The 71,190-nt window shown below is 40.5% G+C and overlaps 6 protein-coding genes across 8 annotated transcripts; 3 read left to right on the top strand and 3 right to left on the bottom strand.

Annotated features, from left to right (window-relative positions):
• Nucleotides 1–3,796: 3,796 nt before the first annotated feature.
• On the top strand, nucleotides 3,797–18,507 carry LOC308149069 (uncharacterized protein). 2 transcript variants are annotated; one of them, XM_080520713.1, is made up of 16 exons: nucleotides 3,797–4,011; nucleotides 10,024–10,132; nucleotides 10,214–10,329; nucleotides 10,679–11,023; nucleotides 11,104–11,175; nucleotides 11,338–11,412; nucleotides 12,245–12,405; nucleotides 12,683–12,733; nucleotides 12,982–13,020; nucleotides 13,468–13,662; nucleotides 13,746–13,886; nucleotides 14,006–14,102; nucleotides 14,624–14,739; nucleotides 14,944–15,117; nucleotides 16,215–16,304; nucleotides 16,409–18,507. In XM_080520713.1, the coding sequence occupies exons 2-16, from the start codon at nucleotides 10,026–10,028 to the stop codon at nucleotides 16,526–16,528; spliced, it is 1,899 nt and encodes a 632-aa protein (XP_080376839.1). In that variant the 5' UTR covers nucleotides 3,797–4,011; nucleotides 10,024–10,025; the 3' UTR covers nucleotides 16,529–18,507. The 2 variants fall into 2 exon arrangements, with proteins under 2 accessions (XP_080376839.1, XP_080376840.1); XM_080520714.1 differs by lacking the exon at nucleotides 3,797–4,011 and adding an exon at nucleotides 7,772–7,855.
• A 4,111-nt stretch (nucleotides 18,508–22,618) lies between these two features.
• LOC308144613 (lysophosphatidic acid receptor 4) lies at nucleotides 22,619–24,663 on the top strand (the record flags this gene model as incomplete). Its single annotated transcript, XM_080515776.1, has 2 exons — nucleotides 22,619–22,969; nucleotides 24,112–24,663. The coding sequence occupies 2 exons, from the start codon at nucleotides 22,619–22,621 to the stop codon at nucleotides 24,661–24,663; spliced, it is 903 nt and encodes a 300-aa protein (XP_080371902.1).
• Nucleotides 24,664–25,457: 794 nt separating this feature from the next.
• On the bottom strand, nucleotides 25,458–28,375 carry LOC308128580 (uncharacterized protein). Its single transcript, XM_080494190.1, has 3 exons — nucleotides 28,360–28,375; nucleotides 27,717–27,981; nucleotides 25,458–27,178 (listed from the first exon to the last, which is right to left on the bottom strand). Exons 2-3 carry the CDS (start codon nucleotides 27,978–27,980, stop codon nucleotides 26,504–26,506), a joined length of 939 nt encoding a protein of 312 aa, XP_080350316.1. The 5' UTR covers nucleotide 27,981; nucleotides 28,360–28,375; the 3' UTR covers nucleotides 25,458–26,503.
• Nucleotides 28,376–37,388: 9,013 nt separating this feature from the next.
• Nucleotides 37,389–41,810, bottom strand: atf4a (activating transcription factor 4a). Of its 2 annotated transcripts, none has more exons than XM_080494349.1 (4): nucleotides 41,619–41,810; nucleotides 39,832–40,011; nucleotides 39,448–39,744; nucleotides 37,389–38,900 (listed from the first exon to the last, which is right to left on the bottom strand). In XM_080494349.1, the coding sequence occupies exons 2-4, from the start codon at nucleotides 39,878–39,880 to the stop codon at nucleotides 37,984–37,986; spliced, it is 1,263 nt and encodes a 420-aa protein (XP_080350475.1). In that variant the 5' UTR covers nucleotides 39,881–40,011; nucleotides 41,619–41,810; the 3' UTR covers nucleotides 37,389–37,983. The 2 variants fall into 2 exon arrangements, with proteins under 2 accessions (XP_080350475.1, XP_080350476.1); XM_080494350.1 differs by having other exon boundaries at nucleotides 37,389–38,897; nucleotides 41,619–41,809.
• A 1,710-nt stretch (nucleotides 41,811–43,520) lies between these two features.
• Nucleotides 43,521–47,975, bottom strand: rps19bp1 (ribosomal protein S19 binding protein 1). The gene is made up of 4 exons (XM_080517358.1): nucleotides 47,833–47,975; nucleotides 46,814–46,981; nucleotides 46,433–46,530; nucleotides 43,521–44,495 (listed from the first exon to the last, which is right to left on the bottom strand). The coding sequence occupies exons 1-4, from the start codon at nucleotides 47,885–47,887 to the stop codon at nucleotides 44,346–44,348; spliced, it is 471 nt and encodes a 156-aa protein (XP_080373484.1). The 5' UTR covers nucleotides 47,888–47,975; the 3' UTR covers nucleotides 43,521–44,345.
• A 663-nt stretch (nucleotides 47,976–48,638) lies between these two features.
• On the top strand, nucleotides 48,639–52,528 carry LOC308128630 (3-mercaptopyruvate sulfurtransferase-like; the record flags this gene model as incomplete). Its single annotated transcript, XM_080494259.1, has 2 exons — nucleotides 48,639–49,218; nucleotides 52,230–52,528. The coding sequence occupies 2 exons, from the start codon at nucleotides 48,639–48,641 to the stop codon at nucleotides 52,526–52,528; spliced, it is 879 nt and encodes a 292-aa protein (XP_080350385.1).
• Nucleotides 52,529–71,190: the final 18,662 nt, after the last annotated feature.

The following is a 71,190-nucleotide window of genomic DNA, read 5'->3' on the forward strand; positions in this document are numbered from 1 at the left end:
AAACTATACTGCATTATCAGCTTTAGTGATAAAGAAATTCTTTCTCTTTTAGCTCACAAACACAGTGGCGTTGTCAGTATATGGGACTATGAAGAGGCTGCGCCAAAAACAGCAACTGTTCAAAACAATATAGGCACCGGTTTTCATTTTTGCCAAAATTATATGAATAGTCGACCATCATATAAAAATTCCAAAAGTGTTACTCTTTGTTTTCAAGTTTTCTTTGTTTTCTAAAAATCCTTTATACATTGCCTATGGTTCAATGGTAGAAGTCTCGCCTGTCACTCGAGTTTAATTTCTGACTTTTCAAATTATGTTTAGTTCATTTTAAAGTTTTGTTTATTCTTTTTTCCACGGATCCGTCTCACTCGGTATTCGAGCACCAGAGCTGCACCCAGATCAGTGCCTATCACAAACAGAATGTCGGAAAGGTAAGTCAAGACGCCTTCATTTACAGATGCTTTACAGCCAGAGAGTACATATGTGTCTTCAGAAGCCAGTTGAAGGTGTCAAGAGCGCGAGCGGCTCTAATTTGAACAGATAAGCCATTCCACAGACGGGGTGCAGTCACAAAAAAAGCTCGGCCACCTCTATTTCTGAGTCTGGATGTGGGAACTTTACAGACCATCTGATTAGCCGACCTCAGCGATTATAACTGGAGTATGAACATGTGAAAGCACAAAAAATAAGAAGATGCCACAGCCAACCCAGCTAACACCTTACAAACAAGCAACACAATCAAGCCACACGAGCTTGGAAGAGGTGTATGTAGTGTTAGAGATGGACCAAAGGAGACGTTTCCTCTCTACACTCAAGTTTGTATTTCGACTTTTTTTCTCAAATTGCATGATTAAAAAAAAAAATCTAACTCCTGTCGTTTTTATTTTCATGACGAGCCCGAATACTCCTCTGCACATCCAGACTGATGTTAAGCGAGCAAACAACGTTTCATATAGCACTTTAAAGATACAGATAATACACATACATAAAATGGTTCAAAGAAAGGAAAAGATGTGGGTAGTATAAAAGACATTCAAAAATGAGTAACACTGTGCAGAGTAAAAAAAGAGTCCACAGGTCATATGGTGTTAAAAGTCAAAGAGAAAAGGTGGGTTTTAAGAAGCGTTTTACAAACTGTTGCCGGTCTGACGGACAGAGGCAAGTCATGAAGTGAAAAGTTGAAATTTGTTTGGATCTAATTGAGCTAATTGAAGATCCTAATTTGATTACATTCCCCATTCACTCATGCACATAAAACATGGGTGATAATAATCTGGAGTACACGATGTGAAGTTCACGTACACAGCAGTAAAGGTATTACTTCATGGCTCCTGTTAGACCTTAATAAGGGATTGCTGGTGATGACTCACGGGCTTTACGGTGTTTTTGTCTGTGAGAGTGGGCCAGCGTGTGTCATGTCTACAGGGCGTGGGCCAACTCTCCCTCAAAGACCACTTTCTCCTCATCTCTGCCTCCTGTTCCTTCCCGCCTTGCCTCATTTTTCTCACCCTCCCCTCTGTCACTGTGTCAGGCCTTCCAGAAAAAAAAAAACAACATACAGTACGTCGATTTGGCTCGCTCTATTTTTGACGGCATTCCAACCGCGTGACTTCAGACTGGAGTGAGCGTGCATTTGTACCCGTGACGTCAGCTGTTTGTTTGTGGTTGTGTCTGGGGCAGCGGCTTGGTAGATAAGGCCGGGTGGGAGTCGTCTGTGTGGTTGTGTGTCGTGGGTGTTTGTTTGGGGAAATGCCAGACATGAAAGAGTGCATGAGACATGTTTGATAGTCGTAGGAACGGGCCTAGGGAGTGATGAGTTTGTCAACTTTATAGACTCCTCATTGTTGGGCGACTGATGATTGAGTGCCGTTCTATTTCTCTGTCTCTCCCGCTCTCTCACCCCCAGCCAGAGGAAACTGCTGCATAATGATAACAGACTCTGAGACAATGGGTTCAACAGGCGTAAATACATAAGCGTGCACGCGGGCGCACGCACGCACACACACACACACACACACACACACACACACACACACACACACACACACACACACACACACACACACACTGGTGAGGGTCAGGGGTCCTGCATGAGCTGCTGATAGTCTGCAGACTTTCTGAAATTATTTATCAAACATGGAACAATCCAGACATACCAGCAGCATTTCTTCTCTCTCTTTCTCTCTCTCTCTTTTCCCTTTTCCCTTTTTTGACCAGTTGGAATAAAGAATGATCCCTCTCTCACCTTACCCTCCCCTGCCTGGACCTCGTCTGCCCAGTGATAAGGTCACATCGGGTTTATTTTGGGCTGCTTGCGGAGCTGCAAAGACTACCAAACCCTCAGGGTTTCCCTTAAAAGCATTTGTGGCATTTTGGGATGTTTGGTCCCTCAAGATTGGTAAACATTTACTGTAAAAGAAAAAAAAAAAAAACTGCCCTCTTTCTGAGAGGTTTCACCTTCACTGGTTAAAGTACCAAGAGGTTTTTGTGTGATAGATAGATAGATAGACAGATAGATAGATAGATAGATAGATAGATAGATAGATAGATAGATAGATAGATAGATAGATAGATAGATAGATAGATAGATAGATAGATAGATAGATAGATAGATAGATAGATAGATAGATAGATAGATAGATGTTCTTGTTTGTTTGTATGTTTATAAAAATTCCATAAATAAACTATTATGGTCTTCTGTTTCACCTGTTTCTATATTTTAAAAAGGGTTAAATTAAAGCAGAACAAAAGAAATTGACGTTTGTGTGTGTGTGTGTGTGTGTGTGTGTGTGTGTGTGTGTGTGTGTGTGTGTGTGTGTGTGTGTGTGTGTGTGTGTGTGTGTGTGTGTGTGTGTGTGTGTGTGTGTGTGTGTGTGTGTGTGTGTGTGTGTGTGTGTGTTCATGTCGTCCTCAGCGTTGCCTCAGAGGCTGCTGGTTAACAGATCTTCCCAGTCATCCACGGCCTGATGGCTCCACTGTGTGTCAGCAGGCCTGAACAGCAGCCAGTGGGTGAAAAGCTTCATGCACTGTGCATGTCTGACCATCAGGGGGCGCATTTGTTATAGTCTCTGCCAGAGGGATACCGGAAACAGTTTCAAAGGGGACAACATCACACTCAGGACGTGTACAAAGTAAAATAAATGTATAGTCGCATGAAGCAGATGCATTTCCGGTCATTTACTACTATTTTTAAGGTATATTCTATTTCAATTTCAGCAAAGAAATAAAAACATATGAAAATAAGAATATAAAAGAATAGTCATTCTAATGAATATGTAGAGAAAGAAATTGGGGTAATAATAAGAAGGGAAAAACAGATCTCAGCATTTCTAACAATAATAAATAAGTAAATACATACATACATACATACATACATACATAATCCACCAAACTTAACAAATGAGGTGGATTTTTTGGTATTTCATAATAGAAATATCCAATTTAGTTCATTTTCACTGTTACCTTTTATATACCATTACAATCAAAAACATAATCCAAGTTTATTGTTTGTAAGAATAAGAATAAGTATAAGAATAATTATATTGTGGATAACAACGAGAATTAATAGAACTATATAAAAAATAAAGAATAAGAATAAAAATTACAATGAACAATAACATGAGAATAAAAATAAGAATGAAACTTAAAATAGAAATGAAAACAATGAAAATAAAACCAAAAAGAATAAACGTGTCTTCCGGTGTGCAGCCGCGCCGTTGTCTGTCCGTCTCCACTTCCGGCAGCTTGACTCTCCTTCAGCCGTCAGTCGCAGTATCAGTCGGAGCGTCTGTTGCGGAGTCATACCTCCGAGCTGTCAGTGTGTTCCTCCGCTCCGTCCTATCCACATCCTCCCTTTGCAACTCCATTTCTTTCTCAGTTTTTAACTTGAAACCAGGGGGGTTGTTGAGTGACAATGGAGTCGTGGCTTCGTAGCTGAACGGAGGATTATCGTTTGTCGCACGCGACTTTGTTGACATATCATCCGCCGCTGACTTCAACTGAATTGACGGGGTAAGTTCGGGACACTCTCAATTATAGCTACCAAACTTCTGCTTTACGTGTTGCTGGTAAACGGGTGCCTGTCAGTGTCCCCCCTTCTCCCCCAGCGGTGTCCCTCTGTCTCCCGGGGTCTGCCCCTCCTCTCCCCCGGTGTGTGCGCTCGGTTCCAGGATGCCCGTTGTTGACACTGCAGTTAACGCGTCTCCAGTTCGTGGTTCTGTAATAAAACTGACGCTACTCGGAACACGCAGTGTTGTTTTGCTGCTACAAATAAACCCGGTGTGTCTCGCAGGCGTTCAGTTTGGTCTGTGGGCGGAACCGGGACGATTTGGTAAAACATAAAAACAACAGTTACAAAATAACGGAAAGTTTTGGCTAAACATGTAAACAACACTTTGCAGACTCACCTTTTATATTATACTAAACATGTGTTTTTCCACAATTCATATTCAGTTATATTAAACCCAGTTAGTATAATATTACATATATGTGCATATATATGTAATTTTACTAACATTTTAACTGCAACTTAATTTTGTATATCGAATTTCATATATTATGTCACATTTGAAGTATTATTTGCTGTTACTTTATTTATTTACTTACTTATTTACTTACTTCTTTTTACTTTTACCTGTAATTCAGTACAGTTCAGGCATTGAATTAGGAGTTTCCAGTACCCTGGGTTTAGATGTAAGATATTAGCCTCATATTTTAGTGTGTTCTTTTTTAATGTAGTTAATTAAACCATATTTTTCTGTGGTACAACATTTAATCTTCCATTACAGATTAAGATTCTGGGCTATGCATCATGTTTTAAATGTGTACGTAGGTATAATATTATGTTGTTGTTGTATTAGGTAAGAAATCACTAAAGCAAGTCATATATTCCATTTTTTGACATCACTGTATTTAAGTAGTATCCACAAATACTTGTACTTTTGTTCAACTGTGCACTTTTGCTCATACAGAAGCTAATTTTAACACCTGTTAAGTAGTAATCTGATTTACTAACTTTAAAATGCCTCCATAACAAATTGCCATCATGCCATTTTGGGCGAATTGAATAGAATTGTACTGAGTATTTCTTGAGAAAAGTATCTGTACTTGTAATCAAATACCATTCAGGCACTATAAGAGTAGTAGTTGTACTTGAGTAGAAATGTTCAGTACTCTCCACAGAACTACAGTCTATAAACATAATCTGGCTTTGGTTGCAAGCTGGCAATTTAATTCTCTCATTTATTTATACAGATGTAATTACCATTCTTAAACTAGTGTCTGCAGGTCTGAACTCGAGTCTCTCAGCAGTTCTTTGTTTAAATGTGGTAGCATTGTGTATTGTTTTTGTATCCACATGCTTACACCATGACACCAGTCCATTGTAAATGCATATTAATATAATACAGCTATTATGTCCGGTCTTCAAGAGAGATCTGAACCAAATTATAGGCCATTTAAGTTATTTGAGCAGATTTACAATCTGGCTTTGTCCATAGATGAAGTTTGAAACTTAAGTCGAGGCGGAATCCAACATAACAACACAACAAAGCCTCCTCCTTCTCCTCCCCTGTAAACTCGCCTCCAGCAAACTGTTGAAAATCCAGAGCGGCCAAACAAGCATGTGGTTCCCATCTCTATAAACAGACCTTATTAGGGAGCTGCTCAGATAAATAACTGTTCCTTCTGTACCGAGAGTTTGAGGTGATTTGTCTGAAGCCGGAGCGTGCGAGTGACTCACCCGTTCTGTATGTCTGAGTCATATTTCACTGGCCCTGTCCTGACGTTAGCCACAGCTCCTGAACCCGTTGCCAGCCACGGTTTGGTTTATGTGGAGTAATTTTCTGCATTCTTTACCCACTGCTTTCCACTCGCACAGTCACACTTACCCCCCCCCCCCCCCTTCTCATTTCTGGGCCCCGATTCTCTCCCGTTTGCACTCACGTTTCTCTTTCTTTTCCCTTTTTTGACATTGTATCCCTTTGTCCCCTTTGCTTGCTTGTCTGTTTCATCCTTTTTTGTGCTGCCGGCTACCATTCTCTACCTCTGCCCCTATCTGATCTCGCTTTCACACGCGACCTCCCGACTGTCTCGCATGCCTTTCCCCTCTTTTGTCCGAGCTCTGCCAGCCTCAGTGGTTGGGATAGTGGAAAAGTAACCGTGCTCCACCCAGCCCGGCGCAGCCCTCATCAAATACTACTCCTCTAGTTTAAAAAGGATTTCAACCTACTACAGAATCCTCTCCAGTATGTTTATCTTCCATGTTGTACATTTGTAGACAGTTGCTGAATCATGAATATAGATTTGCATCAATTTTTTTTCTGCTCACTGTTTTGAACTTGCATTGCTGCTTGGACATGTTTACTGTTGCCATGATGACTACATACCACGTGACCACAGTGGATGTTGCAACGTGCACTAACGTGCCATCATATCCAGGCTCTTATGCCAGTAAATTTGACTAAAACACAGAGTTTGCTTATCCCGTGTGAATGCACTGCAAGAAACACAGACGTGGAGGGGTAATTCACAATTAACCATTGGTCCCTTGGTAATACTAATTCCATGCAAATAGGGCATAAAATCACCCCTTTTCTGTAAAATCCAATTGTCGTGACATGTTTTATCCGGAAACACCTTGTATATTTGGGAGATTAGTTTACAGCCATGCTGCCTGTTGGTCAATCAGCTGCACTTCTCTACTGCTGCTCTTCATGGTGAATGCATGAAGAGCAGCCCTTCAGCAATGTCTCTCTGCAGTGATGTCCTCTGTCTGAGGAGGAGGAAGGGGGGGGGTCTCTCGATCAGAAGAGGAAAAGTGCTGAGCTCGGCTGCATGGAGATGCCATTTACAATAGAACGGAGGATTTGAGGGAATTAAAGTACAAACTGCTCCCTTCTCCGAGCTCTTAGCTAAAGCCTCTTGACATACCGGGAGGAAAAGAACAGGTGAACGTGTGACAGGGAGTCGTTAGTTTCCTTTACCGGATCTGCTGCCTCAGAGCATACAGGAAATATAAATGTACATCCTTCTTTGCAGTTTGGTCGCCATATGCAACAGTATTGGCAGCACTGGTTATCAAAGAGGAGTGTAGAAGGCTGCTGGAAAATGCGTGGGCTCTTCACAAGAAGAGAATAACTACAACAAAAACTTGTTGACTGCTAAAAAAGGAGGTAAACGTCACTGAGGCATCACTTCAGAGCAGCTTCAGCTATATTAGATGGTATGCTGTAGAAGTGAAGGTTTCTCAGTGTGTGTGTGCTCGCTCTCTCTGACTTCCTGCCAAGTTGGTACGAAAAGCCACAGCTTCCTTTTCTGTCATCTTCTGCCTCGTCTTTCAGCAGCAGCACAAGTAAGTAACGCTGGGCTCTTGTCACGTCCCTAGCTAAGAATATCAGGATTTGCCTGTAAGATAAGAAGACTCTTCACATGAGGGAGGTTTAAATACGGGACCACAGAGAGGTGGCTGGATTTTTCTGACTGGAGGAGGCAAAGTCAGAGTCAAGTGTCTGACACAAAGCTGAAGTGGACGAGGTTGAAAGCCATTTCTAACTCTTAGGTTACTGTATGTTACATGGAGCTTGAATTGCCAGACTGTCTACTCTAGGTATGCAGAGGTGAGTCAGAAATGCGTGTGCGTGTGCGTGTTCACTGATGCCACAGTGTAACACAGTGTAATGACATAGATATGTCAGGGTGCGGTGCAAAGAGAAGCCTTCAGGCTGTGTTCAAGCTTGGCCAGTTCAGTTTGAGTACAGTGTGACCACGGCCGCTCGGCTCCTGACAGGTGAGCTCTGAGGATTGTTATCTGAGCGGAGAAATGAAGTCCGAACGGATCCTACACTGGACGTGACGGGTACGGGAGTGTCGTTGCACTACTGGTGGCTCTGTTTTGACTGTGACTACATTTTCTGAGGTTCTTGTGAGTTCTGTCCGGTTGTGAAAGTGTGTGTCGTGTGAAGGAGTGTTCACTTGTCCAGGATGTGCTAGTCTACTCATTGTCAGCTCAGATGAGCTGGATAGAGCAAGTTGATGTGACTGATGGTAAAAGATCCGACATAAATCACCTATAATACAACCCGTTTGTTTTCTGTGCGAGAAAAGAAAATTCTCCTCAATGCACAATTCCTGAACATGTTTTCACCATCTATGTCTCCACCAAGCTTCTGATTAACAAAATCCGGTGGAAAATCTTTTTACCTGCTCAGATTAGGCCACAATCTGGACATTTTTCTCTAATACACTGGTAGCAAACTTAAAGCCTGTCCGCCAAGCCACCAGGCAACTTTCATAAGAGTAGTGGACACAACACAACACTGAAACTCTGAAAATATAAAAATGGCTTCATGTTCTGATTGTAGCTCTCTAATACAAAACTATCAACGTTTTCGTCACATATCCTCTTCATACGTGACTTTCAAGTTTACATTTAAAGTTTATTGTTCTGCTATTTAACCGGTCGAGCCCACTCAAGATGAAATTGGGCTTAATGTGGCCCCTGATCTCATCCTTCTCCTTTTTCAAGTGCAGCAAAGTGAAAAAGAGAAGCATGAATTGTGTGCAAATGAGTCTGAGTTTAGACTTTGAACTTGTAGTGGAGCTTCTGAGCCAGGGTTTATGCTAACCAAGTGTACTGAGAGAACACATCGACTCGGCTTTAGATTCCTTGTTACCGGTACATAATCTTTGTGATGGTGCCGGAAAGCTCACCTTGTGAATAGTTTGAAAGACTTTTGTTTTCAATATTTCAACATTGTTTCATACTGTGTACTCCAAGTGTCAGTGCATTGTAGCATTCCTGTCAGCGTGTTTGGATGCTGTGTTTTGTTTTGTTTTTTTCATGTATGCTTGTTAATCTCAGCGAGCATTTTGAGTTTGCAAGACAGATTAGCTGGATTACTGGCCACCACGATTAACTCTTAACAGCAGCTGTCAGGCTCTTATTCGTTAGTGCTGCTCCTGCATCAAGTGTAACAGGCTCAGTGACACTGCTGCTCTGTATTTCACTGTACTGGTAAGCCTTTCTAGTTATTACTATCATGCACTGCACATTACTGCTTTGTTTACAGCTGATCTGCTAATGTTGAAGCTATTACACGGCAGCTAGTGCTTGTTACCGTTGTAAATGTTTGTTGTAGCTTGTTGTGTTGTTTTTGTAACAATCCTACCAGTGCAAACATTTGCGGTGGTTTGTGAATGTATTGAATTTACTTTTGGTGAAAATGAGAAATGTTGACAAAATGAACGCATACTTTAAAACGGAATTTATTGGAAGTGTGATGGAGTTATGTTGAAAATCCCCCCCCCCCCCCCCCCAAAAAAAGAAAAACAGTTGCATAACATTTAAACTCTGTTTGCATGACGTTATTTGAAAACAGAAAACGTTTGTTGTGTTTTGGATGTCCATTTAATCAGCGTTACTCAGAGCCACTGAAAAATTTACTTTTGGAAAACACTCCCATGTGGACCTTTTCAAAAACTCTTACTCGTATGCGTACCACAACCGTAGTAAATAGCAGCTGGACAACAACAATGGCGGCTCCCACAGTGTTTTGACTCCCAGCCTATATTCTCCTGGGACTTGGAAGTTTTAGAGTTGAGAGTCACTCATCATGACGATCCAACTTCATCGTCTGTCCATATGAATGTCCTTGTACCCGTCATTGTCAATGTTTAAAGTGCGTGTGTGGTTTCATTATAAAAACAACAGCAACTGCTAGTGGTCCACCATGAAGACATGTCTTTTTAGCTTCTCTGCCATGGAAACGGACATTGTTTTCAAAGCGTTGACACAAAACCTTTCTAACACGAAAATGCAAAAAATATTAGTTTTCACAATTTTGAGAAAAAAATTTGAAAAAAAAAGCTGACAAAAAAGAAGTATGATGATCTGATAGCATTTTTTGTTGCATTCTCACCATGAAGAGAACAAAAGGGTGGAGAATTAGAGGGGAGAATACATATTATTGCCTTCTGCTCTTGGTTATCAGGTCTCAGTCTGTGTTTTTCTTCTCCTCCCCTCAGTCATGTCTCGGAGGAGCTCTCGCCTCGTGTCCGGTGGCTACTACAATTCAGATGAGGAGTCTGACTCCAGCACTGTGACAAACATTTCCTACCGTGAAATCCCGGTGAAGTAAGTCAACCAGCACTAATCTAAGGGATTGTGATTGCAATCCTGTATTATTAACAATCACTAATTCTTTTTTCTCTTCAGGGTTTTTAAAAAGAAGGCAGGGCCTCGCAAGGCCAGCTCCCGTACGTCCAGCAGAGCAAATAGCAACGCTAGTTCAGGCAGCCCAGAGTTGTCGGTCACCACGGACCAGTATGAAGGTAACAAACCATTGACTGCAGGACTTTGTAGTAGTGATGCACCGATGCCAAGTTTCCAAGGGATGAGTGCAAAGGATTAGCTACTTGCCTCATTTATACTCCGTACGCAAACGATACCCAAAGGCTATGCTTCACGGTAAACCACCTCCTCACTGATGATATCATGTAGTATTCGCTGGCAGTATCGGGGATCTTTTACGAGTACCAGTACACAGTAGTGCACCCGATACTGGTAACGATACTTGTACATCTCTGCACCCCGACTTAGTAAGAGTATAAAGACGCATGGCCACCTATTGTGAACATTGCTGAGAACCAACCTCATGCTCATCTCCTCTCTGCTGCTCAGCGTTGACTCCGTCCCCATCGAGCAGTCAGACGCAGGTCACAATGAGGACGGTGGCGTTCGCGGCCTCCACGCCCACCCCTCGGCCGGCCCTGACGCCCACCCGCTGCCCCTCCACCGCTCCAGAGAGGAGCTCCTACACCGGTCACTGCAGCTCCAGCAGGTCAGCGCTGCACTTCAGGCCGAACCACAAGGAGCTGGGTCAGAGCGGCGTGGACAGCTCGGGGTACTCCTCCTCCGAGGGAAGCCGGAAGCCGTCAGCCGCGACCGACAAGCTCAACTCCACCAGCGAGGGCGCCTGTGACGGATACAGGAGGAGAATCAGCAGTGCCTTAGACAGTTGGATTGGTGAGGAGGCGACTGGTGTTTGGGTGTTCAGTCGTGTATTTACACAACTCGATAAATCTGTTTTCCTGCGTTTTGTTCAGAGTCGGCCTCTTCGACGGCCTCATGGACAGCCGCTGCAGCACATTCAAAAATACTTCATCTGACAGCATTAGGTAATTCGTACATTTCAAACACTTCTCCCAAGCGATCGTCCAGCGTTTTATTCTTCAACATGTGCCTGTACATTATTTAAAGGTTTATGCTTTCACAATCGATAAACACTCGGTTCTGGTTGGTCCAAAATCTTAACAAGTCAACTTCTCTCTTCCTCCCAGCGGGAGCCCCTTCCTTCAGAAAGCACATGAAGACGGCTGGTGTCCTGGTTCTGCTCCTCCTCATCTCACTTCTATGTGAGTATGAACATTTAGCGACACTTTGCACATCCAGACTCCATGCCATGGTTCAACCTAATGGGTCTGAGTCACCTCGGTGTGTTTCCACTTGCTTTCTGAAAGCGTTAAGTAGACAGCTACTTTCCTGAAGACATCGCAGACTAAGGTACTCTGGGTTTCCCCCTCCAGGAAGTGAAGAGATGGTCGCGTGCCACAGATGGCGTTTGATTTGCAAAGCAGGCCGACCTCGGCTGTCTCTGCTTGTGTGGTTAGCTCGCACTGGCACGCATCTGCGTGTTACTGTTAATTACCGCCTGAATGCTCTCACCCCGTACTGCTTTAAGAGGAGTTTAAATGAAAAATAAAATGTAATTTAACTCTTGTGTTTCTTCAGTTAGGATGTCTAAGTGATGTGTATATCTATTAAGAAACTAGAGGGAGCGGCTGTGTTTTGTATTGAAGAACATAAAGAGGGTAAATGATTTTTCTTTTAGGGAAAAGTGCATTTTCTGGAGAGAATGCAATGAGAATTGAAATATAAACTTTTAGAGATGAACTGTAGTGTAAAAGCTGTGCGACAGAAGAAGAGGTTGAGAGTTCACGTCAAACTAAAAAGTCTCTGTCAAGCAAACATTACTCCTTGTGCAACTTCTGTAACTGTGACCATGATAGTAATGTCATCATAATAATCAGTGACTTCCTAATGTGGTGGCAGTGCAGCAGCACATTGCTTTATAGAGCATTATTCTCAACATCAGTCATTACAATTTGTACATGTCTTTGAGTCACGTAATCCACATTTGAGTGTATTTTGAAATGATCCCTGACCCCATGGGTTTGTTTCCATCAGGTGTGTGGTTGCTCCTTCCATTCTCCACCTCTGTCTTCTCCCGCTTGACTTCCACAAAGACTGTGTCACAGACAAAATCTCCGAGCCAGCCCGTCATCCCCGCCACTCCTCGCCTTCCTCCTCCTCCTCAACCCAACATCGTGTATTCCTCACCTGTGGTGGTACGGACACACGTCAGATCATCTGCATCTCACTGTTTGAATTGAGGTGGAGGCGATAGACTACGGCCTCTGGGTTTCACTGTGTTTGATTTTCACTTTATACTATTCAGTGATACGCAAATACTATTTTAACTCTTACTCCAGAGGGACATGATTCATTATGCATCAGATTGTTCTTTTTTTTTTTTTTTTTACTTTTTTTACAACAAATATCCCTTGAAAATGTGTTTTGTTCTTTTTGTTTTATTTGTCTTTTAATGTTATATTTTCAATCCAGGATCCAGCCATGGTATCTGCTGCCGTCGAAGCGAAGATGGAACGTCTGCTGGTAAGAACAAGTTTGTCAAGTAAAAATCTTTAAAAATACAAACTTTATGATCTACTGTGCATCCCGGAATAACAACAGGACCAATAATCATGAAAGCCTTCCTAAAACCGTCGAGCAACGCTAGTTTCCTCTAAGACAAGCTGGGAATATTCTGTACCATAACGTGTACCATTAAGACTGGGTTCAATGTTCTCGTGCGTGGACTAAAGATGACGAATGAGTGTGATGTAGATGTGCGTTTCTTTCAGGTGGAGCTGCAGCTGAAGCAGGAGCGTCTCCTCTCTCAGGTGAGAGGATCTCAGTGCACACTGTTTGTGCCTTTACCTCATAAAATACTCGGACCGTCAATTTTGATGGTAACCTTGAGATACAACTATGAAACCTCAACCACCAAAAATATATACAGCCCATTTTCACTTGCTGTAAATCAGGCGTTTCAAACATATATTGCATTCCCTCTGTGTCGCTCCTCAAGTGATCAAAAGTGTTGATGTGGTTTGGAAGGACAGGAACATTTGTAGTAAGAGTAGCTTGGTTTAAACTTGGCTCTGCTGTAGTGACATCTGGTGGTGATGATGAGTAACTGCAGAAATCTGCTCTTTATTTATGAACTTTGGTAAGACGATGTTTGTTTGTTTTTTAAGAAACACCTTTCACATAATGAAGCCTAAATGCTTTCCTGTACTTTCTCCTTCATTCGGCTCCTTAGCTCACGATATGCTTTTGTCTCCCAGATTAAAAAGACGCTGCAGCTGGACCTGCAGGACATGAAAGCCAAGCTGGATGCAGAAAATTCGGGCAGCTGGGTGCAGCTGGAGCAGGAGGTGGCAGTGCTGGGCCGGCAGATCGCAGGCTACCAGACAGACAGCCAATCGGCCGCTGCAAGCCTCAACCTCAGGATCCAGACGCTGGAGGTCCAGAACGCTCAGGTGACAGAGTTGATGGAGATTTACCGAGTGACACACTCAACATGTTGACTCACTTTTGATCCTCAACTTCCTTTCTGAATCAGCTTTCTCAGGACTTGTCGTCCATCCAGCTGATGCCCCCTCCCGCCCCCTGTCCTGAGCCCAGCGCTGCTGCCCCCGTCCTCGATCATCTCACCCCGGAGCTCCAGCAGGCCATGGAGAAGTGGTTCACTGACCGCGTCAAGGTAACCGCAGATATAACACATTCTAGCTGAACACGATCGTTCCTCATATCATGTCACATCCGCGTGTGAGTCTGTGTGGAATATTGACAGTTTGCTATATTTTTCTGAACGTGAATCAGGAGCAAGACGCCATCAGGATCGCTGACAAAGGAAGCTGCACAGACTGTGGGCGACCTATGGCTGACAAGATGCCAGATTTTGCTCTGGAGACTCAAGGTTGGTAATGTTGGCCAAAAACTGTTTTTTTTAAAGTCACGTTAATGAGAAACATTTGCATGTTAGATGTGCATTTGTCTTTCTACTATTTGTACATTACAGTGCATTTTAACACAGCTTTTTCTTACGGACCACGTTATCATCTCATCCATTTTGGTTTGACAGTAATCAAGTGATTCAAGGACTACACAGTAAATTTAGCAGCCAAAGGTCAAAGCCACTGAGAGCTCATGTTTCCTGTTGATCATGAGAATCCAGAGCCTCTTTTGGGGAATGACTGGATTCTGGCAGCCACAGCTCAAAGTGACACAGATGATTGGTGAAGGCGTGCAGTCACAGATGAGAATTGTAGTAATATAAACAGTTTCAGACTTTGCTTGTGTGTGTGTGTGTGTGCGTGTGTGTGTGTGTGTGTGTGTGTGTGTGTGTGTGTGTGTGTGTGTGTGTGTGTGTGTGTGTGTGTGTGTGTGTGTGTGTGTGTGTGTGTGTGTGTGTGTGTGTGTGTGTGTGTGTGTGTGCAGGTGCCAGTGTGGTCAGCACTCGGTGTTCGGAGACGTACCGGATCCGTTCAGCGTGTGTGACCCTGTTTGGCTTCCCTCTCTGGTATCCGTCTGAAAGCCCGCGGACTGTCATTCAGGTACGAACCTAACTATATTCTCTCTTTCTCTTTTTACGCTTTTCTTTCTCATTTTGTCCTTTCTGTGCTGTACTTATTGATTGGTGTTTCCTCACAGTATCTCTCTCTCTCTCTCTCTCTCTCTCTCTCTCTCTCTCTCTCTCTCTCTCTCTCTCTCTCTCTCTCTCTCTCTCTCTCTCTCTCTCTCTCTCTCTCTCTGTCCAGGGTTACCCGGTGCTGCTTCCTGGGAAGTGTTGGGCGTTCCACGGCGTGCAGGGCACCCTGGTCATCTCGCTGTCTCACCCCGTGATGATCACTCATGTGACGCTGGACCACCTGCCGCGCTACAACTCCCCCACGGGCCGTATCGACTCGGCACCCAAAGACTTTGAAGTCTACGTGAGTCCTGCTCGACACAGCGCCAGGACATTTATGAAAGAGCCATGAAATCATTCAAGGTTTTTATGCTTTGACCTGTGGTGTCATATAAATATAAATTTTTGGATCAAGTACATTTATAAAAATCCACGGCATTTCGGAAATTATGTAAAATAGTCGCCTCATATTAATTCATAATTTAAAAGCGAGCATCATTAATACGGATACACCACACACAGATATTTGTGGACGCAATTGAGCGAAAGTATCACGTTCTCGCAGTTGCTCTTGAATAAAGTCGACTCGGTTCACAAAACATAAGCACAGACGTGCCATCCCAAAAGCATTTATTTATCTCAAAAACTTTCTTTCATGGGGAATCAAACATATATATATTTTAAAATTCCAATGAATTACAATAGCGGCCCATTCAGACGTCATGGAAATGAGTTAAATCTTTTGGAAAAGATCTGCAAATTTACCAATACTATACATTACCATGCATTTAATAACCCAGCTGTGTTAAAGTGATTAAATACAAGCCTGAAGTTTATCCGAAGTTTGTTTCCTGACGTTGTTTTATAAAAGAATGTGAGGAGGCCCATGATAAGTCGGCTAAATCATCTTACCTGTTGTTAGTCAGGACCAGAAACTCCATCTCGCGAAACTAACTAACGAGCAGAGAGAATGTAGTTCATCAGTAATTTGACCTGTAAAATGAAAATGAAGGCAGCATGTTGGCTGTTTTGTAAAAGAAAACTGGCGCTCGATCACTTCGCTGAAGTAATGCAACGACGACGTTCGACGATGTGTTCCTCATTGTGAATGTTTATAACACTGAGGCCCAATTTACCCAACAACATTTTTTGTTAAGTGAAAACGGAAAACTTTCATTGTGTTTTGGATTTCTCCATTGACAGGACCACAGCACCAGCTCGTGGACCAAAATTAAAACTACGTCGTTTTCAGTGTATCTGCCGTTTTCGTGTAAACGGACATCCCTGTCAAATCTGCCATGCAAACATGGAATGTTTCTGAAATTTAAAAAAAACGATGCATTTTCTTTGGAAACGCTGTGTGAACGAGGCTTGACATGAGACGTTCTTGGTCATTTCCAGGGGATGAAAAATGACACGGAGGAGGGAACGCTGCTGGGGGGCTTCACTTATGATGAGTATGGGGAGTCGACGCAGACCTTTAAGCTGCCGGTGAGTTTAAACTGACTGACGGATCTCACACACACACACACACATACACACACACACACACACTGAATTTGACCGTGATCATGTTCTCTCCTATTTCCTAACAGGACCCGAGTGACGTCCTCTATCGGTTCGTGGAGCTGCGAGTCCTCACCAACTGGGGTCACGTGGAATACACGTGTCTCTACCGCTTCCGTGTCCACGGAAAGATGGCCGCCACATCATGAGGGCGGCACCGTGACTCCTTCCACATATCAGGATGGACATTAGCAAAGTTGTTCAGAAAGTCAACGACGACCTGATAAGTCTGCAGTGGGTTCAGGGCCAAACGCTACTGAAATGTGGACGCATGTCACTCCCGTGTTTGGGCGTGCGGGTTTTTTTTTTGCGACGCTTCATATTAAATTGACAAGCATTATAGAAGCTTTTTTTGTGCAGTGCACAAGCTTTGATTAATTGCAGTGAAAGATGTAAAGTATTGTTTTCTAAAAACCAAAAATTTACTTATTTGGGAGTGTAGAGTTCTGGAAACTTTATGCTTTTAATCATATTTTTGCATTGTTTTGTTGTTGTTTTTTTTAAATGCTTGTGCTACAATAACAAAGACACATTAAAGGAGCAAAGATAAAGGACTTTGTGGAAAGCTCTTGGATTCTTAGGTCATAAAAACTTAATGGCTTTCATTTTAAATGTAATACTTTTAATTCATTCTAATTCTAATTGCCAAAATGTCACCATGGAACCTCCAGGTTTGACACCAGTCGGGTGGATTTATCTCATTTCACAGTGATTTATGAACAGAACATTACGATCACTTCACATAAAGAATCTCCAACACTCTGTCCGGTTTTGGACACTCAATGAATTCTTATCACAAATCCTTTTTTGGATGCAGATTGAAGTCATCCTTAAAAGTGGAATATTAAATTCTTCTGTCACAGTGTCTCTTCCAGGGGTTATTTATTTATGTTGTATTGACGCGACATACCACCCTGTGAGCAGAAGGTACTATAAATGTTTTAATGCAGTATTGTTTTAAGATGCAGCTTTGTAACAATTATTCAGTTTCTTGCTGTAACAAGTCTGGATGCATCAAAGCAGGGGTGTCAAATGTACGGCCTGCGAGCCAGAACATGCCCGCCAGAGTGTCCAATCTGCCCTCACGATGAAATCTTCCATCTCCGAGAAATTCTAACATTGGCTGCCATATTTATTTGACCACCAGGAGCGCATTTTAGTCTGTATGTGGTGAATCAGTTCAGGTGATCAGGATCAGGTTTCCCTTCACAGATGAAGAAATGTGTTGGCATTAAAGATTATTTCTAGTTATTCTGGTGATAATATGAAGTAGCCAGCTCTATTTTAAAGTTCCAGCTACATGTGGCCAAATGCTTTATGCCTTTGAAAATGTAAATTTAATAATAATCCCCTGTGACCTGTAAATTGTAAAGCGCATCGTAAACTGAGGCAGAATATTGTTGAAATTCCAGTTCTTTATTTACATTTTCATGTGTTGTTAAAAGGACAGTTCGATAATTATGAACTTGGTAAATATATTAATACGATGCTGCATTAAAGCAAACACAGATTAAGAGTTCTTGTTATTTATTTATATATTATAATGATATCATTCACCAGTTTGGCAGACTACATGCACTGTATATGAAATTAAATGAGTTTGACACCCCTGCATTTAAGTTCATTATATTCCTGCTACTTGAATACTTGAAAATCGTGTTTCTCCAAGCTGTTAAAAAACAAACAGCATGACAAACCAATGATGTCTTTGTTTCTACTTCCTTGTATAGAACTCTTCAACCAGGAAAAATAATGTTGATATTTATTTTTAAACAGATGCCTTTTCAGACTTCATGTTGTGTTTTTCTCAAATGGGCTTGAAGGTGATTTCAATCATCACATGCTGCACAAGTGAAAAAACTTTGAAGATAATCATTTCCAAAATGGATTCTGTTCAATACAAGAACAAAACTGCTTCATTGTGTGAAGAGCAAAGATCAACAAGCAAATATTCAAAGTCCAAAAATAAATCTTCAATATTTTATTGTTTTTGAGGAGTTCAGATTTGATTACGACTCAGGATCAGGAAGTTTTCGTGTCAACATTTGTATTTCTTCTGTGAGCAGATCATTGCTGAAGTTTTTTTTTTTTTAAATGACTGATTCAATGAAATTCAAATAAACTGCTGAAAAAATAACTGACAAATGTTTATTTGATGGGACATGTCTATGAATGTGGAATGCACAATGTTAGTATATATGTTTTAGGCCTCTGCAATATAAAACTGCTTTATTTATTGCAGACATACTTTGAAAATATACACATTAATTGAGCAAAAACATTTTAACTCATCAACAAAATTGCAACTCTGCAGTCACCTAAACTACAAAGATTTTCCGGGTTTGTTGTTTTGTGGATGAGTTATATGGTCACCAACTACAAGGAACTGCTATAGTAACATTTGGGTGAATGGACAACTCGACAATGAACTGTGGATGTTATACAATGAAACATGAGACAAACTAAATTACTACAATTTAAACAAAGATAAATCACTTTGTAAAATGTATATTCCTTATGAGACCAACAATAATACCTTCACAAGTTATCTAAATTGATTATAACTCGCTGCAGCCCGAACTCTCGTAATAAATCGTATAAGAATCGCTCGAGTATATTATACAGTGTAACTGCAAAACAAAAGTTTTAAAACTCAACAAAATGCTTTGCAAGGGCTCTGTCCAGCACTGAGAGTTGCCCGGTCCAATATGGCGGAGGCATTGACGTTACGCGTCGCGAGTGCACGCGCAGAGTGGCTGCCTGTAAGACTGAACAACGTGTGCAGATCTTCAATCTGCACCTATCGGAGCTTCGGGCTCTGGCCGCAGGGAAGCTTCACGAAATGGGTAAAAAAAAACTTTTTGTAAGTTCATAGTTACTCAATGACCGTATTTTTCTGTCGACTGTTCAAAACTGTATGTCTAACTTTAAATTAACTAGTTATTTTTTACTGTTGACTATTCGTGAGAAGCCAAATCTCGCAGTATTTCATTTGTAATTAACGAGTTGACTCGTCGCTTAATGGTCGAACTTTGTTTTATTTCGCTTTAAACTTCATCTTTAGATAAAGGTTTTCGTACTTTCCCACTAAAAGGTGATATTGTTGTATTATTTGCGGTGAGCAGGTTGTACAACGTTAATTAGTGGCTTGTTAATTATGTTGTATGCTTTCGCTGTAGTGGCGCTCGACAAAATTAACCGTACTTCTTCTAATAATATGGATTCTGTTGCTGCTCTGTTAAAATATCTCCATGTTTCCACTCCTGGAGGTTTTCGAGGTGATATATTTGCAGTAGGAGACGTAAACTTTGCTCGGCAACATTACAAAGTGCAGTTCGAGTCTGATACCTGCAGTATCGCTCCTCCACACGAGAGGCAATGCAGGCGCGTCTTCATCTGTGCTCTTCCTGCCATGGCTTCCTGGACGTCATATCTTGAATCAAGTCTTTTTTCTTTCCTACATGTTTCTTCCAGGATGTGGGATCGAATCCAAACACTCTCCGAGCTCCTCTGCTGGACTTTAATCCACATTGTTCCGTGTTAGATGAAGATATACGCGTTTATTCGGCTGTGTGTTTCTATTGGTGCAGAACGGTCACGTGTTCACGGTGGCAGACTTTATTGTAAACATAAACCCTCGTTAAAGTCTTCAAACTCACCAGATCAACTGCAGCTCGGACTTTTTAGTTTGTTCTTTCTGTTTTCTTTGAATCCCTAAAGAATGGCGTGGCGTGTCGATGTTTGACCGGGACTCTTGTTGACGGTACGGGGGATCAGTCCCTCCGCTCGGACCCATTCTCGGTATCGCTTCTCGGCCTTTTGGCTAAGATCAAGTGTAGTATCTGTTCTTATCAGTTTAATATCTGATACGTCCCCTACCCGGGGACCATATATTAAATTGATTTTTGGAACAGGGAGATGGAATAGGGGCTTGCTCCGTCCACTCCACGCATCGACCTGGTATTGCAGTACCTCCAGGAATGGTGCACCCCCTCTGCTGTTAAAAGAAATGTAAGCACAACTATTATGAACGGAATGAGATATAACCGTTGGATCGTTATGTGCAATGACACTTCCTCTTATTTACAGGATAGTGCAAAATTGGCTGTATTATAAAGTAATTACTGCATCAGTCATAGTTATTGTGTAAGGAATGCAGTAGTCCCCTCTGTAGGTTAAGGAAATATGAAATATTGATCAGATTGTTGTAAGTAATCTTTAAAGTCTTCATACATGCATTAAAGTATATGTCTAGTTGATCACACGTAAATAAAGCACATTGTTTCCAACCATTAAAAAAGTATTCTGTGGCTTTTATTACTCAAGAAAGCAACTTCATCAAAGCCTGTATTTGTTTACGTTCACTTTATCCTGCAGTCATGTTTATATAGTGTGTTGCTTTGTGTGTCATATCAGATGTGATGGAAACTGAAGAGAAATATTAGACACAGAGTAAACAAACCGTCAATCTGTCATATTGTCCACCATTAAATTATTATCCAGATTGTTGCTGGTCAACTGTAACATCAATTAATTTAACTTAAACTAGTAGTCAGGTTTATATAATTATTCAGTGTTGTATCAGATCAAAAGGTTAAATGAAGGGAAGACAGTGATATACCTCATTTGACATTTTTAGGTTTTATGCTTCATATTAACAGGAATCCTTAGGAAATCTTAATTTAAAACGCATCTTGAAACGCGACACATTGTTTCTTTTTGAGTTTCCTCAATCGCAGCAGCTCAGCTCACACACTGAGGACTGACCAGAGAGAAACTCAAAGTGTCTCCGGCAATGAACCTCCAGGTAAATGTTTCACACGTTCACTCCACCGCCGCTCATATTCTAGGAATATTTCACGAATTCTAAACAATAAATTCACACTTTTATGCCAAATTTGAGACGTTTCACTGAGACAATGTCAGAAATGTTTCTAAGCAGAATATTAAACTCGGAAATCAAATGTGTCTGTTTAGGAATGTAAATGACAAAGCAACCCACTTAAACCACTGATAGTGACACATACATACCTTGTGTCTGGTGACATTTTATTGAAAATACCTATAAATATATCAAAAGGACATTAAGAAGAGTGCCTTTACATTTATCTTTTTTATTTTGATTGATCAATGCATTACAATCTTTTAATTATTGGGTCCATTTGCTTTTTTTAGGAGATATTATAAATTTGCATTACTCTGAACAAGATTCAATTTTTGTTAATCTGAATATCACACATTTTACATTATTGTGGTAACTATTCTTTACTCGCCTTTAATCACCTTCTGATTTGTAAAGAGGCAACATTACATGAGAAGTGGCCAACGGGCCATTATCTAGAGCTCCGTTGGCTAAGATAACGTATTTTCCAGTTACGTTTATAGGAGCGACCTTTTAACATGAAATCTGATGTGAATCTGCCGGCACTAAGATGTCAGGTAGAATAACAGAGGATGTCCATTGAAGCTTTATATTGCTGGCTGGTTTTCTTACTTACCATATGCGATTTAGTAACAACTTGCATTGGGTTTCTCATTGACCTTGCATCACCTGTTTTCACTGTAGCGTTGCATCAGTGAGAATAATACTGCAGTGCTACTGCTGGCTAAGTACCCGCAGGAATAAACCCTAATGACTCTTAAATGAGAAGAATGAAAATGCATCCTGGGTTCTGAACGCATGCTACATGTGAACTTTATTGAGTTGCAGTCGCGCCGTAAGAAGAAGATCATAAACTCAACAGCATTGTGTTGCACAGTTTGGAGGTTTATTGTGACAAATACCATGAAAGTCTATTTGTAGAAAGGTATAAAGAAGAGAAATGTCTCCTAGACTACTTGCACATGGGCACAAAGTATCCTCGATGTCATTCACCCCAAACACGCCGCTTCGTCCAATAGCTGAAGGTGTCCCAGCAGTTCTATTTTGCATCATTGACCAATTGGAGCCAGTATGAAGATACAAAAGAATAAATATATCCCCATTAGCCCAGCCTAAAGGTGACATCATTCCCCGTGGAGCTTGTTTTTAAGCCAATGGCTTCGATAACCTGCAAGTGGAAAATTCTGCATTGGACAGAAAGACTTCGACTGCAAGACACTGTGAAGTTGAGGTATGGTTGAAAACTGTGATGACTGTATAGTGTTCTGTTATTGTCATTTGGAGGTTTGAGTAATCACCACTAACCGTTCACTCTGTTCTCTTCCTTGAAGCGTCCCAACCTCTCTTTCGCCCCAAAATGTCCAACGCCACCCCTCCCCACGAGAACGCAACCGAACCCTCCATTCTTTGGTATCGGCATCCAGAGTGCGCAGTGGCTCCTTATGCCTATGTCTTCTATTACGGGGTCAAGGTGTTCAACCTGGCTCTGGGGACGCCGTGTAACCTCTTAGTCATGTCGCAGATCGCAACCACAAAAGGTGGCGCTTCCACGTCGGACGTTTTCATCTTGAGCCTGGCCGTGGTGGACGTCCTCTTCTGCCTAATGACACCCATAGACCTGCTCAACAACCTGCTGATCAATGACTATCGCATCTGGTACTACATGAAGTTTATGTATGGGGCCAAGGATCTAGCGCCGCTCTTTCTGGTGAGTGTTTATGATGGGGTTGTTCCTGCTGCCGCGTCGTGGCTAACATACCTTTCCTGACGCGTGATCTATATGGCTGTATATATTCTGTTTTTATAATCTAATTTCAGTATTTGGCTTAACAACACCCTCATAAGGGGGATTTTTCAAGCTATGTATGTTTTTTTGTTGTTTTTTTTTAAATATAATAGAGTAAAGAACATTTTTTTGGTTTATTTTAGGTCCAAATTATCTGTTCTGAGCATCCCATACATTTTAGTTAATTTTGGAACTTTATTTTTAAGGCAGAATCTGAAAACTAATTGGAATAATGAGCAATCTGTAGTTCTGGATAACCATTTCATGACACTACATGTTTGCAACACAGTCACTATAAGCCAGTTTATTATTACATTTACAATACATATGGAGACTTTATATTGAGCCTGATGTGTAAAAAAAACTAAAATAGAATGCGAGAAAAGGTGGGCCAAAAAACGTGGTTTAAATACAGGGTATAACTGCTGACATTCAAAAGGAAACCTAAGGTTGACAAACCAATTCTTTGATTTATCATCGAATACTACTCTCTTGTGCATAAACTGCAGGCGGTTAGCTCTGAACACAAGTCACAACTGCACAATGGTTTGAAAGCTGCACCACCTCCCAGGAGAATAATGTGTTTCAGATCCCTGAAGATATTTAAAGATCTCGTGCCTGGTTAATAGGAATTAAAGCCCAGTTGACTTAGAAGTTTTCAAATGAAAATGCAAAACTTCTGTTGTGCTTTGATTGTCCGTTTACATGGCAACTGTGGGAAGAGTCACTGAAAAAGCAACTCTTTCAAAATAACAATCCCAACTTCATCATCTGTCCATACGAATGTCTGTGTAACCGCCATTGTTAATGTTTATCGTGTCCTTGCACACGTGTGTTTTATGACACAAACAAACAAACAGCACACACAAGTAGCCCTTCAAGCTAACCCAATTCATCATTTTGGATATCCTTTTTAAAACATTGCCTTGTAAACTTTTCTGAAACGAAAAAAGTGATTGCATTTTCACGTAAAACAGGACAGAACACAGACGTACCCCATCGTTTTGTCTCCAGAGGCTCACTGAACCAAAGAATTCTGTCGCGTTTCGTTTTCTCTATTCCAGGTCTGTATCTCTTTGGACCGCTACATGGCTGTGGTCTACCCGGTGCTGTTCGCTGGCATCCGCGACAACAAGATCCGCTCATGCATTTGTCTGTTTGTCTGGAGTCTCGTCCTGGCTCACGGCATCGCGAAGAGCATCCTGGGAAGAATGGTCACCATGAGCATCTTCAGCGGAGTCATCCTCTTTGCGTTCGCCGTCATGGTGTTCTGCAACATCTCGGTCGTCTGGGTCCTCCGCCGCTCGGTGATGGGAAACGAGGAGATGCATCCAGTGAAGAAGAGGGCGTTCAAGATGGTGCTGATCAACCTGGCCATTATCGTGGTCAACTACCTGCCCCCCGTGGCGCTCATGCCGTTCGCACCGTACTACACGTTTGTGGAGTTCAACTGTCAGATCACTACCAGTGTGTACTCCATTATGGATCTGAGCTGCAGCATCGAGCCCCTCCTCCACGTCACAAAGATGGAGTGTATGGACAAGGGATGCTGTGGGATCTGTTGCTCCAAGAACCGTCCAGCTGATCCCAAGGAATCCTCCAATCAAAAATCATAAATCAACCACACCTTTAAAAAAAAATAAAAATGCTATAATTATTATTATAGATACTTTGATATCACTCTTTTAAGCTTTTTCCTACTGCATCATGGCCACTATACATACAGATTAGGTTAAAACCACTGATTCTTATTAGTAATGGTGTTTGTTAAACGTTTGCTGACATTAAATAGTAAGTCATTCCGTTCAGTTTGCATGTTCTCTCCGGAAGTATGATTTACTACGGCCGTGGTGAGCAGTAGCAGCATATCCACCGTTTCCGGAGCGTTTCCAGACAGTTGCAGTTTCGTCCTTTTACACAACGACGGCGTAAAAGCATTTTCAAAAAGTTACACCTTGGAAGCCGTTATCAAAAGTTTCAGTGACTCTGAGCACCACTGTCGTGTAAACGTACACAGAAAATGCAACAAAGGATTTTCGTTGACTTTTTCTCGACAAAACAGTGTCGAGTAAATGGACAGTTAATCCTGCAATGTGAGTTTGCACCACTAGGTGGTGTGTTTAGTTACTCAAAGAAGCAGCTGGAAGAATAATTGACTAAAGTTCTTGGATCCTACACAGTGGTGTAGTTTACGCGATAAGCAGGGAGCTACTGGACCAGATCAGGAACTGCAAACAAGAAGAGTGATCCGTGTGCCTCCTTTATAATGCAACCTTTAAAATGAACTCCTTCAAGATCAAAATTAGGTTCCCGTTCATTTATATTTATTTGAAAATATGAGTGATGTTGTTTACCTTAAAAGCCCATCATTGCCCATTAAAATCCCTTCACGTTGTGCTCTAGCGTTTCAGCAGTAATCCATTAAAAGACAAAGCCCACATGGACTTATTAAGCACTTAGCAGCTAGTGAGCCTGTAATTAAATCAGCATGTTGCAGTGGGATCAATTAACTACAAAATAATGAGCGAGGACGTGCAATAGGCAAGGTAATTCAGTAGATGACTAACATTATGATTAATAAAGGAATTTAGGAGTGCAGTTATGACATGGTCAGTGACCGTTCCACATTTCAGACTCAACATTTTCATTAAATATTTCATCTGTTGTCACTTTTTGTGTTCAATTTCTTGATGACAAACCAAAAATAAAGCTGCTCTTGTAAAAATTGTGAGTTTTTTTTTATATATTGGTCCAAATCAAAACTATTATTTTTTCACACCATTAAGTTTGTCAGCTTTAATTCCTAAAAGTGATAGATGTTAGCACTCTCTCCTCACAGCAAGAAGACCCTGGTCCAACTCCAGGTTCAGATCCTTTTTGTGTGGAGTTCGCATGTTGTGTGTTGAATGTGGATGTAGAAAGGTTTTGATTTGAGTATGCATGATGTCTGTACATGTGTAATTATACTCCTCCCTGTAACGATTTGTGTGTACACGGATCTGTTACTAAACTGCATGATTGTGTATTTTGGTTTGTGGATTTGTAAATGTAGATTTTTGCATGCCGAGAAGGACCTGTAACTGCCGAACCTCCATCTCACACTGACCTCTCGGTCTACTGAGCTTTTCCATGTGGATTTTTCACTTTTTGTCAGGCAAACATTTTTAAACAGGATCTTACCTAAGACTGAGGGACAAAAGAGAAAAACAAAGACATTTAGAAGCCCTTGCACAGACACACTAAACATATACCCACTGGTCAAATATTGATGTGAGCATACAAATATGGATACACACAAATAAATGTCAATCCAGATTCAGAATTTAAATTTCTAACTAAAAGAAGTCATCCTATCAATGTGACTAATCAACACTAACATGAAATCAAGACCTTAAACAATCAAATGCAGTGTTTTGAATAGATTGTAGAAATGGGAATGACAAAGTGAAGCAGGTTTCAGATATTTTTCTGTTCAGTGATTTTTGAATGCATCTCCTTCAGACTGTCCGATGTGGCGTCAGGGCCGTCGGCTGAGGTCACGTACCCGGGGTAAATGGGAAAGAGCTGGGGTGGTTCAGTGCTTGGACCTTTGACCTCTGGCGACGAAGGCAGGAACAGTGGTATCAACTTGGCGTGAGCGTAATCGATCTCAAACCCCTCAAATATGAGCCCCACCCCCGTGGCACCCAATGCCTCCTCGAGGAGCCGGGACACCTTCCGGGTGGCCAGTACCAGCTTCTCATAGTCTGTCTTCTCCAGTCTGAATATATCCGAGGTCAAAGGTCGACGAGGCACCAGCACGGTGAAACCGGGAGAGTTGGGGAAAGGGGTGAGAAAAGCCACATGGCCGTCGTCCTCCCACACCCGCCACTGCTGCTCCTCCCCACGAACGATGCGCGAGAACAAGCCTGGGTGAGCGGGGTCGTCCCCCAGGAAGCTCAGGTCAGGCGGCGCGTCGGGGGAGGGGAGCTTGGAGCGGATCCTGGTCTGGATTTCGGTCAGGCTGGAGTCGCTCCACCGCCGGGCGGTTTTAGATGTACAGTATCCCGGGTCCAGGGCGTTGTGCTCCTCTTCTCCAGCCAGGTGGGGGCGCCACTCTGCATCCAGGCCATGGAGAGGGAGGATTCGGATCTGTAGGGGAATACAGTGATTATAATAAAGCAGGGAAGTTTACAACGAGGTAATCAAACTGGGGCCAATGTTGATTTTAATTAATTTATCACATTTTAATTCTATATCTGATGAAGCCACAATTAAGCACGATCCCTCTAAACTCACTTTTTTACAGTATAATAAAAATAAATAAATAAATCCAGTTTTCATCTTGTTTACATGAGATACATTAATCAAATTGTTGAATAATTGCCCAAAACATTTGCATCATAGAATCCAAACTCTCGACATTCATGTATACAACAGTGTGTGATGACCCGAAAGAAAAGACTGGGAGGAAGCTGGAGTGCCTGGGATAAAGAGAAGGGTTTCTTTATTTAATTATTCAAGTGATTTAATTGTGGCTTTTGCTCTGACTTGTTTTAAACATTGTCAGTGATTATATAAGTTACTTTGCTTTGTAGTTTAAAGTTGTATAGTTTCATGCCATAATGTTTGTTTAGTCCATCTTCACCCATTGCTCTTTTATTTCAGCTCTAAGTTTCAGAGGACTGACCTGAGGGGGGGTTAGTGTGTGCGGTCTGCTGACCAGCGCACACCTCCGGACGCCCAGCCTGTCACACAGCCGCTCGGACACAGCTCGAGCACCCAGCAGCCACGACAGGTACTCGGGCTCCTCCAGGTGGAAGATGCTTCCTCCAGAGCTTCCAGGAGCGCTGCTCTCCAGGATGACGGAGCCCGGGGTCCAGGGCCGCGGGTGAAGGTGGGCCACCAGACCCTCCGACTCCCAGACCACATGACGGCGAAAAGATGAGGACATGCTGCGGCATGTGTTTGTAAAATACATACATACATACAAACATACATACATACAAAAAAACAATGAATAAATACATCCAAACAAAAACATAACTTTCTCAGCCCAACTTTCGTTGGCGATAGTAACTATTGTTCCATCACCTCAATACTACATGTGACTCTGGAGCACGTGGAAATGAGGCTATACTGTCACCATGGCAACCTCATCATTTCATTGTGACCCTGCTATGGTCAATTGCGTTATATTTGAGGGGGGGGTCACTTCAACGTATACTTATAATCAAAAGTATGTCATGAAATAGCTTCTTTGTAATGCGTTTGAAGCGGACCTACCTTCTAATAACGACCCTTGTAAACAACATAAAGGGGCTGACACAGACCTGCCCGTTCGGCTCCGCTCGGTTCTGTTCGGCTCTGCTCTGGTCGACTCCAAGTTAGAGTATAAAGTGTAATAAACACACACGGCGACAAAGGCGCAGACTATGGTTTCTCTAAACCACATTAACCATTCGCAATGTCAAGAAGAAAAAAAATCAACTTTTAACAGCAGTATGAAGGAACGACTTCCTCTTTTACTCGTTTCTTCACCCCACTGTTGTCAAGTTTCTTCTTCTGTTACTCTTTTCATGGCACATCTGGTTTCGAGCCAGACTAATGCGTCCCTACAGGACTGAGGTGGAACTGCATCCGCTGAATAGATAGATAGATAGATAGATAGATAGATAGATAGATAGATAGATAGATAGATAGATGGATAGATAGATAGACAGATAGATAGATAGATAGATAGATAGATAGATAGATAGATAGATAGATAGATAGATAGATAGATAGATAGATAGATGTGTGTAAATAGATGCGGGCACATGAGCAATAGAGATTGAGATTTACATTTTTTATATTTTACACAAGCTCCATGAAATAGAATAATTACAAAATGTGATTACTGGGTATTAGAGAAGAGATAGGATTAAATCTATTTTACTTCTTTTGTACCACTTTTCTTATATGTTGCATCAGACATGTACAGTATGTGCTTGTATATAAGAATGTATGTCTAGATAGGCATGTCTACATTGGGTATTGTGATTGTGTATATGTATATGAATGGAAAACTTTATTAATTTATTTGTTTGTATGACTTTCTTGACAAGCCGTTTAATATATATGTACTGTGTATACAGTTTGTAAGCATATACATGTAAATCTATATATCGATAACCTTTAATATATTCCAAAAGTATCGAGAGTAAAAAGTATTAACATTTCAGTGGCTATAAGTGGTGAAAGAAAGAAAAAGCTTGTGTGCAATTTTAAAATACGACAGCAGAAGGCGCCCTTTCATCACAAACGAGAGTTTTTCGTTTGTGACGAAAACACACAAACGATTAGGCAAATGCTATAAACGTTTTAATCCTAAAGTCTACAATCTTTCAAGGATCATTCCTGCACCACTTTCATGCATTGTTCTTGTCAACAAAGCCTTAAGATTTACTTTAAACTTTCCCCTGCTCTCAGTACTGAGCTCTCTTCCTATTTCAGTCACACCAACAGCTAAAAAAACAGAAAACCTGCAGAGCACGTCTGCACCAGTAACCCCTCCGCGCGCGCGCGGGCACGCCTCTTATCATCACAGCTACTTCCTCCACCCTAACCTAACCTACATCTACAGGCTCAAACATTAACGAAGTAATTTAGGGAAGTGAGGCCCAGAAATAAGTTTCCAGTTAAAAACCTCACCTTTTCTTCTGAGCACAACAGATAAGATCACATGGTCCTTCTTGTACTGAATGGTAAAAGCCTATTACCCTCATGAACTCAGACTTTTTTTTTTTTTATCTCTCCTTTTCTTAAATTCAAAGTTGTATTTGGCCATAAAGGTGAAAGGATGTAGAAGCGGATGTATTGTGTAAAGTTTATCTGTAGTGACTCATTTCTTGGTCTCACATGAACAATAATGAGGCAGAGCAGACGAGTGTGTCGTCGTACTTTGAGGGAGTAAATCTATCTTAATCTGAGTCCGTGACCTCGGTAATGAGCTCAGCTGCTCGGAGATCCTGCGGGATGGATGTCAGCTGAGAGATTCACTTCATTTAGAGATGGAAGATAGAAAGCGCGTGAACGGATGCAGATTTCAAGGTGTATAAACCGTTTCAGCTTTTACCTCTTTTTCATTCAAGTTACACGAAATGAGGCAAAAGTTGAGTTACATTAAGTGAGGTGGACTCTGAATGGACTGGGTGGTGTCTCTCTGTGTTTGCAGTCATATAAACTAGCCTTTGTTCCAGGATGTTTCTTATCTCCAGTCTAATATCAGTGTGTAGACATTGAGTCAATAGATAAGCATTATTAAGAGTTCTCAGTAAGCAAAGATGATTATAACTAAATCAGACATGGACTCTCATCAACATTCCTTGAGGCCAATGTAAATATACCAATATTCCTTTTATTGGGTTCATGGGATTTTGGAGTAGGAAACTCATGCAAACTACACACTGTCAATGGATTGCAATCTACACTGACTAAATTCAGCCATTTAATTATGTGCCTGGTCACAATATGACTTGAGGCTAGTCAGGCTTTGTAGCTTTCAGAATCATCAAAGATGTTGATTTCTGATCTAAGTGTAGGTACTATGAGAAATACTAACTGGAAGTTGCATCACTTAGCTTATAGCGCTTCATTTCGCACCCCACACAGTGCAGATGTTGAATGAAAAGCAATCCACTAACAAGGACGACACGTGTGCTCATGAGTTCAGGAAGTCCTGTAGAAGAAGGAAGTCCTCTGTGTGTCAGATCTTCATTCATGTGGCCGGAGCATTGTAGAGCTGAGCTGCTTCAGGGAATCGGGGAGGTGATCAAGGATCCAACCAGGTGGAAAATGAGGCAAAAATGGATGTTTTGGTTTCTAACCACAGATTTCTTCAGTCTGACCTCAAATGAATTGTAATAAAAACACTTGGTTAACATATTTCAACACATCTGCACAGGAGTGTCAAACAAGTGGAACTGTCTGAAAAGTATGTGAAATTGTAAAGCACCATCTATTACTCTACCGAACTTTCATTCACCACAGACAATGAACTCAGAGTTGAAAGATCATCCTTTGTTTTCATATCTTTTTTCAAGTTCTCCAATTCTGTTATTAAGCTCACGTGGACGTCATAATATTTCCTCGGAACTGCTTGTTTTGCTTGAGGACAATTCATTTTAAAATACTTTGCAGATGTTGTGTGAGAGAGAAAATTCTCTTAAACCATAGTTAATAAAATAAAGTATTTCAATTAACATAGAAAAGGTAACAGACATATAAGGCTTTAAGGATCCTTCTTTTTTTGCATTTGAATGTAAAATGTGTGAAAATGTTTCTATTTGTACTGATAAAAAGCTATAACTTATACTTATATTCAGTTATTATATTATATTTTCAAAGCATTTGAGCAATAGAGAAAACCTTTAACAAGTCACCCTGTCCTTCTATTTCCTCCCGGGTGGATCATCCACCACATGCAGGAGTTGGACTTGATATCTGCCAGGAATAGCCTCATGAATCGCCTGAGAGCAGAATATCAGAATGTGTCACATTTGCTGGCTATCACCGACTTACAGTAGAATAACTATGAATAGACCCGCAGCCTTACTCGGTTTCAGGCATCTGACCAGCAAAATGCCATGAAGTCCTCCAATGTGATGTGGAATACAGCTGAGGATTGTCGTTGCAGGGGGTGGGGGGGGGGGGGGGGGTTGTTGTTGTACGCTGCCAGTCGAGACAGGTTTTACTAGTTTGGCTCTGGGAGCAGATCTAGAAAGGAAGTAAAGGGAAGAGGAACATTTACCACACATCTCACTCCAAAATCCATCAGATGACAATCTGAGATACTGAGAAACAATTCCAGAGAAATAATAACCAGACATTGTTGATCTTGGTTTGTCATACAGTAGTTTGTATTCTGAGTCATGGGTACAGTTCAGGGTTCTAGTTTTGTGGTTTATGTCTCGTGCTTGTTTCATGTTATGGTTGGTTGAAATTCCCAGTAACCCACCAGGTGCTTGACAGGTGTTTCCTGCCACCTCATGACTCAAGAAGTATTTAAAAAGCCCGTGTGTTGAAGCGTGTCGTCCTCATTTTTTTCTCTTCTTCCCACTAAGTTGCATCTGACAGTCGGAAACGGTCTGAAAAAGTGTCTTAAAAGTCTCTAACTGTATGAAGATGGTCTCTTTCTCTAATTCTACATTTAATTATCTTGGTTTTGAGCTTTATTTATACCACCTGGCACAGAAATAAACATCAAAAGTTCGATTTCAGTGATTACAAATTGCATTCCTGAAGTTTGCCACGCAGCATTGTTTTCACTAAGTAAATTAAAAAACAGAAAAAAGATGAATTAGATGCAATGCTGCTCTGATGTCTGCTCCTTCTGGTTGTCAGTCACGAAGAAAGTAGCCAATGGAAGATTACACCACATGCAATAAATACTGCAGTCAGTCCATCCATTACACTATAATAATAGTAATGTATTGGTAGAATATGAATGTTGGTGGCTGTCGATGGAAATCTGTCATCACCTCATTTTAGGAAGCTAAAGTTGCTCCGAAGAAGCACTTCCGAGTTTGGTATGAAGTTGTATACATGCATTTTCTGTGTGAAACAAACTTTATCACCACAACAATGCTGCTTTCCTGCTGCTTGAGGGCTCTGAAATCCAAACAGTTTTTATGGTTACTGAACAGACGTATTTAAAGACCCTGTGGTATGACATGTCAGCAGAAATTGAGTTTTACTATTGTTTTTTACAGCCTGCAGACATTTTCCCATACTGGTACTTTCAGCTTACTGTGGAGTTACGTTGTGAATAAATGTGGCCTGATTGTTTGATTTATGCTAAAAATGAGAACAACTTTATGGACGTGTCCATGCTGGTGTCTGACTGAGGTTTATGGCCGTAAGAAGAGACGTCATTGCATCTGGAAAGCAGCGTCATGACATCGGCTGACGTCGCCTCCATCTTCAGGACAACGGAGAAAACTGCACCAGATGACAGTCCAACATTTTTGTCCATCCGTCAACATTAAGGGCACATGATCAGATAAACCAAACAGAAGTCACAGTGTCCTTTGTGCTAATTTAGTGACTACAAAGCAGACCTGTGTGAGAGTTATGTAAAACAAGGCTTGAGTGAAACCTCAGGCATGAAAACCTCCCGGGACGAGACACATGGCTGCACACAAGCGAGCTCACATCTCAGACCGTCTCCGTCTAATTGCACGAGGTTGAGCGCAGCCATTCGCCAAACAATCGAAGCCAGTGAAACTCCCATGAAAGTGACGCCGTGAGGCGCAGAGGAATGTGACCGGACAAGAGTGATTCATGATCTCTGCTCCACAACTGACCGCTCCCATCACCTGCTCACCAAACACAACGGCCAGCACTCGTTCAGAAGACATAAAAAGTAAAGTGGCTTGTGATGCTTTATGTAGTTATTCAGGGTGTTCAAGTTTCTCTTGTAGCGACTGGATCAAACACGAACAGCTCAGCTCGACTGGGAATCCTTAAGGTCACGTCTCATGTGCGGAGGAAACCACGTGTCCTCTCCTGGCTCCTGACGTGTACAAACAGCAGGATGAACACAGAGGCCCGAGCTCGGCTGTTTTTAGACAAGTACAGACAGACACTTTCAAATTTTACACACAAAAAGTGAAGCTGCCTCAAAGAAGAAAGGTTGAGTAGATTCTAGGGAACTGAAATGTGTTGCTGTATTGTTTGTCGTCTCATAACTTTTCAGTTAAGTTTCATGCCAATTACATCATAGCCATTATGGGACTTTTAGAGCGAAAAACCAACAAATCCCACATGAGGTAACCATGGACGACAGTGAAGAGGAAAAAAAACCAGAAAACGAACAAACTAAAGCGGGATTTACACGATAACGTTTCCAAGTGAAAACAGAAAAGTTTTGGTTCTCTGATTCCATGACAACAGTCCTCAATGTCACTGAAAGTGCAACTTTTTGTAAAAATGGCTCCCAAGGTGACACTTTTTTGAAAATAACCCGACACCACGTAAACAGGGTAAAAGGTAACTTTTCTGAAACGCTGCTAGTGCAACTACGCACCACGGCCACCATAAATAGTTCTGGAGATTTAGAATTTCAAAAGCCTTAGTGAGGCTTATTAACAAAATCTGACTCCAGCAATTGCAGATGTCTAATTGATTGTTTCTAGAAACAAACAGTGAGTAGATTGTGTCAGAACTGTTACAAAAATGGTTCTGAATAGTTAAAACACAGCGAGGGCTGAGTTTACCCATGGAGAGTGACATTTGTTTCTAAGTTCAAGGGCTATGAGATGACTCTTGTTGACTTCGCTGTGTCCGGTTGCCATGACGATGCTGTCACCAGCCTGATGGGTGTGTTGTGAAGCATGTCAAAATCTGCTGCGTTACACACTCACGCTCACCACTTACAATGTCATCTTACCATGTCAGCTGTAGCATGGAAGCGGCACGTTTTCCTCAATGAAATATATTTTACTTGAACAAACTTGATTAAAAAAAAAAAGATTGTTGTGGAAGAGCGAAATACAACTTTCGTCAATGTTAAAGTTTAGATGTCTAAGAAACACTTGAGAACCAAACACTGTTGTTTGAAAGCACCTCGTTTGATGTTAATGGTATATCGCATAGGGTTGTTTATATTGTAGTTTTCCAACACACAACTATTGAATTAATTACATTGTGCATCACAATGCAATTAATCACATAACATCCTCAGATTCGTTATGATTACAATACACATTTTTACAATTTGAAATGTGATAGTGTTGCTTGGACAGTCCTGGTCAATTACTTCTGACACACAGCGCCTCTTGGAAAGGAGCTCAATCAACACAATTTATTAGGGGTGTATCCAATTCCTCATTGACCTGCTTATATCCATGAGTGCTCACTGTTTGTGCACTCTCATTTGGAGCCGGGTTTCCAGTGTGTGCTCAACAAAAAAGACAGAATAAAGTCAACAGTGAGACAGACGGACGTGGGACTGTGCCGTCTGCTGGCTTTTGTTCATTGCACAATGTAATACACAAAAGGTAAAAAAAAAAAAAAAAGTAAACGAAACAAAAAGCACTTTCTCCTCTATACATTATTCAAACCCATTCACCTGTTTGGGAATAATTCAGAGTTACAGTGAAAGGAACAAAGGTACGACAATAATGTGAAGGAATGCCAAAGACTGCTGCTTCAAAACAGGAACTTTGCTTTTGTTTTCTTACATAAATTAATGGTGTTATATCTAAAGTCCCACCAAGTTATCACCCTTGTTAAATAGAAAATAATGTTATTTTAACATTGTGTGTGTGTGTGTGTGTGTGTGTGTGTGTGTGTGTGTGTGTGTGTGTGTGTGTGTGTGTGTGTGTGTGTGTGTGTGTGTGTGTGTGTGTGTGTGTGTGTGTGTGTGTGTGTGTGTTGAATCAGTACTTTTACTTTCCCACACAAATATTTGTACTTTGATTCAGTGAATAAAAATGTTCCCAACTTTGCTAAATAGTTGAACCATCAATAATTGCTGATGCGGCTCATCTGCAGCCTGAACATTCAGTCATAATAAAGCAGCCTCTTCACGCTATCTCTCCTGTTCTGCCCTCCGCAGCCTCCTCGCTCATCTTATCTGCGTCTTCTCAGGAGGGCAAGGCCTCGAAGACCAGGAGGCTATCAGGGAGGAGTGCACGTTCCTGAATGTGTGTGGGTGTGTTTGTTGGAGTTTTACTGTCAAGCCTAAATTCACATAGCGGCCTGTCAGGAGTCAGCCAGTTGAGCTGGCTGTCAGCCACACACACACACACACACACACACACACACACACACACACACACACACACACACACACACACACACACACACACACACACACACACACACACACACACACACACACGCGCACTGCCGTTTCTTCCACTCGCCTCAGCATGGTCATATAAAACAGTATTCACATCTTAAATTTACACTTCCGATGAATATTTACAAATCTGTGGCTTTGGGCCAAACTGTGCGCAGGAATCTGCTGCGGCCACCTGTGAGAGCCTCCGTGTGGGAGAGCAGCGAGCGTCGTCTGCTTTTACACTCACAAGGACTTTCCCATGAAACAGTCCACCAGCTGTGTGTCTCTGGTTTCCTCTTCAGCTGCAGGCGACCCCAGTGACCCCGATGACGCCCAGGCCTCTGAGGATGCAGCCACCACGAACTGGATTGGCCGGCTCAGTCAGGGAAACGTGCGCAAACGCGTCGACTGTCACTCCATAATGACACGTCGGTCATTTTCAAGACAGCTCAGCGTTCCTCCTTTTGTTTCCTATACATTGTTACACGAAGACAGCAAATATGCCAATGACACAGAGATCGACCATCTGCGGAGAAACGACTTCTTTCTTCAATGTGCAAAACTCAGAAGTCGAACTCATGGAAACATGACGCTTGATCAGTTGGAATGATGTGTGAACGTGACCTAAACAAGACCAAGACACCGATCGCACATCGTTTTCAACTGAAAACACATCGAGTTTGCATTTTCATTTTTGAAAAGTTATTTGCACAGCAACGCTAAGAAAAAGATGTCTGTTTACATGAAAAAAACAAAAAACAGTGAAAACTATTTTTCACGTTGGACCAGGAGTTGGCCCAGTTTGTTTTTATAGTGAAACCACACAGAGAATAATACACTATAAACATTAACAATGGCAAGTACACAAACACTGGTATGGACAAACGACAAAGCTGGATTGTTATTCCCAGTGACTCAACTATAAAACTACCAAGTCCCAGGAGAACATGGACTTGAAGCCATAACACTCTGGAGGCAAACATTGTAGACCATCTACTCACACATGTGCAGAACTACTATTTAGTAAAGCCAGAGTGCGCATGTGCAGTAGCAGTGTTTTAACAAAGTTGTTAAAATCATTATTTGGCCCACTGGCCTCATGTTTGACAATCTCATGCCCTTCTAAAATAAGAGCTCAATTGAATAGTGGTTAGACATAGATCATGGGCTTCAGTCCAGATCATTGTGTATGGAGATACACCCAATCCAACATGTGAGGTTAAATGATGAACAACTTAATATAGATCTTCAGTTTAGTCCAACAAAAAAAAAAACTATTGTGTGCAGTATAAGCAACAGATTCCTCAACAAATAAGATCCCATTTTTTATTAGTTTAAGATCGGACACGACGATGTTCCTCGTTCTGTCGATATGAATGTACTAGAATCACTGTGGTTTAAGTCACTTCGCTACATGTTGGAAACAAAAACTGTGGATGATTTTTTGGGAACAATTATTTGTAACTACTCTGAAGTGTATTTATATGTGAAAAATAAACTAAGATTGGAGACAAAAAGCACAGAAGTCATTGACCAAGTTCTCGCAGAAATTTATTAGAAAAAAGAAAAAGCCAAGCATTTTTACAAGCCAAACACCGGCGCTAAGAGTTCGAGCTACTGCAGAGGAGATGGGAGTTTTATCCAGTGATAAATAACAAAAGCCACAGTCGGCAAGCAAACAGAGAAAACGTATGTACACACAAAATGTTGACAGTGTAACATTTAGATTTCATAAATAGGCCGAGGCCCCTTTCTGGACTTGAAGCTGTTGGAAGGTCATGACGGAGTCAAGCTGGGTTGAGGGGGGAGGAGGGGGTGAAGAATGGACTAATCTTACTAATAATCTGCTCATGAGTTACACGTCTACCACACTACTCTGGTTTAGTGACTTTTTGTTTTGTTTTGCATGCCTAGTCTACAAGGACACTGGTCCACCCTGACCAGGCAGGAAGCACACGGGGGTTGGACCGGGGGCTGAGAGACAAGCATGTACAGATGCTTCACCTGACGGCCTCCCAGCCCCTCGATCTGCACGGCTCTAAACTTTCTAGGGCTTTTCACTTTCTGTTCCATTCATCCACCTTCTACAGACTAACTCTAGTGGATTCCTCATGAAACCTTTTCCTTCCTATGCCACGGAGCTAGTCTTTCCGCGGTGGTGCTTGCGGACTTCCTCCATCAGATCCTTGAGGTACTGGATCTCTCTGCTGATGGACTCCGCCTTCTCGGCCAGCTCGTGGTTCCTCTTCTCCAGCTCGTCACACTCGGTTACCAGCAGGTCCTGCTCCACCCTCTTCTTCTGCCGGTAGCGCGTGGCGGCCGTCTTGTTCTGCTCCATCTTCTTCAGTTTCTTCTCCACCACTCTGGGAGCCCCGGACGCAGACTTGACCTTGGGGGTCTTGGGGGAGGGCGTGGCAGCAGGATCTGGTTTGAAGTAGGGTTTGGTCCTGGAGGAACCAGCTGTGGATACGGGGGGAGAAGGGGAAGGGTGACGAGGCGGTGAGCCAGCAGCCGACTCGATGCCGGAGTCGCTGTCGCAGTCACTGGATGTGGATGTTTTATCAGTCTGATCAAGCAGAGGGAGGCGCGACGAGGACTCCTGGTCAGCGAGCACCACCACAATGTGACCGGAAGTGGGAATGGACAGCACAATGGGGGCATCAGGGGCCTGAATGACTCCACTGGGGTCTGGGAGGAAGGTAGAAGTGATGGATGTGGCCATTTTCCCAGAATCCAGGACATCTACTTCACTCCCCAGCTCCAATGTGACCACTGGAGAGAGCGGCTCAGATTTCATCACCACTTCCATCTTGGTGGACTCAAGAGGGAGTGGTGGGATGCTGGGCAGCGACAGGCCGAGCTCCAGGCTGCTGGGAGCGAAGGAGTCAAGCTCCAGATCCATGTGGGAGTCGAGAGAGGCCAGCAGATCCTCGGGGGAGCCGGGTGACTCGTCGGACGAGCAGGAGCCAATCAGGGATTCCAGGTCAAATTCATTCAGGTCAATTTTTTCAGACATCCAGTCCATGCCAGCGAACGCATCATCTGCTGAGGAAGAAGACATGATTTATTCATTAAAACAACCCCATTTCCCTCTTTTGACTTCTGATGTACCAGAAAAATAAATACAGGTTTTCTCTCCCACAATGTCCTTGTGATGAATCGCACACCAATTACCACAAACTACACCTCAGTAAACATGTCAAGAGTTGAATGACTGCGCCCCTCACCCACACCTAATAATTACTCACCATACAGCCTTAATTTGACGTTCTACAAAGTACGTTACGTCTTGTGTTAAAGAGAAGCTGAATGAATCATGTGGCCTTTCACAAAGAGAAGGTCTGAATATAACTGCATTGAAACATCTGGGTCAGGCTGCCTATGGGCAAACCGCTAAGACTCTAGACTGCTCAGAACATGTGCACTCCCCTATCTGAAAACGGTCAACATTCTCAACAAACCAGGAACATTTTTCTAGTTCAAACATACCGAGTCCGAACCACAATGAGCTGAAGTTTTTTTCCCAAAACAATATAGTTTGTATAATCCATCATCTTGCGGTGGCTAAATGTCAACATTATCTCCTTCTCACCTTTACCATCTGCTCCAACATCCGAGTCGAGCAGGTCACCGGCGACCAGCCAGCGGAGAGACTGCAGGTCGGCTCCAGCCTTGGTTTCCAGGAAGGAGGACTGGACAGGAGGGGGAGAGGGAGGTGGCGAGGAAGAAGAGAGCGGAGAAAACGACACGGTCTGATAAGGAGACAGGGAGGAGGAGAGGGGAGGCGAAGCTGGCACCTTCCCCTCTAGAGAGGAGGAGGGAGAAAGAGCTTCTTCTTCATCTTGGTCCAGAAGGGGCCCCATGGGGTCAGCCATCAGAAACGAGGGCCCTGTGGGAGACAGTCTCGTTCAGTGACAATTCTATTGAACAGTGGTGGTCATAAAGCTTTGAAAACCCTCACCGCTGCAATACACACCTAAGCACAGGGCCTCCACGTCCTCCAAGGCCAACGGGGAGTGTGTCATGGCTGCTTCTGGTCAGTGGTAGCCGTGAGCGGGTGAACAGGAAGAGAGGAGAGTCGGGTAATGCTATCAAGTCGAGAGGTTCGGTTCTGCTGTCGACGGCAGCAAAGCTGAGGGTGGTTGCCGAGAGAGACCTGGATGGAGGACAAAGCGACATTTTGGTAAGAACATGGGAAGAAAAGTGCTTAAGAACAATATCTGACCTCTAATCATCCTACATCATTTAGGTTTACCATGTGTCCAGCCCATACACAGGAACGTGAAGAAAACCAACTCAGTATCCATTGAAATGAATTGAATCAGATGGAATATAAAGACATGATTACAATTCTAGTAAACTTGTTCTTCGTTGGTTGATATAGATTAGATCAGACTATTAATCCAGCATGTGGAAATTTGGTCATCACAGCTACTCCACATTGCAATTAGATAAAAATGGTTAGTTTATTCTCTTGTGCCAGTGTCCCATGTATACAAGTAGATAACTAGATACATATGCATGTATGTGCAACAACCATAATTCAACTTGGCATAGTTGTAAAGCATCTTCACCAATATGTAGACATTGACCATATACAAGTTAATTTAATGAACACACAACTGATGTGAAAGGGAGGTTGGGCCACTGTCTGCATAAAAATAACCCCTACATAAATCATATGAAAAAGATGTCTTGTTTATACAAAAAAAAGCCCTCCAAAATTACACAAAGCTATAAACATGAATGAATCAGGACTGCAGTGGCCTCCATAGATGCCCCCCCCCTTAAAAAAAACAAAAAACAAACTTGTGACACAAACGGTAAATGTTCAAAGAATGCGACTATAAAACAAATCTTATAGAAATCAAATGCTATGTGGCCAGTATTAGATTTATATAAACATCTATGATCAAACACAGCACTGAGTATTTCCGATATCAGTACAGTGGTTAAGCCTGTTAGCTCTCTGTCGTGGGGGATGGGAGGATAAATTTGGCTAATCCGCGCCTCTGAAGTGTTAAAGTGGTGACGACGATAGACGAGCAGCACCGCCCTTCACCCGGGGATAACATTTCCTAATTTGGTCATGGTTCGACCGGTAACCCCGCCCCCTTTCCCTCCACGTGGGCGGGCAAACCGCCATTTTCACAACAGAAGCCATCTGCGCGAGGCGGGGGCCGCCGAGGACACGACGCTGCTGCGCGCCATTTTGGACACGCCACGTTGTCATTGTTGAAAATACACAAACATTACAAAAGGACGTCAAATTACAGCAAAAGTCGTGGAGAGAAATATGTTCTGGAGCCGCCTGATGGACTAATAATAACACACGCTGGGTAGATTATTCAGTCGACACCACAACTCAAGTCGCTGGTGTTTTTGGTCAAGTAGTTTCACCGTTAAGTAGTGGCCCACTCTCCCTTTAACGTCTGTCATAACCGTCAGTGTTCTGTTTAAAAACCCGACATGCACTCAAGTTGCATTTTCAATATCTCCGGTTACGTGCGTGAGTCAGTCACCAGTTAGCAAGAAAGCCAATTGATTCGAAACACCGGTAAACACCCCAGTTGACAGCCTGTAACCTGACACGCAAAATACCACAACTTCCAACCGGGGAATTCTTTTCTAGGACCCCACTGTACGTTTAAAAAAAGAAAAGAAAAAAAAGACAATTCTCGTACTCGACAGCTTGATTCACTTTATATTACCCTAGCAGGTGACATGTGAAATTCTGTAAAATCATTCATAAAGAGTACTTACGCCATTTTGCCAGAAATAGCCAGTGCAGTTCGCCGTTGCACTGCCGGTTTATTGCCGCTGCAGGAGGAGCCGCCGCAAGCCTTTACACTGCCATTTTCTACGCGTTTGAGCGTCGACTGGAGACTATTAATCACTGACACTAACCCAAAAACACGAAGAGCGATCACCGGCAGACGTACAGCTATATATATATATAACCGAAGCACCTCCCAGTGTACTCTTCCGCGATGGCGCGCGACGCTCATTTAAAGTAACGTCAGACAACAAGCACTTCCTCACGAGTGAGATCCCTCCGCTCAGTTCGTGCTGTTAATTGGCTGGATGTATGTCATCGATACTGCTGACAAAATAGACCCACATGGACCGACGAATATGGGTCAAATGCAGAATGTAAATATTGAAGCAGGAACTCTTTGGTTTCGCTTTTATACTAAAGTTAAACACATGATTGGACTATATTACATAGCACCTTCGTTTAGAGTACAACACACATGATATTGTATTATACAGTTTAAATATCACCTCATTACAAACCAGGCGCCTCAGTATATTTAACTGATTTATTTGGATCTTCTTAAATCCAGCCGATTTTTACCCAATTAAAAACTTTTTATTGATGGGGTTAAACAATGTTCTTTCCTTTTAAACTTCTCCAATCACTAGTTTATTTTGCTTTATTGTGTGTTTAGATCTGCTGTTTTTCAAATGTTCAAAATATATAACATGTACAAGAAATATTAAAATCTCCAAAAGTCTCAGTCTATTTATTGCACATAAAAATGAAACTCTGAACTCATTGTTAAAAGCTCTACTCCCCCCTGGTGGTTGCTTTAAACTTCAACAGCTTTATAAGACACTAAAATACTTGTAATATGACATTTCAACGCTCAATTTTGACATTTATGCTTTCTATAAGTATACAATAGACCTGGAGGGCTGGTGTCCTGCATGTTTTAGGTTTCTCCCAGCTGCAAAACACCTGAATGCAATAAGGGCCTCACTACTTAGCTTAGAACCCGGCAACAGACCAAAATCTGCACATATTTCATGATTCATACCCTAAATTATGTCTAATAGGTAAATGTTTCTCATTGGACCTCTGTGTGTTTCTATGATCATTCAGCATTACTGTTCTACACTGATTATTTGCAACTTAAATTACTCAACATGCTCCAAAAGGGTACTCGTGTCACATTTGTCAAACTTAAGTATTGATCTGGGAAAAAGATGATGAAAAAAGGTGATTTTCCAAAGCAAAAGGGAAAAACATATCACTGTTTTTCTCAATATGCGAGTAGAAGAAATCAGAATTACTTACTAAACTATTAAAATGAGATTTCATGTCTTTTGAATGCACTGTATCTGTTACACTTTATTTTTTCCATACAGCTGATGAGATAATATAATAACAGAAATAGTTACATTACTCTTGTAAAGTGTTATCTTTGGGTACTTTTTTTCCCCACCTGTTCATGTGTAGTACTTAGCGAGTTTTAACGAATTCTTGAACAATTCAACGAAGATCTGACTCAGTTCTATAGATTTGGATTCTTAATCATTAAACATTACCTGTATCTTTCAAAGAACACTTGGAACAGGGTTCTTTCAAAAAGTAGAAGTAAACTCTTTAAACAAGATCCATACTGTTTGAAACATCTGCATTCAATGAACTGCAGTGATTTAAAAAAAAAAAAAAAAAACAGATGAAGATGGTAATTTGACTTGATATCTACAAACTCCACCAGGACTCTTTTAAACAAAACTAAACTACCCTGTCTAAACTAAACTCACTTGTAAAGAATAAGCATGGTATTTTTGAACCAGATTCTTCAAACAGGCGACTTTCTCGAATATTTGAGTTAAACAGCAGCTCAAAACTGATATTAAATGCTTAGAATTATAAGTTGCTACTGAACACCCCAAAAAATTAAATATTAAAACCTTTTACCCATATTTTCTAGCAAATAAATGCATTAAAAAAACTATCACATTTTGGCTATTTATCATATGTGAAATGTTTATTTTTTGAACATCTTTTCTGACTGTTTAATGTAGAAATCATAGACGGGAAGGTAAAGTAGCCACAAAGAACTTTTTTTAGTAATAAGAAAACAAGGAATTTCATTAGAGATTTGTTGAGATGTTAGAAGGTGAATAGTAACTGATCACTTTAACATGTTTTTTTCCCCCTTCTATGAACAATGTGTAAAAAATTATATCTAAAAGTGGAAAATGTTCTGGGTTTCAGCTGATATTTTCATGTACGGTGACACATTGAAATAATTAAATACTAGATATTTGAGTCTTTTTTTACTCTCACACTCAGCTGAATGTTTACAAGTCCAATCAGGTTTTTGATGAAGTAATGAGCTGTGACAACAGTTAAATGCTGACATTTAATGTCATTTTAATGTGCATTTAAATATTTTGTCTCAACAGCCTGGAAAGCCATCGAATCACAGTCCATGAGAGTTTTTGTGAGATTGAAGAAAACAAAGAAACTATTAAAGTTTGACAACAAAACTGTTGGAATTACATCCAATAAACAGAAGTGTCCAGACAACTGACTTTCTCCACTTGGGATTAATAAAATCCCATCATATCTTCTCCAAAATGACAAAAACGGACTTGTTGACACAATTTCTGCCTCCAGCATGAAGCTTCCAGAACATAATCTGATCCACAAATCCAGTTTGATCCGATGTTCCCACTTCTTTTTGGTCCCTTTCACTTCTTCTGCTCGACAGTCCTGCCAAAGTATTCCTTCTGGAACTGCTCGAACTCCTCCTCTGTGAACAGAGATGGCTCCTCCTTGGGCTTATGGGCCGGCTCGTCCGGACGATTCCTGGACTGTCTTCCCGAACTGTGGTTCAGAATCTGAGACGGAAAGAAACTTTGAATCAGACTCTGGAGAGTTTGGATGGAAAACTAAAATGTCAGTGCTGAGTGAGCGTCTTATATAACTGTGTTTACATTTACATGTGAAAAACTGAGAAACTCCAGGTTTGTGTAAACAAGTTCAGACAAAACCTGATTCTACATGATGCAGTACAACCAATGAAATATTAGAAACAATCACACACTCACATTCAGAAAGCCTCTACAAGCTAAATCAAAGAAGAGAATAATAGCTAGTTACCTTATTGCTATCAAGCTAGACTGAAAACCATACTGTCAAGTTGAGTTTGTGAAAATAACCACAATGCAACAGCTACAGGAGACATTTCTGTGACATCTCATTGTATTTGTTACCAGAAGGTTTCATTAAAAGTGGCCTTATTTTGAGATTGTAGTAATTTTCAGTTGTAATTGTTTGGTTTTGTAAAAATATGAATTTTTTTTTATCACGTATACTCTGCACCATTACAAAGAAAAACTTGAATGTTTAAATCAAGGTTATTATTGAACTATTTTACCAATCCAGACCACACAAAGTGAAATTGGTCTGTAAGTGGCTCCTGAACTAAAATGTGTATGACATGCTTCCCGATCGCTAAAGACCTACAATGAAGTGTAAAATGAAAAGGTAACAGTTTGATGAACAGGAATATAACAGGCTACAGTATTGTAATTGATATGCCCATTGAGTCAATGATTGTAAGCAATTGATTTTCCTTGTGGACGTCTTTAAGGAGGCCACCAGCATCTTGGTCTTGTGCATGAATGGCTTCTCCGGTTTCCCTTTTTTTTTTACCAGTAGGTGATGACGTTGGGTGATGATGTTAGTGAATAGGGTTAGGTGTTTCTCCTATAATGGACCTGTGACATTTCAAGGGTGTATCATGGCTTTAACACAATCAACCGGGATCGACCCAGCAACCCTGAGTTGGATCGAGAAGGTGAATGTATCATTTTAGCCATTTGAACTCAGCGTGGACCGATTGTGAAATAAATGGATTTCAAGGTGTGGCGTAATCAGGTTCTTTGTGGAACTTTTCCAGACGTGACAAACATTTCATCTTGGATGTGCCGGACTAACAAAATAGTGCCATAATGCCCTTTCAATCTAAACTGTAAAGTTTTTCTTTGTTGTGACACAGAGCGTACATGATGAAAAACCAAACAATCATTTTGGAAAACGATTACAATCTCAACATGGAGCCAAATTTAATGAAACCGTGTGATGCAGAATACAGTGAAATGTCCCAAAATAACTTCTCTTATTGCTGTTGCAACATGGGTGTTTTTACAAACTCCCCCCCCGACAGCATGACTGTGAGGCTAATGCTAGAAAACTGTCTTTCATGGCAGCATCACTGATATCTCACCTCTGGTCTCAGTGTTTTGTTGTGTCTGCTACTCTTAAGAAATTTGTTAAAAAAATACATGTTTTTTTTTTTTTATTTCTACAATTTGCTTGGTTTATTTGGCCGGATTGGAGCCACTTGGGGGCCGGATTTGGACCACAGCAAGGGGCAGCATGGCTGGGTTGGTAGAACAGTCCTCTCCTAATTGGAAGGTTGCAAGTTCAATTGCCAACGTGTCCTCGGGCAAGACACTGAACCCCAAACTGCTCCCATTGGAGTGGCTGCAGCCTCCATTGGTGTGTGAGTGAATGGGTGAATGAGATGAACTATGTAAAGCTCTTTGGGGCTGCTCATGCAGCTGAAAGTCGCAATATAAGTGAAGTCCAGTTACCGCCCTGCACTATTCTACATTACAACCATGAAAACAATATAGAATTTTTTTACATCACTAGCTTCACTGTATGGAACTTTAAAGAGCAAATTAAATGTTTGATGTCCAAATATGTTGCGATGGATCGATGAAGTGTGACCAGTCACAATGACTAAGCTGCTGAATGATAAATTTACCTTCCGTGTATCTGAATCTGTTGCTTTGTAGTCAGTATTCATGAAGTACGCCAGGTTCACGCTCATCTGGCTCTCCCTCTGCTTCTTCCTGAACTCCTCTTCAATCACCAATGCAGAAGAAGAGAGATATTACAACAAGAAGGCCTTTGTAGATATTAAGAGTCTACACAAATACCTCTGTTATCACAGCAAGACTGAGGAGAGATGACAAAAACCTACAACTGCCTCAGTGCCTGTGACGTTAAAGAGCGTCACTGCCACCTGGTGGCTTACACTAAAGCAAAAAGTCATCTCCGTATCTTCTTCCAGTAATCATGCTCCTTATAAAAGTGAGCCAGTATTAGCAGCATGCGCTTCTTGAATGTGAAACTGCAGACTGACCCACTGCAGATTTGATCCTCTTGTCTTTGACCGTGGCTTTGCTCTTGCCGGGCCCGAGGCGGCCCTGCAGCCGCTTCACCTGCCTCGTCACGCCCTGCCGCTTGGTGCCCACCAGCTCCATGACGGTGGCCGAGCTTGGGGTCTGCTGAGGTTTCTTGTTCTTCTTTACTTTAGGGGGAGAGAGGGAGAGAGAGAGAGAGCAAGAGCGAGCGAGCGAGAGAGAGAGAGAGAGAAGTGTACATGACAACATACTCAAGCTTTTGCTATATAAATAAAGTTGATTGATCAGAACAAAAAACAACTGCTACAACAAATTCTCTTCTGTGAACAACTGTGGAGGTATTTGAGAATTAAATTAAAGGTTTCCTAATAGGGCACTGGAGACTGCTGCAATACGTGCAAAAAACTATCAAGTTTATGTTTATCGCAGTTCTCTTTTGTGTAGTATACTTTTTAATTTATTTATTCTGGAATTCACTCTGTCACCACGTTTAAGGAGGTGTCTTTATAAAATAAAGACAATTATGATCTTGATCCACGTATCTTAGCAGTGTATATTCTCATAGCGTCTTTACTGATTTACACATCGGTGTGTAATAAGATTGAATTGTTTAAATTGATAGATAAATATTTAGTCATGGTGTTGCGACCTAGAATAAATATTCACTATTATTATTTGATTATATTTTCATAATATAAATGGCAGTGAACTGTAAAGGAAAGTAAAAAGTTGTTGATTTCCATGTTAATTCAGTTAAGATTTTGTTACGCAAATGAGAGTCGGGAGTTCAACGGGTGACGTCATCAGCTGGCGCAGCGGAGTGGAGCCGGCGTGTTTTAGCAGTGTAGCCGTGAGCCCGTGTATGTCCTGCGTTGAGCCTCATCAAAACTATGTAAAACGACTGGAACTGGGAAGAATAAAGTTGCCGAACGAAGAGACGGAGTCATGTCTGCTTGAGGGTGCAACAATAGCAGAGAACAGACTTCAGATGCTAATATTAGCATCGGCGCTCACTCACCTTTTACATCATCGCTCAGCAGCTCCAGTCCTCTCCTCACCAACGACGCCGACATCTCAGTTTAATATTGTCACTTTTTCTAATGTTTGTAATGTTCAAAATACCACAGACGAAGCCGTTGCTGGTGAAGAAAACCATGTGAGCACATCAACATCCGCCGCGCATAGATATAAAGCATCCGGGCGAACACAGAGAAGACGTTGCGAAGGTTCCGACCTGAAGAAAGGTCCTCGTTGTGTTACTACATTATTAAAAACAAACTAAAAATGATTATTATGAACAACAACAGCAACAACAAGTTGAACCTAATGTACAAATAATAGACGGATGAATATATTTATTGTTACTTCACATTCTTATAAAACTGAATTCCGTCTGAAGTTCATTCATTCATTCCCAGTAAGGTAAAAAGTTAAATGAGAGGCAAAAAATACAACTAACGTGTAATATGAACAATCATGAAATACACAGAATGGACAATATAAAATATGGAATATATGTTAAAATGTGTAGTATTAGTGTCTAAGGTCGATGCAGTGCTTCCATGGCCCCGTTTCCTCGTGTATTTATACATTGAATTGACATGATGAGTTACAAAAAAGTAAGCGTAAAAAATGTGTTATTCGTGAATGGACGTGCTGTTTTCTGAAGTTACTTTGCAAATAGAGACACCTCCTAACCTTTCACTTCCAGCTGGTTCGCTTGGGATCGTGACCCCCCCTCCCCTCTCTCTCTCTCTTATTAACAAGGGGTCCATCTGGAGCGACAGCAGCCTCCACAGCCTCTCTACCTCTCCAGAGAGAACCATGGCTCTCCAGACCAAGGCTCTGGTCACCTCCAGGTGGCTGGCCCAGGCCGTGCAGGTGCCGCGCAAAGTGCGCGTCTTGGACACTTCTTGGTATTTACCCAAACTGCACAAGAACGCAAAGAGCGAGTTCAAGAAGCGGCACATACCGGGTGCAGTCTTCTTCGACATCGACCAGTGCTGTGACAGAACGTCTCCCCTGGACCACATGCTGCCGCCGGAGCAGGTCTTCGCAGACTACGTGGGGAATCTCGGCGTCGGGGGCGACGCGCACGTCGTGGTATACGACGGCAGCGAGTTCGGTGCGTTCTCTGCGCCGCGCGTATGGTGGATGTTCCGGGTGTTCGGGCACAGCCGAGTCTCCGTGCTCAACGGGGGGCTCAGGAACTGGGAACTGGAGGGTCAGCCCCTTAGTGATCGGTACGTGAGACCCGCACCGACCGAGTTCAAGGCTTCCCTGAACCTCTCCTGGATCAAGACCTACGAGGACATCCTGGTCAACCTGGACACCAAGGAGTTCCAGGTGCTGGATGCCAGACCTGCAGGCAGGTTCAGAGGACTGGACCCTGAACCCAGAGACAGTGAGTGATCTAACTTAAAAACAAACAACAACAAGAAAAAACACACCCAATGATGCTCCAATTAAGTCCTTCTGCAACCTTGAGTAAGGAAGGAAACAACCATTTCAATCATAACCCACTGAAAAGTGGAGATCAGAGAAAAAGACCAGTGGGAATAGAATAGAATAGAATAAAATAGACTGCAAAAAAGAGTAGCACAAATAAAAGATATAAACATTTAATTTGAGAAGAAAATGCCTTAAAGCTACTGACATGATCTGCCCAAACAACAAGTAAGTAGTACTTGAAAATAAATCTTGGAATATGTTTTTAATATGTAGATTCAGGTTTGCACTCTAAAATTAAAGACGAAAAATAAGAAAAACAAGTCAAATTATATATCATGTCTAACATAAACCTAATGTACCATCTAATTTGCAATGTAGAAATACTTTATTAATCCCAGTGATTCTTTGAAGCATAGCTGCACACCAAATAAATAGAACAGAAAGTCAAAAAGTGTTTAAGACAGAATAAAAGTAAAGTAATATTAACAAATGATGATGTTCACTTCAGCAAGTATTACTGAAAAGTACTCGCTTTTCAGAAAAAAACTCATCAGATTTAAATGAACAAACAACCTGCAACTAACCTCAAAATATATGATTCCGTTGAAAGAAAAGTTTTTGTTGCAAGTTTGAGTCTGAAGCATCAACTTTAGCCATACCTCATTGAAAACTATAGCATGAATTTTCAAAAATCCTGTCATCTCAACCAATTAAAAATCTAATCTGAGAACCTTGTGGAGATTCTCTGATCAGTCATGTTTGCATTGTTGGGTTAGTCATTAGCTCTGTGGGCCATAAAATCTGGGTGAAACTCTTTGGGAGGTGGATTCAGTTTAACATATGTTATGTATAATATACTAGTAATTACTATCTAATACCTTTCTCCATCAAGCAATCTTTAAACTTTGGAGATAAACCTCTCAGTGCTGTTTAAAATAAGTTGCCCTGTAAATGAACCCGATAAAAGAAACAGAAATTAGGACTGAATGAAAAATTACTCTTCTGATCAATTTGAGACTATTGGCAGTGATGTTTGATAATTATTTTCCATTTAGATAAAGTGACTTGTATGGAAAGAACAGCTAGATTTCTGACAAATAATGTTTATGCAGCTTTTCAAAATTTAATCAATCTACACAGATACACACAACAATGTACAGCTCACACCTGATTATTAACATACATTTAATTCATGAGACCCTTGACACATACAAACAGTACATGATAATGAAAATTAGAATATTCTAAATATTACAAAAATGAACATAACATCACTTCACATGCAATGAAACATAGCTTCACTTAGTTTTACATAACAACTGAAGTCTCAGTGATGAGGGGTTGCTTTATTGATCAGACAGATAACTGGTGTTACAGCAGACTCACTGACCAGACGAACAGAGTCAGAAAAGGAATTTGGACAGGAGGTGAAAATCCAGTGGCTCCTAGTACCTTTAAAGGAGGACAACCAGATGATGGAAACATGTGAGCTTGTACAGATTTACAGCTTGTAAATCTGAGAATATGTGCGTAAAAAAATTGTATTTGATTAAAAAAATACCTCAAACCATAAACATGTGATAACATGACTGGTTTTGCTTGAACAAAATTCAAAAATGCCCTTGTGTCACGTAATTCATAGCCTCACCAACAGTATTGTGTTGCTCTGTGCGACAGTCAACCAGACGGTTCATGTGTCGCATGCAGCCATTGATCAGCCAAAGTTATGTAATTGGGAAATACAACTGTGTATTCTTTTGTGTTTTAGTAAAAGTACATCTAAGATTGTTTTTTAGCATGATTTTGGTAAGTTGTGTAAAAAACATTATTCTGCTGAGTCCATGGTCCCCTGCTACGTCGGCTTTTGGTGGAGTTTGCTCTGGACAAACAAGGAGGAGGCAGGAAGCCAGATGGACCTGAATGACCAAACAACCCAAATACACAGAGAGGGGACCCGCACGCATGCACAAACACGCACACACAGCTAAAGGACAATAGCAGATAAAGCGAATGGTGATTCTCCCACAAACATGTCGATCTACACAGATAACAAGAAAACAATGCAGTGGTGAGAGTTTGTATCTTATCTAATCTCTCTCACACACACACACACACACACACACACACACACACACACACACACACACACACACACACACACACACACACACACACACACACACACACACACACACACACACACACACACACACACACACACACACACACACACACACACACACACACACACACACACACACACAAACAGTGCGGCCTGAGTCAGACATCTTTCCTGTTGTGGTCAAGATGATTAAAGAGGTGATCCTCCTCCAGTAAACATTGGTTTAGTGCAGGGATAATCTTCAGAAAAACAGCTCTTTCTATTGCCAACAGTCATTAAATAGAGAAACAACAGCTCTGAGACTCCTTTCTATTACCTACGTTTGTAATACTTCCATCGAATCATTCAATTAACAAGGCTTGTGATCTGAAATAACAGTATTTCTACTGAGAAACAAAAATATGATTTGAATTTCAAGGTCTTGCTGGAATAACATCAGATAAAGCAGATTTTAACAATTTATGATTTGTAGTCACACAACTTGTGAATTGCAGAAAGTGAAACTCAGTGGTAAATTGGCTAAATAACAAGTGCATATACTGAATTTCCCCCAGGAATTAATATCGTACCGCTGATTTTGATTCTGATTCACTGGTAAAAGTGTCCTTTTAGCAGCTCAGGAGCTATTAATCATCTTGAAGAGCAAACAAACTGAGTTAATCGTTCAGTATTCGGTCACAAATCCAAGCTCATTGTGTCAATAAGAAGCTATGTTCCATCTGCGTTTAAATGTGAGCAGATCTTGTTTTTTCCCCTGAAACAAATGCTGCTTATTCATGCTTCTTGTCAAGTTATTTCGTCATCAGAACATCATTTGACTCCTCTTCTCTTCTGATCCACAGACACGGAGCCGGGCCACATTCCCGGCTCCATCAGCATCCCCTTCCGCTCCTTCCTGTCGCCTTCGGGTCACTTCTTGCCCCGGGAGCAGCTCCAGGCCCTGTTCGCTCGGGCCGGCGTGGACCTGGACCGTCCCATCTGCGTCCTGTGCGGCTCCACCGTGACCGCCTGCCACGTGGCGCTGGCAGCCCACGAGTGCGGGCACCCGGGCGTGTCGGTGTACGACGGCGGGTGGTCGGAGTGGTACACCCGGGCCGTGCCCGAGCACGTCATCTCTGAAGGCCGAGGGAAACACCTGTGATTGGGTAACGGACGTTAGAAGGAGTGGCGAATGGTTTTAGGAGTGGTTTGGATCACAGTCATTTTTACTCGTATATGGGAAATATGAGTAAAAAAGCCGTTTTTGGACTCAAGTCTGAGGCAAACATAAAGACATGAACAGGAAGAGAATGAGGCACTCTGGGAAAGCTCAGAGTTTTACTGGTGTACTTGTTATTAGGCCATCGATTCTATTTTTAGCTTTAGAAACAAATAAAAGGTTTGAAAAATATCCTTTAACATGACACTCACATGACAATGTCTTCAAGTGAAAAGGGAAATCTTTCGGAGTGTTTTGGTGCTTGGAACCACTAAAAATGCAACTTTTTGAAAACAGCTATCGAGGTGGAATTTTTCCATAACGCTCAGACTCCATCTCCATGGAAATGGGAGAAAAATTAAACTTTTTGAAAAAGCTGCTACAGTGCATGAGCACCACAGCCGTAGTGAATAGTTCTTCTGCACATGTGCGAGAAGCTGGACAATTCTTAAAACAGCCAACTCTGGGCCTGGCACGCTAACTTCGTTGTTTATAGCTTTTCTACCATTTCCATAAAAAGGAACATCATTTTCAAAATGTTGCCATGCAAACACAAACTTTTGCGAAACTAAAATGCCAAAACTATGTGTTTTCAGTTGAGATGTTGTATTGATGATTTTTTTTCTTGTTTATCTAATCAGGGTAAATTTACGATGTTAGTTTTTTTAGTTTTTTCAAATAAAGAAGAGAAAAATTAAGTTTTTGATTCTTTATTTGTTCCAACTGTGGGTCAAACAGACTAACGTTATGTCTTATTTTGCTTCTTCCCTCATTTGACTCAATGAGTCTTGGCAGGGTTTTAGGAGATCAAGATCAACAAGCGCACATTTGAGAAATTTTAACTTTTTGATTGTTGATCCTGCAGACTGGACCATGAGTTAATTGAATGCTTGCAAAAAGCATTGCAGCATTTACTTCATCAGGAGCTACAATTTCATTATCATTCCCAGTCAAGTCGGTAGCAGAGCTGGGTGGTCACCATGGTAACGGCAGAAAAAGTTCAGGACACAAATAGAAATGTAAATCTGCTTTTGTCTTTTCTTTTTCAAGTTTTTCCATTTGTCTAATTTTGACGGGAATTCTTAAAAAACAAAAAACAAAAACCCTTAAATTTACCATGCTTTGATTAGACTGGGTGGCAATTATGTGGCTGCAAGCCACACTTGTAATTACTTTACCAAATATACAAATAACAAAAACACTGTTTCTGTGATTTTAGAGGTCATAATGTAACACTGAGAGTGAGGAGTGGTCAGTGCATAATGCTGAGGGATGAGTGATCATAATATTAGAATCAAAGCCGATCCAAGAGGGTGAATTTGTAGGCAGAATATCAGATTTCACCTTGTTCAGGAAATTTCTGGGTATTCATAGAATTTGCTTGTTAATTAATCCATGTGGGTATTGTTCCAGTAGATCCTAATGACACAAGTCTCGACTCTTCTTGACTCTAGTCTGAAAACTTAAGCTGATATAATTCCACTTTTTAGACTCCTGTGTGAACAGATATGCTCCAGATCAACAACTAAACCTTGGAAAAAGCTGCCAGTAATTCTGATCCCCTCCATTTATCTGTAATTTTTGATCTCCTTCTAAGATTGATTTCAAATTGCTTGGAGGTATGTTTATGTCTGTAATATTTTACCTAATCTTTAGTTGAGGCTAATGAGATCACTTTAAAATCATACATGTTAGAAATGTCAGGTTGAACATGTTACATCTTACATTGGGACCTTCAGTAAAAAATCCAGTTTCAAAAGATTTAGTGGTTCACATGCTGTTTCAATTGATTGCGCTTTTTCTTAGCCCCACAATTAGATTCCCCAGAACATCAAACTGTCTCTTTATCTTTTCAGTTACAAACTTGTTTTTGCCGCTTCCAATATCGTTTTAGAGTTTGTGACTTTCAACACCAAATAAACAACTAGAATCAGGAGCTGTCATGTTGAAGTGAAAGAAAAATATACGATAAATAAATGACCACTAACAAAATATCAACTGTTCTGACCCATTCCTCACACACGTGTACAAAAACAAAAAGATCAAACATTTCCAAAGGGAACTTATCAGTGGGCTGTTATCGGGAGTTTTTGAGGCTGTATTTATAACTATTTATATTCTTTCTGTTAAGTTTTTGAATTATCGACGCCTCATAAGCAGGACACGAGTTCTGGTTATTTGTTGTGGTTATCTGAACAAAAAGAGCAATATATTGTTATGCTTTGGCCATTTGTGGAAGTTTTTGAGTGGCTTACTGTTATGAGAGCATCACTTTTCCCGTCACCAATTGTTATCTTTAAAAAAAAAATTATCACGTCACCTATTCATGTTTTATTTTAAGTGACAGACAGAAACTTCCACAGGAACCAAACTGGAGTGCTCACCATAAAAAGCACTGGGTTATTCCCCTTAAACCTTCGTCATTTCAAAGAATTTGACGATTTGGGGACAATAAAATAAATCTATTGAACCATATGAATTGTACTGTTCTCAAAAAGCAATAACTCACTATGTGTGTTTTCCAGGAAAAAATGGAATAGATTTATTATCATAACCCCGAAAGCCAAACAAGTATCACAAGATTGGCTCACTACAAAACAAGGGAAGTGAAACTCAAAAACCTTCCTCTTTGATTTATGTGAAGCCTCGTTGAAGTCTTTCCCCACCGGGTATTATGCTACATGGAGGAGTAACAGCCAGAGGAGTCGCCTGAATTCTTCATCTCCTGTGTTCCAGCCTGAGGGAGGAACCGGTGAGTGTGTCCATCTGATAAACTAATAGTGTCTCTTATCTCACTGTGAACAGCAGGCCCACCGACACAGCGGTTGGAAAGGAATCATTCACTTGTTTCCTTCAGTTCTGTTAAATTATTTGTGTATTCAAATAATTTATTATACATCTTTGCTACATATGATTTAGTTTTTAGCTTTTTTTCCCCTCTCCACATGCTGGTGAAAATCTTTGATTCAAGAATGAATGAAACATGAGGTAATATTAGGATTCCTGATAAAGGTGCCGGTAAGTATTAAAAGGCAATTTCCACATGAGGGCAGTACAGCTTCAGATCACTTTTTAACCAGGACATATGATAGGTAGCATAAGTACAAATGACTTAATGTGAAGATCTCAACCAATCCTGAGGTGAGACTGCTGGCTCATAGTCTGCAAGGGAGATTTTCCTTTGATTTACAAAAAAAGAACCCCAGAAAAGAAAACATTTAAATTGAGCAAAATGAGACAAACTGTGATCAGAAATAGATGTAAAATGATCAAAATAAAACAAAAAGAAACCAAAAAGAAGCAAATAGTGACACTGAACAGAAATACACACACATGAATGACTTTATAGATGGATAGAAAATGATCAGACGTGAAAAACACAACACACAGGCATAACAAATGTTCTTCTTTCTGTAAAAGTGTGTTCGTTCTCAACAATGTCATACAAGTTTCTGGTCACTAAATTTATAGGGCAAATATAACTTAATGTTTTAGCAAAAAATGACTACGTATATATGAATATATGTGAAAGTGCAAACCTATGGTAAATGTGTATGAGTGAATCACATAAGTTTGAAAAGTTCATTTATGCTCGAGGGATTATCATAACCAAAGCATTTGGCTGTGGCTGCAGAAGATGATATAAAACTAAACATGTACAAAGAGCACTCAATTCTATAAATGCGGTTGAGTATTCGTGAGTGCGTCACATGAGGAGAGACGCCATCATGTTGACCACAAAGCTGGGACAGCTCTTGCTTGTTGTTTCTAGATTTATGTTTGTTGTAGAGTCAATGTAAATAGAGCAAATAATGGACAATAGTGTTTAACAATTTGGCTGCTTCATCGAGTTTCCTAACAAAGTGAGTTACATTTTCCAGGAGCCATGGCAGAGAGTTGACAAAAACCAGCAGTTTTATATACAAAAGAGGAATAAAAAACATTTTCATTAACTGGAAAGTAAAAAATAAAACCAAACGTTTATAGTAAAAGCATAACTAATGGATGCTGTATTGTGTGTTTTCATCTTCACAACATTTTGTTATTTGGCCCTCTCTGTTCAGTTCACCTGTTGCCTATTCTTGTCAAAAAATGCCTGTACCTTTCAGTCAGTCATTTCTAATATGAGCAAACCATTGAAAATTATTCAAATATTTATGGCAATGGTGTCATATCCATTTTAGTTCAGGAGCCATGTACAGATCAATTTCAATTTGAACGGATTCGACTGGTAATATAATAATAAAATAACCTTTATTTCCAAAACCAAATAATAAGCTAACAAAATTCCGATTATTTCAACATAAATCCAAGTTGAATGATAATAATGATAATGACAGTTTGGATCTTGTGTTCAATAGTCTACCAAAAAACAAAACAAAACTGTTAAAAAGTCAAAGTTTTCTGTTTGTGATGTTGTCATCTCAAAAGCTGGGTTGGTTTTGGGCAAGAAAACTTATGTTTGACGCCGCGATCAATACGGACAACTTATAACTTACAAATGTATGCATTCAGTTTTAGCTATCATATTTTCCTGACTTTTCTGTGAAAACAGAGTACTTTCATTGAATTTTGGGTGTTTGGGATATGGAGCTCGGAGTGACTGAAGATGGAACTTTATTAAAATGCTGTGTCTCTGTAAACATTCAAAACTGAGCTTTTTGAAATGCTGTGACTGCATGTGTGAAAGGTCTCAATGAATGAATCTACCTGTAGTTTATACTGTTCACACTTTAAGGTCACTTCTCCAACAAATTGTACATTTACTACACACCACCATCTGGATCCCATATGGAGAAACTTTTTTCCCCCTTAACAAACAGTGAACAAAAAACAAAAAAACAAAAAAACAAAAAAACAAAAACAAAAAAACCCAGAAAGTTTAAGGGAGCTTCAGGGTTTACTGCCTACTGTTCTTTGTGTGCATTCAAGGGTGATTGTATTACATAAACACAGCATCCACTAGTGGCTGTACATGAAAACAACATCGTCTTCAGCATCTCTGCTGTTTGCGAGTGTACATCAATCTATTATAAAGCGTTCAATTGGAAAACTTTTGTGGAACACAAAAATGCAAAAAGATGGTGGGAAAATAGTGGCCTGGAGAAATTTGCAGGTTCGAATCCCACAGCAGAACAAGATGCTGCGCTGCAACAGCCCAGGAACACAGAATGGGTTTAAATGCAGATCAAATTTGACAAAATACACTGATACAGACATGTTGCAACTTCCAGATGTCACTGTGTGTAGCGCAACAATATGTTGCACAAAAACAATGCAATACAGCAAAATATAACCTAAAAATAAAATTTATGCATGAGATGGGACTGAAGAAAGCAAAGAAGAAAGATTGTGAGCTAAAAGATGAAGGAACGACTTCACAGATGGCTCTGGAATTATACTTATGTGGAATCATTTGTACAAAACAATACAGTATTTGAATTTTAAAAAAAAATCTTGATCTGTGATATTGAGATAATTTGTGTGAATTATTTAAAGTAGCAATGTAAAATCAACTCAGTGTTGTTAAATAATGTGTTGGAAGAGGTTCTTGAATGTTTTTCGGAGTTGCAGAAGCAGTTTTCTGGTCGAGCTTAGCCTCCAACAAATGACTGCAACGTACTAGATATAAGATATGCATGCATCAATATTTTTCAACATCATTGTGAGGATCAGCATCTGCTTACACTTTTCAGTACTGTTGCACTTTTTGGCAGGTGGATTTAAATCTGTTTAAAACTAAATTCATCCTGAAAGCCCCCTCAATGAGTCATGAAAAGAATTTAACATTTCCAAACACCTTCCATCATGTAGTAAAATAATGAATTTGAAGAGCAATTCTGTTCTGACATTATGCAATATATACATACATAGTATTATATGTGATGACAGAGATGTGTTACTGCTTTTAAAAGACATTCAGTTGTAACAAATCTGTAGAATAGAGGTTTATCTAGCACTGTTTACATTTCAATTTCATAAAGATACTATACCCACTTTTGAACCCAAAAACATGAAACCCAGCAAAACATGAACGATTGTAGCCGACTGAGAGAATGGAAAGCCGGCCAGTTTGAGGTTTTCAATAAGATATTTCACACTTCTGGAAACATAGATAGCTTTACCAACAAAGCAATACCGTGAGAGGAAACCACAGGAACCAAAGTTTTCACTTTGCTCAGAAACCTTTCCTACACGCGTCACTTTAGGTCCTGAAACAAGGTTTACACATTCAGAGTGGTGACAAATGCTCTCTGTGCCGCCAGAATGACTCGAGAGACTCGTCAGTGACTGATGGATCACTGTGAATTAAAGTGAAGAGAAAAGGTCACGAGAGGAGGAGAGAAGCAGCCGCTGAAAGCTACTGGAAAGGTAGGATTTTATATGATTACATCAGGAAGTCGCTCAAACATCAGTAAAGTGAACAAAATGATGAGACTGTGCTGTGTGGATATGTGAGATTTATCTATGGTGGTGACAATCGGTTAAAACCTTCTTCTATAATGTTGGTAGAATATTAGATAAACCCTGTCACTGTATCTCACAATTGCATTTCTCATGTAAGCAAGAAGCGTGAGAACTCTTGAAGGTGAATCCGATCATTAGAATCGGGCATGAAGTGAGTGTGATTGGAACTTAATTGTTTGTTGAATTGAATCCACTCTTGCCTCACAGCCAGAAGGTCACTGGTTCAAGTACAGCTCGGGTCTTTCTGTGTTGAGTTTGCATGTTCTCCCCATGTGTGCATTGAGGCAAAGACCTGATAGAGTCAACAAAAAAGATTAGAGTGAGCAGTGCTGGGAATCTTCTTTTTTTTTTTTTTGATGGCAGAGGTCAAAAGCAATCCCTCCTAGTTTTAGTGATATAAAGGTAAAGCTAACTCAAATAATCACTTATTAAAGGCGGTGTATGAACATTCCATCATAGACTGAACCCTTGGATTGTTTGGGTCTTCTATTAGTTTGTAATTTATTGCATAGGCCCTTTCATTGTCTCATTTTCTGTCATGATTTTACATTTCTTTGGTAGCGGCTTTGTGTTTTCAGGTCCAAAGGAGAGCATCTGCACTCAAAATGCATCCATACGTTCCATAACATGATATCCATATGCTTTATGTGGTGGCCTTGATACGAGAGTGCACCTTTCACTGAGCTGGGAAATTCTCCAGCAGCTTGATCATAGGGTTGTGAGCATGTTGTCTCCATTTTTGTTGTAATTTTGAGATTCTAGGGTTAGAAAATAATCAGAAGCGAAAACATGGATTTAGATCCTCCAAACAACTGAGCAATTCCTGAATATTTCTGATCTTGTCTATTACTTGAGGATAGCATTAAATAAATAGCTGTTGTCGCTTTTTTTTTTACCTTGCTGACAGATTCCGATAGATCTGTATAGCGATCTAAGACGATACATCATCACACGTCAGAGGACACTCTGAGGAAGACGGCAGACGCAGTTGAAACATGTCAACCAGGTACAAACCATCTTTTCTTAGTCTGTTGTTGCATAAAAGAATAATGCTTTCTGAAAGTAAGAAATTACAAAATGAACAAAGTTCATCTATCATCTATCATCTGTTATGAGCATCTTTAACAAATTTGCGATGTTTCCATATCAACGCGAGCTAGAAAGTGTGTTCCTAAATCTCTACCATGTAGATTCTAGTCAGTTCTGATGCCTGAATTACGGTAACACAGCCAACGCTACCAAGGTTTAACCTCTGAAGTTATATGGAGATGAGATGTGGATATTTCACAACAAGGACACGGACTTTCCTTCCACTAATAATTGTAGATTTATTACCAATCCTTCATGAGGCTGAATCCTTCATTTCAAAATGGAAGGAGAGGAGACAGAAGATGAAAGAAAGGCATGCGGGGGGGGGTGTGTGAAAGAGTGAAGATGTGGGTTACGGTGTATGTGGGAGGAAGACGTGACAAACATGAGCCAGTGTGGAGGAGTGGGGAAACAGAAAGAGCTTGAAAGTGTGTCAACAGGCCAACATGTTGAAGCCAGTAACTGCAAAATGAGAGAAACTAAAGTATTTACTGCTGGCAAGTTTGAATTTTCAGAGAAAAAATGTATAGGGATTTGAAGAAGAAGACTGTCTTCAACATTTGGAAAAAAAAAAAAAATCCACATCACACTGCTTCCTGGATCCATTCATTCTTCCAACATGCTCCATACAGGTTTCATGTTCAGTCCTCCCACCACCGACTCACTTGGATCCAATAACATAAATAAACACAAACTTTATACCTCGATCAATCTTTGAAATGAAACTGCTCGTGTTATTATTGCACTCTGTATTGTTAACGTATTGTTTTCTACCAGCAGGAAGCAGAGTAGTTGAATGGGAGGCAATAATACACATATACCTGCATGCCACTCAGTAGGTGACAGTTATGTGGGTGTTCATATCAAATACAAGCTTTCATGATGAGAGTGCAAGTGTGTCCGTTGCTATTGCTACTGGTTTAGGTTTCAGTAGGTCTAGAAGAGATAGTATGAGCAGATTGATTCCTTTTGTGGTTTATTAGATGGATCAAAACTATATGGTACTTCACAATAGCGACAAACATAAATGGATTAAGTGTAAGTATTCACAAATTGGATGTTTCCGATGGCTCACTCTCTTCTAAGAGGCCTCCATTGATTTTCTCAATTTCTATCCTGCTCCCATAATTCTGGTCATTTGCAATTAGTACTTTTTAGATAATTGGTGAATTTTACAATTGTGATGATTGCAGTGAGTTGGATGTACTCTCAGAAACAGAGATGAAAGTTCAGAAAGGGGCACCCCTTTTATGATTTTTAGCTCGCTGTGACTAGTTTTAAGGAAGTTGCCATTTCACCATATTGAGGAACAATGTTGTTGTGAGTTGCTCAGTGAATGCAACGATGTGACCTCATTTATGTGTCCCTAAACATAACCCACACCCTTTTGCATTACCATGAAAGTGAATGTCAGGCATTTACCCAACATTTTGTTGAGAAGTTTTCGGAGTACTAAAAGTTTTTTCCCTGAACACTCAGATTCTTTCTAATATTTGGTGGCGAGATAGCAGATAATTTAACTTTAATTATGCTGAAATATGATCTGAAGATAATTTAATTGCTGAATGTATGTGATACTCTAAAAACACAGATTCCTCTTTGTGATTACACCAAGACTGTGTCGTCAGATCCTTTTACAGTATTTGAAAGGTTATTAAATTTAGAATTATCACGTAATAATCGGCAAGCATCATTTGGTGATGCCATTTCATGAGTCTACATGTCTCCGTTACAATGAATGCATGCACAGCAGTATTTTCTGCCCCTTCTGAATGGAAACAGTTGCTTTTCTGGGAAGAGAGGTCGGTTACGGATGTGGGTTTTGTGTGTGTGTGTGTGCGGGCGTGTGTGTGTGTGTGTGTGTGTGTGTGTGTGTGTGTGTGTGTGTGTGTGTGTGTGTGTGTGTGTGTGTGTGTGTGTGTGTGTGTGTGTGTGTGTGTGTGTGCGGGCGTGTGTGTGTGTGTGTGTGTGTGCGTGTGTGTGTGTGTGTGTGTGTGTGTATGCAGTTATTTTTTTGTTAGCATCTGTGTGAAACAGAGAGAAAAGAGAGTCCTGTTTCATTTTGCTGTTGGCCCCTATTAGGGGAAGTCCAAATGTCAGCAGAGAACAGATACAGACAGAACAGAAATACAAGTCTCAGTAAAAGGTTTCGGGGAGGTAGAATAGTGACATCGTGTGTGACAAAATCAAGCCTACAAAGTTCTTTTATCTTGATAATAATGATTCAGTGCCTCATACTGAGCGATTACTCTGCTTTCATAGTGCAACAACGCAATGTGGCAGACAGCTTTGAGTCACTCACATCTCAAGTGATCATCTGTGGTCAATTACCCCTTTAACTCGGGAATATAGAGGAATGTCCATGATGGATTATGTCAATAGATTTGACTTTATGAGAACATGTGGGACTTCTGTTCAAAGATTCAATTCAATAATTCAGATAACAAGCAATGAAATGTAGAAAACTAACAGATCATCAATTGAATCTCTAAAATGGCTTTAAGGGGCCGAGACCAAGTCAAGACCAGGACCATAGCATGCCAAGACAAGACCCAGAATCTTCCTGTTTTCCTTGTGAGGTTTTTTTTTTTCTCCTACGAATCAAATCTCAATGAAGAGTTACTAATGCCTGCAGAATGATTCTTCACCTTTAGTTGATGTAAAAAAAACAACAACAACATATTCTACAGAATTTATGAAAACACAATTGCCTTTGCTTCCATGATAGACAAAATGAAAATAAATATCATTTTCAATGCAATATACACGTATATATATCGTCTATGTGAGATAGCAAATTGCAGAAGCTGTTAGTGGAAAAAAGCAACCTGCTTTTCTCTTTGATGGCAAATCAACTTGTCTGATGTGAAATGATCCTATGATGATAAGATTAAATGAAGCCATAGCAGTAGTGGTCGTCATGAAGTGGTAAGAGGAAGTCACTAGGAAATTGCATGAAAATGATGCAAGTTTTCTTAAGGGGGTGAACGACTTGAGAGAAAGGAGATAAAGCATATAAAGCTGTCATATCATGTAACTGAACAGTGTTGTTTTTAAGCCTTTGAACATTTAGCGTGTTGAATTTAGGAAATGCACCTGTTTGGTGTCAGTCACTGTGGTTTGCTCTCAGTTCAGGTCTTTGGTTTTCTGTTAGTTTCACTGTTTGTTTTTTAGTTATCGATTACCAGGAGCTTTAGCCTCTGTTCTGTTTACTGTACACTCTGCCATGTTTCTCATTCTGATGCTCTTTGACCTCCTCGTCTTCACTTCTAAAATGCTACTTATGCACAATCTGATGCTGATCCGTTGCAAGTTAAACATATTACCATACATTTTTAGATGTAACGCACACCTGGAGAATCAAAGCCTGGAATCAACCCTGTTTACACCAAGTCTGTATTCATAGTCGGCTCATATTGAAGACAAATTTGTAAAAATGTTTCAAAACAGCTTCACCACACACACACACACACACACACACACACACACACACACACACACACACACACACACACACACACACACACACACACACACACACACACACACACACACACACACACACACACACACACACACACACACACACACATACAAAAGCATTACCCCACTTCATGTCATGACTGAAAAATCCTCTGTTCCACCACCCTTGAATATAAATCTGTGGTTTAATGTTTATTAGCTCTTAGTCAAACCAGGACAGGAATCAGTGAAAATTTTACACTCTGAACAGCTGAGTAGTTTTCAGTTTTGTCCGCAGCTGCATTGTCGGAAAGCCGAATGTATTATTAGCCTAAAGAACTGTTGACTATAGAACCTCTTCCTCCATATTACTGATGTAACTTCTTCTAACATCCAGATTTTGAAGCATGTTCCTTCCATTCAGCATTCATGAGGATCAGTTCAGTTCAGCTTTTCTTTTCTCATAGTTAAAAACTATTAAACATTCAAAGACAGTAAACTGACACTTGTTTCCCATATTGTCCACAATTGCAAGTAAATACTTCATTTTTACGAAGCTGTTGATGTGCAGTCTGATTAACGTTGTTTTAAGAACTGGATGTGTCGTTTAACAGGAAGTGCACTTGTCAGAGGAGTGGAACAATGAGGTTTGCAGAAAAAAACAACTATATCCTGACCTTTATTAAACGTCATAAACAGGTGACCGGAGAGGACATGTGACATTTACTTTGAGCACAGAAATGGAAAAACAAAAAGGTGCGAAAGAAGGAAGCAACAAAATCTATTGTTATGCACTCACACAAAAATCAATGCTTACTGAGGGGTAGATGATAGGATTTCATAAAAAGGATCAAAAGATAGCATGCCAAAAAATACAATCTATTTATTTTATCAAAATAAAAAGTTGTATAAGTGCCTGCTTCAGAAAAGATCAAAGTAATAAATCTAACAGTGATGGGAATTTGTTGTGTCACAGCAGAATAGACTATTAATAATAATGATTACTGTGTAATAATATGTATGTATGTGTAAGCCAAAACCTGCAGAATGTGGAAAAGCTTTAGATCTATTCCATTTAAATTATTTCTTCCCTTTAAATCTCATGGGAGGAGCTACTAAGTCTTATTGGACACATACGGCACGTTTATATATTATTTTTGGAATCCATAAACAAAGTGTGCTTGAAACACAGATCTAAAATGAGGTCATTTGAAATAGTTTTGTTCTGCTAGTGTGTGAAGTGGCAATAGATTTTGGACCAGTGGTTGTTTGTGGGGTCGAGTAACAGAGGAGGGGTTTTCACCACAGCAGTAATCCTTCCTCTCTCTCTCTCACACACACACACACACACACACACACACACACACACACACACACACACACACACACACACACACACACACACACACACACACACACACACACACACACACACACACACACACACACACACACACACACACACACTGGGGACTGAAGAGGTAACGGTGCAAACACTTATATTTCATCTAGACAACCATTGTTGGAGCACGTCATGGGTGCATCTGAATTTTTTTTTTTAAATGTGCATTATAATGACATTTAAGGCAAAGGTGAATAATAACTATTGGTTTAATGATAGAGAGATTTGGGACATTTTACATTTACTCTACATTTGAACAGAAATATGACCTTATATTCGTCAAACTGACATATACTTTTTTTTTTTTTAAAGCACTACTGATGCTTATGAGTTACAGTGAAAGAATTAGAAGAATTTAGGAGGAATCAGGTTACATTAATAATGATTGTATGCCAGCTTTAATGTCCTTTAAAGAAAGTACTTTAAATGAAAGCCTTTGAGTAGGCTGGCCTGTTAAAATAGCGTTATAATAACTTTTGAATTTCAACTATAAAGTTTTTGTGGTACAGAGTATAAGTGAAGAAAATGTCTATATTTTCACAAAACATCAACAATTATGACTGAAAATGACTTCAATCTCAACATAAAGCCAATTTTAATTGAACCTATTGGGGCAAAATACAGTGAAATGTCCCCAAAAAACCTCTCCTCTCGCTGTCACATTATGGGTGTTTTTACAAACTCACCCTGACAGCATGGCTTTGAGGCTTGTTTTCATGGCAGCATCACTGATATCTCAGCTCAAGTCTGAGTGTTATGTTGTGTCTGCTACTCTCAAGAAAATTGTTAAAAAAAAAAATTCTGTTTTCTTAAATTTTTTACAATTTGCCTCGTGGTTTGGTTGGATTAGAGACTGTCATGGGCCGATTTTTGCCTCCAGGCCTGATGGTTTTTAGTTAGAAAATATAAATACGTTGGATAAAGCCATATCATGGAAACACAACATGTGTGTCTGAAGAGATGAATGCAATGAGCCTGTTTGTACTGATGTGTCTGCAGGGACAAAATTAAAACTGCTTAAATTATTAAGGAGTGAAGTTACGTTATGCTGTTTTCATCTGAAGCGATTCAGACGTTTCTAATGAAAAATGTCATCATGTATCGGAAATAATAATTGGAAACTGCCCTGAGGTCATAAGTTATTTCCACAAAAACAGTGGAGACAGGGGGAGGATGCTTGTTATCAGAGTCTTCTTGGTTTGTGGTTCACTTTCTGAAGAATGACCTTCAGGGCGCTCTGAACTCTGTCATATATCTTCAGGTGGTGGCAGACGCCATGTGAGTGTCAAACCACTGCCACACATCAGATGGAGAAAGATCGGATTTGAAGCAGAGCCTGCGCAGCTTCAGCAATAGGTGAGACGCCAGAAGCTCACACCTGATCAATATTTTGGATTTTCAGCTTTTAAATATGTGTTAAGGAGGAGAATGCTCATCAGATACTGCTGCTATATATCAGCTGACTCTGCTTGAGCAAAGAAATATTAGCTTTTTTGATGAGAAATACATATGATGATAGGAAATCAGTCAAGAACAGGAAACTCTAAAGGATAAAAAGAATATTAAATGCATGAGCAGGTCTGTTAATGATAGCCCAAGGAGTCAAAAACATGTTAATTGCTGGTCATCAGACTAAAATGAGCCTGCAAGCTGCAAGAACATGTTAGAATTTAATGCAAGAATGCTCCAGTGGGCACCAGATAAACAGCCACATGTTGTTTTTTGGGGTATGCATGCTGTTGAACCAGCATTAGAATGTTTCTTCAGCAGAGGTTCAAGATTAGTCATGTTTTGGAATAGTTGTGGCAGAGTTTGGAAGAGTTTGTTCCACAAGTGAGGAGCATACTAAATTAAACTGAGAAGGAACTAAATGTTGCTTCACTTTGTTTGGTTCTGGTTCTGGGAACACACAGTAGACCTGTCCCAAACGAGCTGCCGGGTTTGGGTTCTTCATTGGGAACTATTAAATCAAGACCATTCAGGAATTTGTAGACCAGAAGTAACATTTTAAAATCTTTTCTTTATTCCTTTAACACAAAGGAAACCATGGTCCAGCATCCACCCAAAAATGTGTGTACATACTGAGCAAAGATTTGGTGGTTGGCACGTTGATATTTAGACTGAGGCCCTGTTTTCAAGATAAAGTTTTTTAAGTGAAGATGGAAAATATTTGTTGCGTTTTAGGTGTCTGTTTATACAACAACGGTGCTCTGAGCCGCAACCTTTTGAACCCTGGCTCTGTCTCTTTGTCGATGTCGGAAATGCTGCTACCGCACATAACAGCTGTAGTAAATAATTCTTCTGCATATCTACGAGTATATGGACAATAAGAACAACGTTTCTCTCTAGTGTCATGACTCCCTGTTCATATTCTCCTGGTACTTTGTGGTTTTATAGTTGACAGTCACCGAAATAACAATCAAACTTGGTCTTCTGTCCAATGTACTCTCCATCGTTAAACTTTATAGCTATAGTTCTCGGCGAGCATATGTGTGTGGTTTCATTACAAAAACAAACAACAGCTTGTGGGGTGGCATGCTAATTACATTGTTTTCCGCTTTTTTCTGTGTAAATGGATGTTGCTTTCAAAATGTTTCCGTGAAAATGGGAAACATTTCTGTAACAAAAATGTGAAAAACAATGTGTTTTCACATAAAAAGTTGTCGTGTTAACAGGGCTGGATCACAGAGAGATTCAATCAGTGATGATAATTGTGCAAATAGAGCACCTGTTTTTGGGACATTTCACTGTATTTTGTTTTTTGAGGCATTGTTAAAAAGGAGATAATGTTGAATTCATACTTATTTCTCCTACAACATAAACCTAAATGTGATGTTATTGCTCTGGCCATGGGAAACTAGACAGTACTATTTGTGTTTCCTTGACTAAAATGAGTTTGGCACACCTGATGTAAATGGGCCATTTCTATATCTGCCGGTTTCCATCAGCTGTTGGTATTTCTGGTGTTTTGGGTGAGGTGAAAATGTTCAGCTGTGTGCCACTTGTCAACATCTGCATGTTTTCATTTGCTCAGTATGAAAAGGAGAAGGAAAGACTGAGCGAGAAAAATCCACCCGACCTCCGAATCTCAAACCAACCAAACCGTTTGCACCAAACCAAGATGGAGAGAGATCAGAAAACTCCCCTCCTGTTGCTTCTCCTTCAAGTCTGCATCATGAAGTGTGAGGAGTGTCCCAGCCATCCAGACAAAAGTGAGTGACTGATTTATGCTGATTTTAAAGCCCGTTGTTGGATGATTCATTTCATGTAATTTCTCACAGTTCTCCCTTGCTACAATGACTTTAATAACACCATTACCTGTGACTGGAAGAGCACATCAGATAGCACAGATACTGTGTGCACATTGTACGCTAAAGAGGTTCTTGACTGGCCATATGCTTACAGGTAAGGACTGCAAAAAAAATAAAGAAAAGAAAGAAAGTGTTTACATTATCAGATGCAAATAACATCATGTCCACTTTTTTTTTTTCCACCTATAAAATTTCATTCAGTGCATCCTGTGACCTGAAGCCTGTTGACGTCTCCAGACCAGCATTAATGAGATGCTCCCTGATTTTCAAAGATAGTTACACTGTAAGTGAGCAACTAAATCTGTTGTTACAATAACCTTTCATCATATATCACCTTCAGGGAGAGCTTTTTCCATGTAGGACACTGAAGCTGGTGGCAAATGACAATGACCTCTTGAAAAGGTGAAACAGAGAGGAAATGTTTTCTTTACCAATGAACGTTTTGTTCTTTTTTCAGTTTCACGAGACAGATACGGTATCCCTCAATGTAAGCTGTGGCCCTGAGAAACTCATATATCATCACATATCCTACAAACCAATTTGTTATGGTGAGTACATTTACACATTTAAGGTGACTTCTCCGTCGAGCTGCTCATTTGACAGCGTTTGTGCGATCTTGCAGTAAAAGTGAATCCCAGAAAACCTGTCGTCAATCATACCACCATTTCCTGGCTCATGGTTCACGAAGACTTGAACAGTTGGAGCTATGAGCTTCAGTGGAAACTTCGAGCCAAGCCTTGGAGCGTATGTATATAGTTTAGGTTTCTCAAAGCGTAAGCCAGCAGATCTGGACAAAGACAAACTGTGTTACTTTCTACCTCATCAGGATGCAACAGTGCAGAAACAAGAAGATCATTATACAATGAATTTCATGGAGGAACTGGATCAAGAATCATTGATACGAGGCGAGAACTACCAGGCTCGTGTTCGTATGACAGCCCGTGGGAATTTCCGTGGGCCCTGGTCAGACTGGAGCCCAACTGTGTCATGGGTGTCACCGGTTGGGAGAGAAAAACAGTCATCAGGTAAAAGTGGCCAAATACAGTAAAGGACACTTACTAAACTTAAGCCCTGTTGACACAACAATGTTGTGGAAATGAAAGTGCAAACCTTTCATTGTTTCGGGTGGCAATCTGTGCAAGTTTTTTTTATTTATCAAAAGGCTCCCAAAGTAGAGCTTTTTGAAAACACCCCAACTCAGGCCACATTTACATATAGCCAGGTATTTACAAAAAATATATATATTTTCCCCACTATGTTTAAAAAAAGAAAAGAAAAGGAGTTCATTTACACAAACCAACATAAAAACCCTGTTAAGAGCTACTATGACAATGCCAAACCTATAGGGGGCAGTGTAACGACAAACATAAAGCCATGCTAACCAATCAGAATCCTGGGAAACTGTAAACACAGGTTGCACACAGATTATTTGCTGGTGATGCTTCTGTTGCACACTTTGATGCTAAACTCTGTATCTCTGCGTCTACATGCATACGTAAAGACAGTTTTTCCAAATCTACACTTTGGCTGCAGTTTTCAGATGTATTCATTTTCTGTGACTTGCAGCTTCATTTAAACATAAACAAAAGGCCCAAACACATTGGAATATCGCTCATTTCTGTTATTGTACAAACAGGGCTTCAGTCTCTGTGGAAATGGTTGGAAATTACGTATTTTGAAAAGTACAATTTCCAACTACTGACTTGGTAATTTTTTTAGTTAAGAGTGAATTTCATGGCAATCCAACTTCATTTTTTGTCCAAGCAAAAGTCTGTGTACTCACTATTGTTGATGTTTATAGTTTATTATTCTCTGCATGTGTGTCTCTTGTTTGTCGACTAAAACAAACAACAGGATCAACTTTTGGCTTGCCATGCAAACTACCGATACATTGTTTTGAGTGATTTTGTTGTTTCCCATGTAAATAAATAAACAAACATCATTATCAAAACGTTTCCATGTAAACAAAAAACATTTCTGAAATGAAACACAGAACCAATGCATTTTCACTTGAAATTACGTGTAAAAGGGGCCTTAGTCTCACTAATTACCAAGATCAAATGCAGCTTTCACATAATAGTAAGTATAGTATATGAAATGTTAAGTTCAAGAAGTGGACTGTGACTTGTGTTTCTCAGATATTGCTGGGAGCATTTGGCAAATGATTGTAGCAGGAGTCGCAGTCGTTGTCTTGTTGCTGGTCATTGCATTGCTGAGGCTGGACAAAACCACCTGGTAAGCCCAGACACACATCCCATACATTAGTCCTATTTGTTATGTTCAAGAAACGTTTCAAGTTATTCTTGTATTTCAGGGTTTACATCGTGAAGAGGATCCAAGGACCACCTCTACCAAACCCAGCAACATCCTTCCTGCAGGATCTAACTCTCCAGGTGGGTTTATGGATTAATTTTAGAATTTTGCAGCGTTAATCATCCAAAATTAGGGTTTTCTGTTACAACACAATACTTATTGTAATAATATTGTAATGTAATAATGATTTTGGCCTTTTTGACTGTAATAAAACAGATAACATAATAAGCAATAGTGTAATTAGATGTTTGAATCATTATGATAATATTTGCCAGTTGTGTGACAACTTATCACATGATTAAAAATAACTTTAGCCAACAATGTTATAATACCTAAAACACTATATTTGAAGAAATAAATATGAAATAACATCTAATCTATCGCAAACTTTAAACATTATTTTCTTATTAAAAATTCATAATCCTTTAATATTTTTACATTAAAAAATATTTCTCATTTAATGTAGTGTAATATGTATTATTCTTTAATATTCATTTTTGCTTCAATCTGGGCTGCTGTGATAACCGAGGCCCCGTTTACACAGCATCATTTCATTAATA

This window comes from Blennius ocellaris, assembly GCF_963422515.1.
Source record: "Blennius ocellaris genome assembly, chromosome: 3".
Lineage (NCBI taxonomy): Eukaryota > Metazoa > Chordata > Actinopteri > Blenniiformes > Blenniidae > Blennius > Blennius ocellaris.

Bases quoted from the DNA above. Each gene is read 5' to 3' on its own strand.
- rps19bp1 (XM_080517358.1), bottom strand. From the start codon at position 47,887: ATGTCGGCGTCGTTGGTGAGGAGAGGACTGGAGCTGCTGAGCGATGAT. The intron at 46,982-47,832 runs GTGAGTGAGCGC...CTCCCCCTAAAG, and splicing joins GCTGAGCGATGATGTAAAAG to TAAAGAAGAACAAGAAACCT. The intron at 44,496-46,432 runs GTAAATTTATCA...TTTCCGTCTCAG, and splicing joins CAGATTCAGATACACGGAAG to ATTCTGAACCACAGTTCGGG.
- LOC308128580 (XM_080494190.1), bottom strand. From the start codon at position 27,980: ATGTCCTCATCTTTTCGCCGTCATGTGGTCTGGGAGTCGGAGGGTCTG. The intron at 27,179-27,716 runs GTCAGTCCTCTG...ATTCCCCTACAG, and splicing joins ACACACTAACCCCCCCTCAG to ATCCGAATCCTCCCTCTCCA.
- LOC308149069 (XM_080520713.1), top strand. From the start codon at position 10,026: ATGTCTCGGAGGAGCTCTCGCCTCGTGTCCGGTGGCTACTACAATTCA. The intron at 10,133-10,213 runs GTAAGTCAACCA...TTTTCTCTTCAG, and splicing joins TACCGTGAAATCCCGGTGAA to GGTTTTTAAAAAGAAGGCAG. The intron at 11,413-12,244 runs GTGAGTATGAAC...TGTTTCCATCAG, and splicing joins CCTCCTCATCTCACTTCTAT to GTGTGTGGTTGCTCCTTCCA.
- atf4a (XM_080494349.1), bottom strand. From the start codon at position 39,880: ATGACACACTCCCCGTTGGCCTTGGAGGACGTGGAGGCCCTGTGCTTA. The intron at 39,745-39,831 runs GTGTGTATTGCA...TGTCTCCCACAG, and splicing joins CGTGGAGGCCCTGTGCTTAG to GGCCCTCGTTTCTGATGGCT. The intron at 38,901-39,447 runs GTGAGAAGGAGA...CTTCTTCCTCAG, and splicing joins TGTTGGAGCAGATGGTAAAG to CAGATGATGCGTTCGCTGGC.